Consider the following 72089-nt stretch of genomic DNA (forward strand, 5'->3'; position numbering starts at 1 on the left):
CAACGAAACAGGTCTGTATGTCGATGACTAAAATATATTTTATAAAGCTCCCCTCTTTGGTAGAGCACTCTTGTAAATTATCTTACTCGCTGCTTAATTTAGCTGAAATAATGCGAAGCTCGCGATTTGTTTACAAACAAACGTTTGAGCCCTCTACGAGTAGCGGACGAATGTTTATTTAAATAATCGTTCGGATAGGTTAATTTCGGCCACCGATTCCGTAGTCATGTAGGTAGGACTGCCGACTGTCATCACGACGGTTCTAGGTTCGATCCTCGGCTTGGGAGAGGTGTTAGTCTAGCGGCACTGATGAGTTGTGATACAACGAAACAGGTCTGTATGTCGATGACTAAAATATATTTTATAAAGCTCCCCTCTTTGGTAGAGCACTCTTGTAAATTATCTTACTCGCTGCTTAATTTAGCTGAAATAATGCGAAGCTCGCGATTTGTTTACAAACAAACGTTTGAGCCCTCTACGAGTAGCGGACGAATGTTTATTTAAATAATCGTTCGGATAGGTTAATTTCGGCCACCGATTCCGTAGTCATGTGGGTAGGACTGCCGACTGTCATCACGACGGTTCTAGGTTCGATCCTCGGCTTGGGAGAGGTGTTAGTCTAGCGGCACTGATGAGTTGTGATACAACGAAACAGGTCTGTATGTCGATGACTAAAATATATTTTATAAAGCTCCCCTCTTTGGTAGAGCACTCTTGTAAATTATCTTACTCGCTGCTTAATTTAGCTGAAATAATGCGAAGCTCGCGATTTGTTTACAAACAAACGTTTGAGCCCTCTACGAGTAGCGGACGAATGTTTATTTAAATAATCGTTCGGATAGGTTAATTTCGGCCACCGATTCCGTAGTCATGTGGGTAGGACTGCCGACTGTCATCACGACGGTTCTAGGTTCGATCCTCGGCTTGGGAGAGGTGTTAGTCTAGCGGCACTGATGAGTTGTGATACAACGAAACAGGTCTGTATGTCGATGACTAAAATATATTTTATAAAGCTCCCCTCTTTGGTAGAGCACTCTTGTAAATTATCTTACTCGCTGCTTAATTTAGCTGAAATAATGCGAAGCTCGCGATTTGTTTACAAACAAACGTTTGAGCCCTCTACGAGTAGCGGACGAATGTTTATTTAAATAATCGTTCGGATAGGTTAATTTCGGCCACCGATTCCGTAGTCATGTGGGTAGGACTGCCGACTGTCATCACGACGGTTCTAGGTTCGATCCTCGGCTTGGGAGAGGTGTTAGTCTAGCGGCACTGATGAGTTGTGATACAACGAAACAGGTCTGTATGTCGATGACTAAAATATATTTTATAAAGCTCCCCTCTTTGGTAGAGCACTCTTGTAAATTATCTTACTCGCTGCTTAATTTAGCTGAAATAATGCGAAGCTCGCGATTTGTTTACAAACAAACGTTTGAGCCCTCTACGAGTAGCGGACGAATGTTTATTTAAATAATCGTTCGGATAGGTTAATTTCGGCCACCGATTCCGTAGTCATGTGGGTAGGACTGCCGACTGTCATCACGACGGTTCTAGGTTCGATCCTCGGCTTGGGAGAGGTGTTAGTCTAGCGGCACTGATGAGTTGTGATACAACGAAACAGGTCTGTATGTCGATGACTAAAATATATTTTATAAAGCTCCCCTCTTTGGTAGAGCACTCTTGTAAATTATCTTACTCACTGCTTAATTTAGCTGAAATAATGCGAAGCTCGCGATTTGTTTACAAACAAACGTTTGAGCCCTCTACGAGTAGCGGACGAATGTTTATTTAAATAATCGTTCGGATAGGTTAATTTCGGCCACCGATTCCGTAGTCATGTGGGTAGGACTGCCGACTGTCATCACGACGGTTCTAGGTTCGATCCTCGGCTTGGGAGAGGTGTTAGTCTAGCGGCACTGATGAGTTGTGATACAACGAAACAGGTCTGTATGTCGATGACTAAAATATATTTTATAAAGCTCCCCTCTTTGGTAGAGCACTCTTGTAAATTATCTTACTCGCTGCTTAATTTAGCTGAAATAATGCGAAGCTCGCGATTTGTTTACAAACAAACGTTTGAGCCCTCTACGAGTAGCGGACGAATGTTTATTTAAATAATCGTTCGGATAGGTTAATTTCGGCCACCGATTCCGTAGTCATGTGGGTAGGACTGCCGACTGTCATCACGACGGTTCTAGGTTCGATCCTCGGCTTGGGAGAGGTGTTAGTCTAGCGGCACTGATGAGTTGTGATACAACGAAACAGGTCTGTATGTCGATGACTAAAATATATTTTATAAAGCTCCCCTCTTTGGTAGAGCACTCTTGTAAATTATCTTACTCGCTGCTTAATTTAGCTGAAATAATGCGAAGCTCGCGATTTGTTTACAAACAAACGTTTGAGCCCTCTACGAGTAGCGGACGAATGTTTATTTAAATAATCGTTCGGATAGGTTAATTTCGGCCACCGATTCCGTAGTCATGTGGGTAGGACTGCCGACTGTCATCACGACGGTTCTAGGTTCGATCCTCGGCTTGGGAGAGGTGTTAGTCTAGCGGCACTGATGAGTTGTGATACAACGAAACAGGTCTGTATGTCGATGACTAAAATATATTTTATAAAGCTCCCCTCTTTGGTAGAGCACTCTTGTAAATTATCTTACTCGCTGCTTAATTTAGCTGAAATAATGCGAAGCTCGCGATTTGTTTACAAACAAACGTTTGAGCCCTCTACGAGTAGCGGACGAATGTTTATTTAAATAATCGTTCGGATAGGTTAATTTCGGCCACCGATTCCGTAGTCATGTGGGTAGGACTGCCGACTGTCATCACGACGGTTCTAGGTTCGATCCTCGGCTTGGGAGAGGTGTTAGTCTAGCGGCACTGATGAGTTGTGATACAACGAAACAGGTCTGTATGTCGATGACTAAAATATATTTTATAAAGCTCCCCTCTTTGGTAGAGCACTCTTGTAAATTATCTTACTCGCTGCTTAATTTAGCTGAAATAATGCGAAGCTCGCGATTTGTTTACAAACAAACGTTTGAGCCCTCTACGAGTAGCGGACGAATGTTTATTTAAATAATCGTTCGGATAGGTTAATTTCGGCCACCGATTCCGTAGTCATGTGGGTAGGACTGCCGACTGTCATCACGACGGTTCTAGGTTCGATCCTCGGCTTGGGAGAGGTGTTAGTCTAGCGGCACTGATGAGTTGTGATACAACGAAACAGGTCTGTATGTCGATGACTAAAATATATTTTATAAAGCTCCCCTCTTTGGTAGAGCACTCTTGTAAATTATCTTACTCGCTGCTTAATTTAGCTGAAATAATGCGAAGCTCGCGATTTGTTTACAAACAAACGTTTGAGCCCTCTACGAGTAGCGGACGAATGTTTATTTAAATAATCGTTCGGATAGGTTAATTTCGGCCACCGATTCCGTAGTCATGTGGGTAGGACTGCCGACTGTCATCACGACGGTTCTAGGTTCGATCCTCGGCTTGGGAGAGGTGTTAGTCTAGCGGCACTGATGAGTTGTGATACAACGAAACAGGTCTGTATGTCGATGACTAAAATATATTTTATAAAGCTCCCCTCTTTGGTAGAGCACTCTTGTAAATTATCTTACTCGCTGCTTAATTTAGCTGAAATAATGCGAAGCTCGCGATTTGTTTACAAACAAACGTTTGAGCCCTCTACGAGTAGCGGACGAATGTTTATTTAAATAATCGTTCGGATAGGTTAATTTCGGCCACCGATTCCGTAGTCATGTGGGTAGGACTGCCGACTGTCATCACGACGGTTCTAGGTTCGATCCTCGGCTTGGGAGAGGTGTTAGTCTAGCGGCACTGATGAGTTGTGATACAACGAAACAGGTCTGTATGTCGATGACTAAAATATATTTTATAAAGCTCCCCTCTTTGGTAGAGCACTCTTGTAAATTATCTTACTCGCTGCTTAATTTAGCTGAAATAATGCGAAGCTCGCGATTTGTTTACAAACAAACGTTTGAGCCCTCTACGAGTAGCGGACGAATGTTTATTTAAATAATCGTTCGGATAGGTTAATTTCGGCCACCGATTCCGTAGTCATGTGGGTAGGACTGCCGACTGTCATCACGACGGTTCTAGGTTCGATCCTCGGCTTGGGAGAGGTGTTAGTCTAGCGGCACTGATGAGTTGTGATACAACGAAACAGGTCTGTATGTCGATGACTAAAATATATTTTATAAAGCTCCCCTCTTTGGTAGAGCACTCTTGTAAATTATCTTACTCGCTGCTTAATTTAGCTGAAATAATGCGAAGCTCGCGATTTGTTTACAAACAAACGTTTGAGCCCTCTACGAGTAGCGGACGAATGTTTATTTAAATAATCGTTCGGATAGGTTAATTTCGGCCACCGATTCCGTAGTCATGTGGGTAGGACTGCCGACTGTCATCACGACGGTTCTAGGTTCGATCCTCGGCTTGGGAGAGGTGTTAGTCTAGCGGCACTGATGAGTTGTGATACAACGAAACAGGTCTGTATGTCGATGACTAAAATATATTTTATAAAGCTCCCCTCTCTGGTAGAGCACTCTTGTAAATTATCTTACTCGCTGCTTAATTTAGCTGAAATAATGCGAAGCTCGCGATTTGTTTACAAACAAACGTTTGAGCCCTCTACGAGTAGCGGACGAATGTTTATTTAAATAATCGTTCGGATAGGTTAATTTCGGCCACCGATTCCGTAGTCATGTGGGTAGGACTGCCGACTGTCATCACGACGGTTCTAGGTTCGATCCTCGGCTTGGGAGAGGTGTTAGTCTAGCGGCACTGATGAGTTGTGATACAACGAAACAGGTCTGTATGTCGATGACTAAAATATATTTTATAAAGCTCCCCTCTTTGGTAGAGCACTCTTGTAAATTATCTTACTCGCTGCTTAATTTAGCTGAAATAATGCGAAGCTCGCGATTTGTTTACAAACAAACGTTTGAGCCCTCTACGAGTAGCGGACGAATGTTTATTTAAATAATCGTTCGGATAGGTTAATTTCGGCCACCGATTCCGTAGTCATGTGGGTAGGACTGCCGACTGTCATCACGACGGTTCTAGGTTCGATCCTCGGCTTGGGAGAGGTGTTAGTCTAGTGGCACTGATGAGTTGTGATACAACGATACAGGTCTGTATGTCGATGACTAAAATATATTTTATATATATATATATATATATATATATATATATATATATATAATTATAACGCTCAAATTACCTTGTAACGGATGTTATAACCCAACATCCGGTTTACAAAGACTAAATTTTAAAATAATAAAAGATTTTATAGAAAATATGCAATATTATTTAAAATCGGTTTTCTTTTAAAAAAATTTCAAGAAATTCAATGAATTTTAACTTACTCCAATTATAATAAATATATATAAATTCCAAAAAAATCACTTAACTATAAACAAATACTAATGAATGGGTGCTTTCATTCTTCATTAAAAATTTTTTTTCCGTATTTATATTTTATATACCATGTACTTTTTAAATAAAATAATTTTTAAGCAACCATTCAAAAAGACAGCGAGTTTCAAATCTAATAACATGTGGTCACAGAGCGTAGTTTCCTTCCTTTCTTCCAGTTGACAAATGCGGAGGCTGAAAAACGGCATAATTAATTATTTCAAAAACTTAAAAACCACACATTAGACCAAATATATTTCCTGGTATTAACTATATAAGCAAACAAACATTTGAAGTCTTATTATGTGTCTTATCTCCCCTTTGAATTTCTGACATGTGGTCACTGTCAACAATCAAATTAGTCAAGCATGGGTCACCGTATTTGAAAAAATGATCACATATTACTCATCAAATTTTACTTTAAAAAACGCCGAAAAATTTCCCTTTTTTTTCTCTTAAAGAATTATGAGTTTTTGCTTTAAAATATTTTATTTTTCTTTATGCAATGGTTCTTTTTTTTAAATAATTTATTTCTTTTTATGCAATGGTTCTTTTTTTAAAAATATTTTATTTCTTTTTTATGCAATGGTTCTTTTTTTTTTAAATATTTTATTTCTTTTTTATGCAATGGTTCTTTTTTTTAATATTTTATTTCTTTTTTATGCAATGGTTCTTTTTTTTTAAAATATTTTATTTCTTTTTTATGCAATGGTTCTTTTTTTTAAATATTTTATTTCTTTTTTATGCAATGGTTCTTTTTTTTAAATATTTTATTTCTTTTTTATGCAATGGTTCTTTTTTTTTAAAAATATTTTATTTCTTTTTTATGCAATGGTTCTTTTTTTTTAAATATTTTATTTCTTTTTTATGCAATGGTTCTTTTTTTTTTAAATATTTTATTTCTTTTTTATGCAATGGTTCTTTTTTTAAAAATATTTTATTTCTTTTTTATGCAATGGTTTTTTTTTTTAAAATATTTTATTTCTTTTTTATGCAATGGTTCTTTTTTTTAAATAATTTATTTCTTTTTATGCAATGGTTCTTTTTTTTAAATATTTTATTTCTTTTTTATGCAATGGTTCTTTTTTTTAAATATTTTATTTCTTTTTTATGCAATGGTTCTTTTTTTTTAAATATTTTATTTCTTTTTTATGCAATGGTTGTTTTTTTTTAAAAATCTTTTATTTCTTTTTTATGCAATGGTTCTTTTTTTTTAAATATTTTATTTCTTTTTTATGCAATGGTTCTTTTTTTTTAAATATTTTATTTCTTTTTTATGCAATGGTTCTTTTTTTTTAAATCTAAAAAAAGAATCAACGTGTTTTTTTTATAAAAAGGTTTTAACCTTTTGAGTTTACAGGTAAATGTTCACATAACTATTCGTTTGTTTTGTTTTAAATTAGATTATTTTAGTTATTGATCTTTTATATTCAATTTGTAATATATAAACCTTAGGTGAACAAATTAGTTATTTACTTATTAATAGACATTTCAAAATCGGAGGGTGAATTTAAAAAAAAAAACGTTTGTCTAGAATATTATATTCGGTTTATTGGAAAGAGCTTAAAATTTCACATTAAACCTGAAAATATCTTAAAAATTGAACAAATAGAACAATGTTGATAGATTTTTAAATTGAAAAAATTGAACAAATTAAACTCGTAAAATTCAATTCATTTCATTACGTAGAAAAAAAGGTTGCATGAGCGCGCGTATGCACTTTGTATATACTTTTTTGAAAAAATAAAAAATAATGTCTCTATTATTAAAAAAAACTTTAATAGTTTCTTTTGGAAGTATATTCTATAAAGAAATTAAACAACCCACTTCGAAAAAAAAAAAAAACAGTTTCGTATATTTTATTTGCAGTTTTGTGTTACGGGTGTCAAAAATCCCCCCAAATTCTGACACACCTAATAAATAACCCCGAATATATATATATATTAATTTGCCTTATGAATAAATAATCCACGCGACATTAAAACTTATTGTTTTACTGTGTACGTTTTCGACGTCCCAATTGTTTTTTTTCCGCATTTAAATTAAAAGATATATAAAAAAAATTGAATTTAACTTTTATGGTATCTGTTCAGTGCAAATTTACCTACAAATACGACAAACCACTTATAATTCAATGGCTGTAAGTTTTTTTTTTCTTTTTTTTCCAAATATAAACAATTATAAACAGAACGACTCATAGAAATCTATATTCGTTTTTCATTTTAATATACTTTCATAGAAATGTTTGTTATGTCACAAAATCTATTTTCTTTATGTCACACAAACATATATATATATATATATATATATATATATATATATATATATATATATATATATATATATATATATATATACTTCGGAATAGTTTTTATTTAACAATCAGTGGTTATGTAAACGTGAGATTGTTGGTTTACAAAAAATTACTGGCAGTAATATTCTATAAGTTATCCCATCTAAACAAGAATTGCTCGATATACTTTCCATGTCTCACTGACTTTAGCAAATAGGGTGCATACCTTTATAACTATTTGCTTATATTTTCACTCCTCTGATGAGATGGTAGACATCGAAACCCTATAGGTTAATGAGATAAACTTTCTAAAACATTCTTTGTCTTGCTTAGGATAATAAAAGTTCTTTGATATGAAACTCAACCAATTCATTTCATTTCAATGAGAGTTTTTTGAAATTCATTGAATTACAATTTAATATATATATATATATATATATATATATATATATATATATATATATATAATTGTTTGCTATAATAATCAAATACCTACAGACACTAGTGTTTCATCCTCACAAGATTCTTCAGTGCAGGGTGTCACGATTAACACCAGCTGAATGATTCGAACCCCGCAACACGAGACATCTCTGGCTCGATTAGTGGAGACTGTATCCATTCGGCTACAATTAACCACGTGAAATAGCGTTGAATTTTAAACATTTTAATTTTAAATGTCCATTACGTCAGTCAGAGAGTGATCTAATCGTTATACGATGATCTATGCATATATATATATATATATATATATATATATATATATATATATATATATATATATATATATATATATATATATATATATATATATATATATATACACAAGGAGTGGAGTATATGGGGTGTTCGGTAAAAAGAGACAAACAAAATATGAGGGGGAAACCTAAAAATGCTTAATGTTGTGCAATAATATTTTCAAATTGGTTTTAATCTGGTGATAAAACAGCTGACAAGAGTCATGTTTATATGAAAACTTAATATAAAAAAAAAATTAAACACAATTAATTAAAAATCTATATTGTAATGGAACAATTTGAATTAATGGAATTTTAATCGCTTTAATCTTTTAAAAATTAATGTTTACGAAGTTTCTTTTTTTGGCAATTCAACTGATTATAGGATATATTAATTCGAAAAAAAAACGCTATTAAAAAACATAATAATATTAAGTTTATATCAATAGTTTAATTGCAACTTCACGGTAGATTTTTGTTCAATATGTGTATTTACATTTTTTAAAATAAATGTTTTTTTACTTTTTGAACTCTTCTGTTTCATAATAAATAGAAATTTCGATAGATTTTAATATATTTTGTTTGAATTTCGAAAAAATAAATATGGGGGGGGGGATCACACACTAAAAAAATATTTCCCCTCGTATATTTTACAAAAACTGCATATTATATGTAATTACATTTTGAAATGGAGAAGTATCGAAAATTTCACGAAAATCTGACCATTTGTTGATTTTTGCTAGATTTATTAAATACGAGTATGTTTTCACGTTCGGAATGTCTACTACATGGGAACGTTATTTTAAAGCGCCAATTATGTAAACACGATGTTCGTCTCGCAATTTCATTATTTTCGTTCAATCTGAAAAGGAAACACTTGATCAGTGGATAGTCCTTAATCTGCAGAGTTTCGAATAAATAGTTTCCTTCTCATCAGAGGGTAGGAATTAGCAAAATGAGGGATCGGATTTTGCATACAAAAGTATTTGATGAAACTACAAGTAAGTCAAAGATCTTACTTGATAACAAAAAGTGAAGCAGAGGGAATATGGCAAAGAAAAGGGTGATTACACGTGAATGGATAGTCTGGTGAAAGGTTATATAATCCAATGACGGTAAAATCCAAAAATATAACTCCAAGAAAGTTAATTGAATGTCCATTTGCACAAGTAAAATCTTCGAAATTCCGCAATTATCAAGAGTTTCCTTTTCAGATTAAATAGGGTTTTAACTCTTTTTCAAAGTGTTTTTTAACATGTTTTATTAACTGTTTGCTCTTATTATAAGCTCTATATCATATTTGGTTTTATCGAGCTTTAGCATCTAGTTTAGATTACTTTATAAATATTAATTCTTTAATATGCATAATATACTTTAGTTTTACCATCTTGGATCATTTTGGTAAATTTAATTGTAATTTAATTATATATATAATCATAAATACACAATATTTTTAAGTGAAAATAAATTTCGAAATCGAATAAATAAAAGTAGTTTACTAAACAAAACAGTAGAGTTAAGTTGCAAGATAAACTCTTTGAATTAAAAAAAAAAACACATATTTTTTTTTTAAATATAAATAAATTACAATAATTATCAAAATTTTCTTTTTAAAATAGTTGTCTATTTTCCATGCATTATCTCCCTTTAACAGTTATCTCCCTTGGCCGGACATTTTTCTTTTAGAGTTTCCTCTTACAACCACACGTGTCGCTGTCTTTTATCTTCTGTTGTCCTTCGTTGTTTTAAGCCATCTCCGGTAAGAAACATTATATATCTCCTTCTTAAAGACACTTTTTAATACTTTTAACGTTATTTTTTTTTATTCCATCTTAACTACGAACTTTGTTTATTTTCTTTACCCACATATCCGACCCCCTTACTTTTAGCTGTGTTGTTCATTTCATTACGCATACGACTCCCCATTCAACCTTTTGTAATTTCTCGATTCTTATCGTTTCTCTTTTTGTTCTTTTTTCTTTGTTTCGTTTTGTTTCTTTCAGTTTTTTTTGTTTTTTTTTTTACCGTATCTACGTGTGTTAATTAAACGATTTAAAAATATAAACACATAAAAATGAATATAAACATAAAATAAAATACAAACACATCGAACTTATTAGGGGAAATAATAATTTCCGGTGAATGCCGGAAAAATATCCAGTAAATAAAACCTCGCAAAGTCGTTGTTTGTATTTTTAAACTAAATATTTTATCGTGGTTTATTTATTTATTTATTTTGTAATTTGATTTAACTTAATATGAAAATGGATAATAAATTTAAAATATCTATTATTGAATGGATTTCTTTAAAAACTCAGTTTTATTTTTATGGATAAAAACACAAAAAATATATCCAGTTTGGTAGAAAAGTAACTTATCTTGCCTTTGATAACATTTGTTTGTTATATATTTGTTTTTTCACAACTTTTTCGAATCTATGTGTACAGTAATACAAACCCGAAAATGGATAATAAACTTTAAATATCAATTATTGAATGGATTTTCTTATTTCCTTTTCTTTAAAAACTCAGTTTTATTTTTATGGATACATGTGTCCAGTGACACCGATATGATGACTAAAATCGCAAATTATTGTCTTTTTAAATTAAAAATAACGCATGAATTTCTATTTGCTTTTTTATATAAAAATAAAACATTGTAGATGTTAACAATTAAAAATACTGTTAATATTTCAGGAACATTACGATAAGCAGTATATATACACATTCATTTCAAGCCACGTGTGACACTCTGTTCATAAAAATCAGTAATCTTAAACTTCATGTTATTCTCACGAACTAAATGAACACTCGTTACAAAAAAAAACAAAAAAAAAACTCTGTACGTTGGTCGATTTGAATTAATATTCCTAACATGTAGATAAATGTTATTTCATCTTAATACAGTGATTTCGAGTTCTTTGTCAAGTGTCGTTATTTTCCAAAGTTATTTCTATATTTTTTTTATTTTATGTATGTAATGATGTGACTTGGTGGAAATCTATTAATCATCGATCTTGTTAAATCTTGCAACATCGGTCTTAAAAATTGATCCGATTATGAATGGATGAACACAGATTCACACACGTAGAAGTTAGTGACTCCATTCTGCATTCAGTTTGTTTTTTTATTCTAGCTGATGACACCCAAGTACTTTTTTTTTCATGATTTTGTAATAATATATACAAAATCTGTTATTAAAATATTATATTTAAGCATATTTAACGACCGGTCAAAGTTGGCCCTCCCTCTCTCCCTGTTAAGATAAAATAAATGAATTTTCTTACATTTGTAGAACTTATATGCTATGCATTGTGTCTTTGGGGAGGGGGGCGGCTAATAATACTATTTTTTTGTGTTTTAAAAACAAGGTATCTTCTTTTTTTATTCAATATCTTAAGACTTTACTAATTATCTCTGAAATAGTCATACAAAACTAATATTTATCTTTCAAGGGATTTTCATCAGGAATTTATTTAACTTCTAAAATTAGCTGAATTTGTCAGTTTCAGAAGCCGTAAAACATTTTTCGTTATAAATTTTCTTCTACATATAATTTTTTTTCCATTGAGAGATTAACTTTAGGTTTTAATTTTTCAAAAAAGTAATCAGAAATCTATTAAAAATATGATAAGCTGGTTTTCAAAACTATGTTCCCTATCAGTTTCACATGCAACAAATTAAATAAATAAAAATATGATAAGCTGGTTTTCAAAACTATGTTCCCTATCAGTTTCACATGCAACGAATTAGAGAATTAATAAAAATGAAACTTGTAATCTGTTATTTCTCATGTAAATATTAAAATGTTAAATAAAATAATACTAATTTTATCCGTGATATTCACCAAATAGATCGGCTCTATTTCGAAATGATTTCTTTTTTTATTTTTCCTCTTCAATTTTGTTGTTCTGCGAACGTGCTTTTCCATTCATCATCTTGAATGTTAACGTGAGCTTGTAAAGTCAATCACATTTGAAAAATTGTTTCTTTTATAAAATTTACACAAGTTTAAAGTAAAAAAAATGTCTTTTGTTTTTCATTCTTTTTCAATGGATTATTTTGTAATTATTTGGTTTGTTGGTGTGCTGAAAACAAATATCTACTTCAAAACTTGTTAAGAGATTTCCTTTTCATGATATGAGGAAATTACTTTTTCATGTTTTGTTGGCATGAAAACCGTTTCGGAAATTATTTTTACTTTTAACCTTAACAATCATCTTTAACATGACAACTTCGATAGGTTTTAGGTATGCTGAAAACGAATATCACATTTGAATTTGATGCAAACAAGTAGGTATCTGGACATTAAACAATGTAATTGTTTGTCATCAGTGTTGGCCAATTCAGTATGCACTTGCACATAGAGAATTGCCCACCACCGATAACATAAGGAATTACATTGCTTCATGTTTGAAAACTACTTGTTTGTGGCAAATATATGTGCACACTTGCACATACAAAAATTTTCACCACTGATAACATAAGGAATAATACGTATCTGTATACAGATTGTACTTAATTTTTGTTTTTTAATGTCCTCGTGTTTTTATTGAAAAATGAAATCAGAAAAGAAAACAAAAAATAAATTTCGCTCAAAAAACAAAGATAAAAAATAACACCCCCTCCCTAGGTGGCCATGAAGTGGGTGCTCATTTTACGTTGAATTTATATTTAAATGCGGTCCCTCACTTTTTGCAAAATCTTTCATATCATGAAAACTATTTCTCTGCCCCATTTTTATATATTCGTTTTCAGCACCCTTGAAAACTTATAAAATCCGTCATTGTAAAGGGATTTGGTTGGAAAGATTCTAGACATTAACCAAAACAATAAACCTTACAAATAGTTTTCACTAAAATAAAAAATAATCATGATTCTTAAACAAATTACAATATTACAATGATTTTGTATTATTTAGATTATTAAGACTACTGTTCTCATCTTTAGCGTTATTCATTATGCAAACATTGTAAAAATAACACTTGTCGAATATTTACTTACCGGATTCTGATAGTACACTTTAACTTTAATTCTGTTTTGAAAATTAAAGGCAACATGAAAATAAACTATTTCATATTTTGGGGACATTAACTGTTATAGATGAAAATATTTGAATTGTTATTAATGGGTTTTCAAAAGTGGATGAACTGCATCATTTATCACTTGCTCAGCTTGACTGAGAAATTGATTTTTATTTGCGTTTCCACTTTTTCGACTATGCAGCACATTTTCCTTTCACTGCATATGAGTCAAAACATGTCTAATTGCTGTCTTTTCTCATCATGTGCTTTTTTTCTGCCTTTTTCGCTTCTCCTTCCCGTGACATCAGTTTTTGTTACATGCGTTTTTGGAATTATGTATGCAGCATTTAAATAAAATCTCTTGATATTCTTAGCTAGTATGGATTGAGCCACACATGTGCGATGTTGATTGCCGGTTAAGTGTAAGCTTCCTTCATCTTTGCCTTTTCCTTTGGACTATATATGTGACCTGCTTTTTGCAAGTGCGCTCACCTTCAGTAGCTGCATACGTCTAATAATTGACCCTTCTACCACTGATGATATCAATACGGACAACCTCTTTCTATTTTCAAAAAAATATTCACATATATTTTTCCATTCCCCTCCATCTCAACGCTCTAATAATCAGAATCAGTATAAAATATATACATATTCTTTTTCAAATCAACAAAACGATTATTACAATACAAAATAAATACAATAATGAAACTGCCCAACAATCAGAATCAGTATAAAATATGTACCCATTCTTTTTCAAATCAACAAAACATAATTAAAATCAGTTTACTAAATACCTTTACTTAAAAAAACCCTACTTAGTCCCAGCAAATCATACAAAGAAAAAGTATTCCATAGGCTGCTTTTCCATTCAGTATGATATGCGCATATTTTTTCTTTCATTTTTGTTTTTATGTGTTGATGTAAAAATTATAGATGGAGAACAAACTAGTGATAATATCTAAAAACAAATAAATTCCTAAAACTCCTACTAGGAGTGTCTGCTATGGTTAGAGTACTTGGTAAAATTCAGGTGTAAGTTACATACTCCTGAATGCTGAAGTTTCAGTCATCAGTGAGATTGGAAATAGAATTTAAAATTATGTAGGACTTTTTGCTTAGTACATGAGAGTATCATGTTCTTGTGTTGTTAGCGATGGCTGAAACAATTGCAAAAACAATAAACTCTTCCAAATTATACTTAAAAAAAACCTACTAAATTCCAGAAAATCATGCAAAGAGGTAGTCTTATCACATAACTGGATAGGACACACCTACATAACTCACTCTACATACTAAAAAGTGAAGAACCTTTGAAGTGTATACCATGTCACAGACCTTATACAGTGAAACACTTTTTACTTGACTGCTATGACCTCACACAAATCCGTCAGCACTAGTATAAGGCAACACACTTAAAAGAACTCTTCAAAAAAGAAAACCCTAAAACTTTTCTTAATTTCCTTAAAAGAGCAAACGTTTACCATAAAATATAAATGTCATCAAAAAACTATTCCAAAACATTACATAAATATACCCAGCGAAAATCGACTCAAAAAATTTAAAACTGTATATAAAGTGTTAAATGACCTAAAGAATGTTGATATGCTGGTTAAACAAACAAATAAACATCGAAATTTTGTATTGATTTGTGCGTCCAAGAAAAATATTCCCAAGTTCGACAAAATACACATGAATAAGATCAGAGGTAACAGAGTAACGGTGTAAAAATAACACCCAAGATGAGAACCGTATTCTGTAGAATCAAAATAGTATGAATAATCAATTCTCATCTCTATGAATGAATGTAAAAGTTTTCGTTTAAGATTTGAAAATAGAACCAAATTAATTTTGTTAACAAACAAGTATTGATTAAATCTATACTTATTTTTTTAAATGTCATTAATAAATTTATATTTATGGTAAGTCATATGAACACACATACGGGAGAGAAACCACATTCTTGTGAATTATGTGGTTCTTCTTTTGCATGGAAATCAAATTTGTTGCGTCATATGAAAACACATACAGGAGACAAACAACATTCTTGTGAAGTGTGTGGTTTTTCATTTGCTTTGAAGTCAAATTTGTTGAAACATGAAAACACATATGAGAGAGAAACCACATTCATGTGAAATATGTGGTTCTTCTTTTGCGGAGAAGTCAACGTTGTTGGATCATGTGAAAACACATACAGGAGAGAAACCACATTCTTGTGAAGTATGTGGCTCTTCTTTTGCATGGAAGTCAAATTTGTTGCGTCACATGAAAACGCATACAGGAGACAAACCACATTCTTGTGAAATATGTGGTTCTTGTTTCGCACAGAAGTCACATTTATGGAATCATATGAAAACACATACCAGAGAGAAACCACATACTTGTGATGTATGTGGGTCTTCTTTTGCATGGAAGTCAAGTTTATTGACTCATATGAGAACACATACAGAAGCCTGACATAGTGGTATGGGACAAGGAGAATGTGGCAAGCCTAGTTGAAGTAGTAATGATGATTGCCGTACAGCAGATGGGGAGAAAATAACAAGATACTAAGGACTTTCGTACAACATAAAAACAAACTGAAATCTTTAGAAGTAAGATAGTGTGCCAACTATTTTGTACGAGACCGTCTTACAAATATGACAGAATCAGAAAACAATTCTGCTACGGAAATCACCAAAACGAGTCTTTAAAAATACTCCAGAACTTTCATTACAGAAAATTGGACGAATGAGCCAAACAATAGAATGACAAATATTTTCTGGATTTATTCATGCCGAACTTCATAAATATGGAGGGCTTTATAGACTGGTATAAAAGAGGTTACTCCCACTATTATCAAGTTAGAATTATAATGACTGCTCACGATCAAAGTTTTATTCCCAATGCTTCTAATAAAATGAAGCATCTCAGCATGACAAGCGTAATTTGTGCAACAGAGAAGTTAGTTTGAGCCATTTCACATTTGCTAGAGGATGGCTACTATGCAATTAAATACAATGGATTGTGTAAATATATCCCCATTATCTGTAAAATGTTGAATATTGAATGCTGGATGCAGTCAGGAGATTCAAAGTTCCTATCCATTGCGATTACCACCTGATCAAGGCCAGAAGAATATGTGGTTCTTTTGCACAGAAGGTTGCGTGTTCAAATCACGTCAGGGTCACAGGACGGTCTATATATAATGGTGGATGGATGTATTTAATGGTAGAGGAATTGAAAAGACAAAAGGTCGCTTAATGAGGACGAAAATATACCGTTATATATCAACGAAACAAATGCAATTTTATTGTATAAATATACAGGAAAGAGTGATAGGAAGAATAAGAGTTCATGAAAGATGAGTAACATTACTTGTGGTTAACTGGCTAGTCAGGAACGCAGTGGTGGCTCATGGCTCCACCGGAGCGGTGTTTGTCACATCTTGACTGGTCGAGCATTCAGCAGAAAAGAGGGTGAAATATGAGAAACAGGAAGTGACGTAGCTAGATCGCTCTCCTGAGTTAAAGGGTGACAATCGAGTAAGGCTGAGAGTTTTCAACTCCCACAAGCCTCTTAGACCTTTTTCTCTCAATTTCCCCTGAGCTATGTTCATGTTCCGTTCATTCTCCTCTAGGATCCTCCGACCACTCCGTTGTAACAGTTAAGATAAAAACAAAATGTAATAAGTCCCCAGACGTACCCCTCCACCGTACTGTATACCGATACTCTATCGCTGACTGGGATAGCTTAAGTACATTCATATCTGATTTACCTCTGCACTCCATGTTTAAAAAGGAAGTGTCCTCTATAGTATCAGATCTGACCGAATTGTTAATTGTAGGCATAGACAAATTCATACCATCTAAAAAATTCCAACAAAAACCTAACAGCCAGCGATAGTTCTTCCCAGAATGTGCTGCTGCTATCGTGCACAGAAATCACTTTTTCCATAGCTACCAACGTAATAGATGCACTGAGACTAAAGCTGCTTTCAGGACTGCCAGCAACCACTGTAAAAGAGTAATAAAAGAATGCAAGAGAGCTATATGCCCAGTCTGTTAAATCCAAGGTAGCTGATCAGCGGCTTGATTCCCACCAGTTCTGGCAAATAACAAATAGGATCCTGAACAGAAGTGTGCATTCTATCCCAACCATTATCAATGGACCAGAGGTCATCTCGTCAGCATCAGACAAGGCCAAACTATTTGCAAAGAACTTTGCAGCTAATTCTACCCTATGCGACGAAAGCCATCAACTCCCCATATTTCCTCCTATAACACAGAACACGCTTAGTAACATACAAATATCCGTGCATGAGGTCGCCAAGCTTATCACGAACCTTGATTCCAGTAAAGCAACTGGCCCTGACGGCATCCCAATTATAGTGTTAAAAAAGCTTCAACCAGAACTTGCTCCCATACTTACGAAACAATTTAAGCACTGCCTTAAGGAGAAGTGCTTTCCGACTCCCTGGAAGACCCCATCAGTTTGCCCTGTATTTAAGAATTCAGGTGGTAAGTCATCTCCCTCTCAGTACAGACCAATAAATCTCCTGTGTGTTATGAGTAAGTTGATGGAATCCATATTAAATAGAGAAATAGTCAACCAGCTCAGCAGAAACAACCTTCTTAGTGACACACAATATGGTTTCCACTCTGCAAGATCTACTGCAGATATGCTGATGGTTATACCTCACAGGATTAGTGAATCTCTTTACAAAGGCTTCCTTTCTAGGGCAATTGCTCTTGACATATCAAAGGCATTCGACAAGGTATGGCATAAGGGTCTACTTCACAAGATTTCCAGCTGCAGTATAACTGGAAATATTTTCTCAATCATTAAATCATTTCTCTCCAATAGGCTCATAAGAGTAGTGGTCGATGGACAAAAATCAGAGGCCTGCAGTATTAATGCTGGAGTCCCTCAGGGGTCAATCCTGGGCCCAACTCTCTTCCTGATATGCATCAATAACCTCCCTAAACACATACTTAAATCATTCGTTGAAATTTATGCTGATGACTCGACCATCTACGGCAACACATCAAAGGCTGTAAATGACAAAATTCTCTCTGATTCTCTCTCCTCTGATCTCGAGCGCGTGGTTCAGTGGGGGAAGACGTGGCTGGTTTCCTTTAATGCATCTAAAACCAAACTCCTATCCTTACATCATCAACGCTCCGATCCCCATCTGGCATCAATTGGGATGGATGACTCTCGTCTTGGAGAGGCCCCGTGTTTTGACAAGCTTCTGGGTTTGACCTTTACTCCTGATCTGAAATGGAGCACGTACATCAAGTCTGTTGCCAAGGTCGCTGGAAAGATGATGGGATCCTTCTACCGCTCCAGAAGATATCTCACTACTGATGCAATTCTCTATCTATATAAAAGCCAAGTACGTCCAAGGATGGAATACTGCTGCCATATCTGGGCAGGAGTTGCTAAAAACAGCCTCTCCTGCCTTAACAGAGTACAAAATAGACTTCGTGGCTTAGTGGGGGATGCCCTTTTCTCTACCCTGCAACCTCTCTCCCACAGAAGAGACCTTGCGAGCCTATCTTGTTTCATCGTTATTTCCATGGTAGGTCCTCGTCTGAACTCCAATCTCTGGTCCCCCCTCGCCAATCTTTCACGAAAAACACCCGTCTAGCCGAATCCACTGTGAAAAATTTCACCCACTCTTTATCTGTGCCTAAATCCAAACGTAGATTCTATGAACAAAGCTTCTTTCTTAGAACTGCACGCCAGTGGAACTCTGTTCCGTCTGCCTGCTTCCCTCATGACTACAACTTGGATGTCTTCAAGTCTAACGTTAACAAATTCCTAATAAACCGCCCCCTTAAGTAAACACTTCATCAAATCTCCACACTAACGTAATGTACTTGCAATAACCCTTATTCCTGAGTGGCTTCCGGGCGTTAATAAGTGGTGACCACTGTGTAAAAAAACATTTCTGTGACGTAAAAGGCACATTTGTTGTGTCATATGAAAAAACATGGAAGACAAAAGAAAACAATTGTAGTTTTGAGATTTTTGAATGACTGGCAAGTGATAAAAATTTTGAAAATGTAAGAAACATATTTTGGTATTCTTGTTATATATGTGTGTGTTTGTATTCTTGTTATGTGTGTGTGTTGGTATTCTTGTTATATGTGTGTGTTTGTATTCTTGTTATATATGTGTGTGTTTGTATTCTTGTTATATATGTGTGTGTTTGTATTCTTGTTATATATGTGTGTGTTTGTATTCTTGTTATATATGTGTGTGTTTGTATTCTTGTTATATATGTGTGTGTTTGTATTCTTGTTGTACGTGTGTGTTGGTATTCTTGTTATATATGTGTGTGTGTGTTTGTATTCTTGTTAGATATGTATGTTTGTATTCTTGTTATATATGTGTATGTTTGTATTCTTGTTATATATGTGTGCGTTTGTATTCTTGTTATTTATGTGTGTGTTTGTATTCTTGTTATATGTGTGTGTGTTGGTATTCTTGTTATATATGTGTATGTTTGTATTCTTGTTATATATGTGTGTGTTTGTATTCTTGTTATATATGTGTGTGTTTGTATTCTTGTTATATGTGTGTGTGTTGGTATTCTTGTTATATATGTGTATGTTTGTATTCTTGTTATATATGTGTATGTTGGTATTCTTGTTATATATGTGTGTGTTTGTATTCTTGTTATATATGTGTGTGTTTGTATTCTTGTTATATATGTGTGTGTTTGTATTCTTGGTGTATATATGTGTGTTTGTATTCTTGTTATATGTGTGTGTGTTTGTATGATTGTTATATGTGTGTGTTGGTATTCTTGTTATATATGTGTGTGTTTGTATTCTTGTTATATTTGTGTGTTGGTATTCTTGTTATATATGTGTGTGTTTGTATTCTTGTTATATATGTGTGTGTTTGTATTCTTGTTGTATGTGTGTGTTTGTATTCTTGTTATATATGTGTGTGTTTGTATTCTTTTTGTATGTGTGTGTTGGTATTCTTGTTATATATATGTGTGTGTGTGTTTGTATTCTTGTTAGATATGTGTGTGTTTGTATTCTTGTTATATATGTGTGTGTTGGTATTCTTGTTATATGTGTGTGTTTGTATGATTGTGTAAAAATCTATTACTTTCTCATGCAAAAACGATAGAAAAGAATATGATACTTTGATTTTAACATCAATTTTTTTAATTTAATATATCTCAGTATAACGTTTTAAATAATTTTTCTAAAATTTTTCTAAATTTAATACATCTCAATAAAATGTTTTCACATTTTTAAAATGTTTTTTTAAATTTAATACATCTCAATAAAATGTTTTCATATTTTAAAATGTTTTTTAATTTAACGCTTTAACAGTTTTTTATTTTTTATTTGATACATTCAATCAAACTATTTTATATCAAGTTTTTATGTCTAAATATCTACTTAAGGTTTTAGCCTCTTATCATTGTTGTTTTCATATATATGTTTATTGTGCATGATTATTTAAATACGAGGAACATTCAATAAGTAATGATATTGACCCTCTTCCGTTTGTTTGATCTCGTAGAAATGTTGCATATGCAATAATGTATATGTCTATGGTCATGTGACAAATTACAAACCTGAACTAATAGTTGTTCTTGATTTACAAGTTTTTAAAATTAATTAAGTGTGAAATGGACTCTGCCAAGTATCATGCAGCGATCAGTTGTCTTATGTGAAATCATGCACACCACAGGAAACTTTTGATGAAATTAAAAGAAACGATGTCACATATTATTCTTGTAAAACGTTGTCATTGTGAATTCCAATATGTTATGAAATCTATAGCAGCAGATTCGAGATCTGGTAGCCCTCCATCTGCTATTGATGAAGCAACTCTAAACAATGCGGAGACTCATTTTTTGAAGATTTATGCTTAAGTATTCGCCAAATCAAAAACAGGTCATGATTAGTGCAGGATCTGTTGAAACTATCTGATGGATTCCTAGGTTGCTGACAAATTTCCACAAGCAAAAACGCATTGAATATCATACTGTACCGAAGCAAGATTCACTCTAGATGTGTTAAACTGGCTTCCACAATTTACAGGAGTTTATTTGCTTAAATTTCAGGAAATTAAATAAGTTATCCAAATCATGAGGGCCTGATCAGCAAATATCCTCCTGAAAAATATCACTCTGATCCATATCACACAATGTTTGAGATCAGCAGCGCAGACGTCCATGAATTTTTTCCCACTCACTTGGCAATACCTTGTATCATCTGATTTTTACCTCTGCAAGCCAGAAATTTGTTTTTTAAGGCGTTTTCAGATGATATGGCTTGATTTATGAATGTCTACATTTTCTAAAAAAAACGGTCTCCAGAGATGCATTAAACTATGCGTGAAATATGAAACTCTGTGATGTTCTTATCTGGAAAAAACTAATAACTGTGCTAATTTTCGTTGTTCTACTTATATGAGAAATTGGACGAGGGCGTTACCAACATTAACGAAACCGGTCGTGTGAACGATCTTATTCAAGTCACCAACGATATGACATTTGGTGTTAAATCATTTCTTAAACGCATTGAATATCATACTGTACCGAAGCAAGATTCACTCTAGATGTGTTAAATTGACTTCCACAATTTACAGGAGCTTATTATGCTTAAATTTTCAGGAAATTAAATAAGTTATCAAAATCATGAGGGCCTGATCAAGTCACCAACGATATGACATTTGGTGTTAAATCATTTCTTAAGCTCTTTCTTTTGTTGAAGGAACGAAAACATGAAATAAAGTTAACAAAATGTTAGACATTTTCATTAATTAAACTTTGGATTAAATAGTTTTATTTTGCACTTGTTATTTTTTCATGTACACACGTAATTTGCAATTAAAAATATGTTTTTCTTCAATGACAATTGTAGATTAGTTTGACGTGCACATTTACTATAAAAGAAATAAATTAAATACTAATGTATATTACGCTCACCAGTTAGCAAGTGCTAATTAAAAACGTAAATAGAATTTTTGACATGAAAAACTAAGGGAAACAAAATTTATAACAAAACATGTTTATATCAATAATTTTCTAAGAATACAAGTTATTTTCAATAAGTAAAGGTTCTTTATTAAAAGTCATGTTTAATACAGAAAGCAAAGTAATTACAAAGCTTAGAGATGTATAAGTTAATATGTTCATAGTGTGAATAATATGCACATGTAAATAATATATGTGTATGAGTGCATGGCACTGTGTATGTTTTTTTTTAGTTCGTCACATTTGTTAAACCATGTATTTTGATAGTCTGTGAAATAATTATTTGAGGTGATGAATCCACGAGTGACTTCGTCTATGAACTGCTGAAAGCCTGGGCCGTATTTCTAAATCTCATAGGCATTCTAATGCATTCAAAAAATCTGAATGGAGTTGGGATGGCGGTTTAGAGGATGTCTTCAGGATCAAGAGGCCGATTTGGGAGAAAATTGATTTTTCGTTGAGCGAATTGAAAAACCATGCACGTGAGGTATCTGATAGTTATCCGGTACTTTCGGCTGTTATTGCCCTATAATCACCACAAGGGCGCCAATCAACCAATCTGTTCTTAGGAAAAATGTGGACCACTTGCTTTGTGACAGACTAATGATGCCTAAATCCAGCATGTGTTGGGACTTGTTTTGCTCTCTTTAAGTGATTAGGTCAGAGTTTGCACAGGCAGGCGCTTATGGGCGGACCTTGCGTCTGTATATACTATGCATATGATGAGTGACGTCATGATTGACAGTATCGTCCATGGAGACAGGTCGCGTAATATTTGGAAAATTTTGAAGTATTTTAGTGCATGTATCGTTTGCGTTTTTTTGGTAGTCTGGTATTGTTATTTATTCTACCGCATTTGACGTCGACAAGTATACCACAACAGTGTAGGAAATCTGACTCTAGAATCGTAAATGGGATCTTTGCCACTGTAAATGTCCATTGAAATGTGCGTTTCAAACTTATTTATCGATTTGTGATCGTATGTTGGAATGAAGGAGTGGTTCCGATCTTGTAAAAAGACCGTTGTGTGTGTGTGTTGTTTCTTTATTAGTTTTCTTGCGATAACGCTCGCTTCTGTTCCTTTATCGATGAGAAAATGTATGTTGTAATTCCTGTGACGTAAAAAGTCCAACGCATACAAAGCCAAAGGTGTCAGTATCTCTTAGCCATGTTGGTTCCTGTTGATTTAGATGTTTGTGTAAAAAGGATTTTTGTCGACTCAGCGTCTGATTTCTAAACTCCTCTATGAGTTTAACTTTATTTTAAACATCTCTTTGACGTCCGTGTTGTCTTTGTCGACTTCAGGTAAGAGGAATTGGCGGGGTTTGAGGTTGGTTGACTGAGAAGACTGACGCTGTGACTTCTATTATTTTCTCAGCAAGGTTGACTAAGCCTTTGACCGGTGTTTTCTCCTGAGTGGACGCGAGTATCATTTGAACTCCAGGCGGCAGTCTATTGATGAAGAATTGCTTCAAAATATCGGTTCAAGTAGGTTTCACCTAGTAGATGCTTTATCGTTTTTAAGAGTTGAGACAGCATTCTATCGCCGTGCTCCTATTCCAGAGACGCTTTTGTTGTCAATCCGACTTTCATTTAATTAATTGTACCTTAAAAGTGTCGTATGTAACTAATCCAGGTGGGACCACGATTAAGTTGCGCACTTCATACAGTATATTTTTATGATAGTGAAAACATGATGTGGTTGAGCTTGGTAAACCATCAAGCAAAAACGAAAGCATTTGTAAGAAGTTGTGCAAAAAAACAGAGAGGATTAAGAATCCACCAAGGCAGGAAGAAATGGCTTCATGGAGAGGGGCAGAGACAACGTGCTGGTGCAAAACCTTGTATAACGACGAAAAAGCAGAGCAAGAAGTTACAACACAGTGCCAAGACACTCCAAGTTGAAGTTTCGCCTCTTTTAGGCATGGAGTCAAGAAAAAGAATCAAATGACCGCCTGCCAACAACAAGGAAGCCTGGCCAAATTTGGACAACGATATTTGCGAATTATTGTCACTAACCGGACAAGGAAGCGTTCAAAATCAGTTGAAATATATAAACACAATTATGACTAACATGGCATCTGAAAGTGTGGTTATGTACTTTAACTTTAGTAATTTAGAATTTATCCGTTACTTATGATAGTTTTGTTGTTGTGTAACTTTAAGTTAAAATCCATCAGTCCAATACGACAGTTTTAACTTTTTATATATTTTTTGTTTTAATTAATTTAGTTAAATGACGCAATAAAAGAATCAACTCGATAAGAACATATTTTATTTATTCATTCGAAAACAATGTTCCTTTTCCTTCGCTGACTGACAAATAGCAAGAAGAACAGAAATTATAAATTCTGCCAAGAGAACAGTTGTATAAATCTTTACAACGACTTGTAGGATCAGATAAAAAGTTGAGGTGGCGATCTGATGAGTAAGAACCCGAAATCAGCAATGAAGACAGCAATCATCACTGAGGACCACATAAACGCATTCGAATGTATTTTGAAATACCAGATTAATATTGAGTTTAATATAAAACAATTTATAGATTATACTTGTAGTTAAAAATATGCGTATATATTATTTTCCCGGCTTACATAAATAAAAAATAAATATAAATTGAGGTGAAGTTGAAAAACATTAAATTAGTAAAATATAACGTTTAATTTTGTAGTTAAAATTCATAAAATAAAATGGATCAATAAAATGATTAAAATATATAAGGGAAATAATAAAATATACTTTAAAAGTGGAATAGCGTCCCTTACACGAAAAATAAAAACAGACGTAACGGAAAATTAAGAAATCACTCATATTTAGTTAAGTATACACAATTTTGATATCATTTCAGGATGACATCACAAATGATGAAGATCGGATATGCACAGGTTGGTAGAACTAAGTAAACGGAATAGTTACAGTCACATAACATAACAAGTATAGCTGTGGTACATATTTCCCTATCTCCCTCAAATCATTGGTACAATCCCCGAGGGATGGGACAAGGACTTATTGTAGATTGTAAAAATTCACATTGCAGGAGATAGTTTGGTGTCCTTATCCTGAATATTCCTGTATTGCAGTATTGCATGCTGGGATGCATCAGTGTTGAGTTCTCATTATGAACCAGTATTACCAGTGAGCAGTCATTTGACGGTTTTGACACCAATCTGGGGCCAACAATTGCTGGGTTAGAAAGCAACAAATAATAGGCAAAATGGACACCTCAATTTTGTAGGTATTGCCTGGTGAACTCTGATATTTCTATCAGAAGACAGCTCGTCCGGTATATCAAATGTGACGAATGTTCGAGAGAGTCTATTAGACTATGAGTCACACCTGAGGTTCTTGCAACTATGGGCCAATTGGCGTATTTGCAAACAATGACTAAGTAGCTGATACCTTTGAAAGTGGAAGACGTCAGCACATACACACCGAAATGGGCTGGATAGATGGGTGGTGTCGGTTCTATAATGGGTCGAGAGGGCCCCATCTGGTTGCAGTAATTACAGTTGTTTCGGGTGGTCATGACAGCAGGGGGTGATCCTGTGACAGAATATGTATGCTTGCTTCATAGATGAGGTTCCTTGGTGTGCATCGAGGACGTCCGGTCTCCGAGCAGAGGGGATGGTAATATGCTGCAACAACAGCTGATTTAAGCTGAGAAATGAGAGTTGGGCAAAATCCGAGTTGTTCATAATCGTCAAGGGGGGCTTATGTCGTGATGTTCATAAATGGTTGAGACTGTAAGTTTTTTTCGGTCAACACGTTGTAGATGGTTCAATGTAAAATTTGCGTGTGTTGTGGTGTCAAATATAGCTTGATTCCACACAAAGGATGTCAAAAAACGGCTGCTTCATGTTTTATGCATGTTTTTACGATGTCTGTGGTTGCCGGTGCTTTCCGTTTTTGTTCAGGCATATAGTGATCTTTACGAACACATTCTTTGCATCATATGACTGCAAGTTGGACATTTCCTTCTTCAGACACTTGCAAAGGATTTTCTGCCATGTTCAGTCTTTCCACAGTAATCGCATGTTTTGGAGCTATTTGTCGTATTAGTGTTATGGATAGCAACACTTTTCTGTCGCCCGTAAGTGCTGGCAGCAGCTGCGGCACCATGAGAATCATGTAGTCGGGATGCTGAGCACTTTCCGACTCCTTTAGCTTTGACGAATTGAAAAACCTGCTCTAGAGACTGACTTGGTTTTTGTCACCAAAGTGGTCCAGCTGAATACCTGTATTCTCAAGGGCACGAAAGAGTAAATCTCGGAGGTTTTCATGTAGTTCACCTCTTCACCGAACACACGTGTAGTTCAACTTTTCAGCAAACACTTAATGACAAATTTGCACACTTCAGCTTGTCCTTGTAGATGATTAACAAAGAAGCAGATGATTTCGTCATGATCCTGGTACATGTTGTGTAGAGTAACACGTGACACCATGGTGTTCTCCTCTGACTACAAAAAGTCGTATAACTTTCAGCACATCAGCTTCTCGTTTATCAGTTAATGACTCGTCTGTAGTGTGAGTCAAGTCTTTGCGTATGGATTATTAGCAGTTGCACAATTAGGTACTTTCCTGTGATTTTGGTTGACGCGATATAGTTTCTCAATCTAGTGATGAAGCAGGACCAGTCTTCTTTTGAACGAGCTAAGGATACAGTAGGCCACTTCACTTTCTCGACGCTTGCAGCCTGCAATAGGGCATTGTGCCAGTTCATTGTACCACAAGCATTGTGTGATCGGTATACTGGTTGATGCGAAGGCGTTTGTAGGATGGTTTTGCACTTAGAATCAGCCCAAATCAATCTTCATCATAGATAAGTATAAACTATTTTGATATCATTTCAGGATGAGATCACAAATGATGAAAATCAGAAATACAGATTGGTAGAACTAAGTAAACGTAATAATTGTAGTCACATAACATAACCAGTATAGCTATGGTACATATTTCTCTCATATTAAAAAAACATCAACACACACACACAAACATATATATATATATATATATATATATATATATATATATATATATAGAGAGAGAGAGAGAGAGAGAGAGAATATGATAAAAATGGCACATTTATAAAGTATATTGTTCACTTAATAATCGATAAAAACGTCACATTGATTAGATAATTACCTGATTTTTGGTAGATTTTTAAAGAAATACTCCGTCAAAACAAACCTTTTGTCCCTCGCTGAACTAAATAAATTTAAAATAAAAATCTATTAATTTGTGTACGTTTTCATCGTTCCTTATTTCTATTCATTATTATGAGTATTCGTTTATTAAATGTACTTATCTCCTTTGTATTTTTATGTATTAATCAAAAACATGTCCTTTGTTTTTAGTTTTAGAAAAATATGTTTGACTTAACCATTATATATGATGCGTTTTCTTGTACGGTGAAGTGTGTGAGGGAAAAGGGCTGCTAAACTCAGGTACGTGTAAAATGAATGGCCGATCCCCAAAATGCATAAACATTTGATCCTTTCATTTTTAAATTCACCAAAATTCAGAAAATGAACCAATTTTTATGAAATTTTCAGTATTTATTAACCATCATAAAATATACTTTTTAAGTTTTAGTGAAAATGTATTATTTTTTGTAAACAAAACACTTTTACAAAAGTTAAAATTTTAAAACTAAATAAAACTAAATAAAAATGACTTAACTCTAGAGGTTATTTAGGAAACAAAACCTATACTTCTTCATCGTTCAATGAAGGAGAAATCTTTCTACTGGAGCAATTTTAATTTTTATTCTGATTTAAAGTGCCTCTATTTGGGGAGCCTGATTATGCATATATATATATATATATATATATATATATATATATATATATATATATATATATATATATATATATATATATTGCTTATGAAAAAAAAAACACTTGCAAAATTCATTGTGCACTTAAAAATCAACGTTAAAACACATTGAAATTTACGAGACTAAAAAACAATTTATGCCTGTCGAGTCTACCATACTTTGTTCAAGTTATCATCAAAATGTCATTTGGCCACGATAAATGATTGAATATGGATAAAAGATGCAATCATTTGAAATGCAGGTACTTATATTATAGTTTTTTTTTGTATATCTTTATAGCAAATAATCCTAAATCTTATTTATACAAAAACAAAAAATAATAAACAAATTTATTGCTCGAAAAACCTTTAAAAACAAATATTTAATTATGTTATCGCTCTAGACAAAAATGTCGGCTTTTGTACTTTTGAGGAAAATAAAAATTTTAAATTCTATTAAATATAGTAGAAATATTTTACATTTTCTGGGGGAAAAAAGTTACTCATAAATAAATGATTTTAATAAATTTAATTTCGTTTTAAAAAACGACAACCTGTCTATACTAAAATGTTGGTGAGGGGGATGCTATTTAATTTTTTTGGCACAAACAAGTGTATTTTTTTTAATTCAATATCTTAAGATTATACTTTACTAACTATCTTTGAAATAGTCTCAGAAAACTAATATTTATCTTTCAGTGAATTTAGATGAATGTGTCAGTTTCATTTCTCCTAAACTGCACAAGCTCCAGATTAACTTTAGGCTTTAATCTTTCAAGCACAATTAAAAAATAACCAGGAATTGTAAGTAAATAAATAAATAAAAATACGAACATGCGGCTTAAAAAACTATCAGTTTCCGCCATTAAATTGCACGCGAATTAAAGAAATAATAAAGATGAAACTTGTAATCTGTTCTCTCTCATGTAAATATTAAAATGTTAAATAAAATAAAACTAATTTTATCTGTGATATTCAGTAAATATATCGGCTCTATTTCGAAATGATTTTTTTTATTTTTCCTCTTCAAATTTTTTTTTCCCTCTTCAATTTTGTTTTCTGCGAACTTGCTCTTCCGTTCGTCATCTTGAATGTTAACTTGAGCTTGTAAAGTCAATCACATTTGAAAAATCGTTTCCTTTATAAAAGCAGATAAAGTAAATCGAAAGCAGATTATAAAGCAAAAACGTAAGTATTACTACATGAACTTAGTATCGATTTTTCACATTTGCAGAATACGTTAAAAATGTAAGGGAGATAACTACATTTACTGAGCGAATAATCCTGAAATTTTTCGGTGTTGATTGTTTTTTTGTTATCAATATTGACTTAAACATTAAAAAAAAAACATAAAAAGACAACGGCCAATGTCTAGAATACCTTTAAACGTTTTGGTAAATTATTACTTACTTTCCATAATCGTTAGGCACTTCCAAACGATTGGGAAGAATGGAACACATAATCCCGTAAAGTCAAACTTGTCTTAACTATACGAAATATGGAACAGCAGAAGCGACTTCATGATTTTTAAAACCTTTGTTTATCTTCTTCAAACTGCAATTAATAATTAATCTTTTTTATAATTTTGTTAGGTTTTAAGATTTACACAGTTTAACGATTAATAATATTTTAAACATTTTATATTAAATATAAAATACGGTTTTACTAAATATGTACGACTGTTCATTTGGTTAATTTTTTTTATTCTTTATTTGGTAAAATGAGACAAACTAGATTGGTCTACAAAATGTTTATTTTTTTGCAATAATATTTTTCAATCGGTTTTAATCTTGCCATAAAATAGTTGGCAAGAGGCATGTTTATATTATAATTTTATATTAAAAAAAAATTAAACACCGTTAATTAAAAGTCTATGTTGTAACCGAACATTTTATAAGAATGGAATTGTAATAGTTGTATTTTTTTATTATTAAGTTTAAGGTAGTTTGTTTTTCTTGGTAATTCAACTTATAATAGTAGATATTAATTAACGACGCTGTAAAAACAATTTTCAGAATATATATTTTGTTTAATTTAGGCAATATCTTCATTTTTAATGTGTTTTGTAAACTGCACAAGCATCAGATTTACTTTAGTCTTAAATCTTTCAAACACAAAAAAAAAAATAACCAGGAGTCTTAAATAAATAAATAAATAAATAAGAAAAGGCGGCTTAAAAAACTATCAGTTTCCGCTATTAAATTGCACGTACAACCAATAAGAGAATTAATAAAGATGAAACTTGTAATTTGTTCTCTCTCATGTAAATATTAAAATGTTAAATAAAATAATATTAATTTTATCCGTGATATTCACTAAATAGATGTTAACTCGAGCTTGTAAAGTCAATCACATTTGAAAAATCGTTTCCTTTATAAAAGCAGATAAATTTAATCGAAAACAGATTATAAAGCAAAAACGTAAGTATTATTGCTACATGAATTTAGTACCAATTTTTGCGCATTTGCAGAATACGTTAACAATGTAAGGGAGATAACTACATTTCCTAAACGAATAATCTTGAAATGTTGATTTATTCTTGAAATATTTTCAGTGTTGATTGTTTTTTGTTATCAATATTGACTTTAACATTAAAAAATAAAACATTAAAAAAAAACAACGGTCAGTGTCTAGAATTACCGTTTTGGTAAATTATGACTTATTTTCCATCTTTATAATCGTTAGGCACGTCCAAACAATTGGGGAGAACGGAGCAAATAATCCCATGACGTCAAACTTATATATGGGGCAGCAGAAGCGACTTAATGATTTTTAAACTGCAGTTAATAATTAATCTTTGTTATAATTTTGTTTGGTTTTAAGATTTACACAGTTAAATGATTAATAATATTAGAAACATTTGTATATTAAATATGAAATACAGTTTTACGAAATATGTACGACTGTTAATTTGGTTAATTTTTTTATTCTTTATTTGGTAAAATGGGATAAACTAGATTGGTCTAAAAGATGTTTATTTTTTGTGCAATAATATTTTTCAATCGGTTTTAATCTGGCCATAAAATAGTTGGGAAGAGTCATGTTTATATCATAATTTTATATTAAAAAAAATTAAACACCGTTAATTAAAAGTCTATGTTGTAACGGAACATTTTAAAATAATGGAATTTTTATCTTTTTAATCTTTTAAAAATGAATTAATTTTTAGGAAGTTTCTTTTTCTTGGCAATTCAACTGATAATAGTATATATTGATTAGAAAAAAAAACCGCGATTTAAAAAGAAATATAGTAATATAAAATTTATATCAATTTTTTTATTGCAACTTCAAGTTTTTGTTCAGTACGAATTTATCGTTTACCAAAGAAAAAATAATTTTATAAATTTTAAATACTTTAAACTAATGTTCTTTATAGTTTACAAAAAGAAAAAATAATTTTATAAATTTTAAATACTTTAAACTAATGTTCTTTATAGTTTACAAAAAGAAAAAATAATTTTATAAATTTTAAATACTTTAAACTAATGTTCTTTATAGTTTACAAAAAGAAAAAATAATTTTATAAATTTTAAATACTTTAAACTAATGTTCTTTATAGTTTACAAAAAGAAAAAATAATTTTATAAATTTTAAATACTTTAAACTAATGTTCTTTATAGTTTACAATAAGAAAAAATAATTTTATAAATTTTAAATACTTTAAACTAATGTTCTTTATAGTTTACAAAAAGAAAAAAATATAAATCTTAAATGTTTTTTATTGTTTAATGGTTTTTATTTTCATCTTTTTTCAATTTTCTCAGTGGATTATTATCATTAATCTATTATTTTATTTTCAATACTTAAACATAAAAAACAACGATCAATGCCTAGAACCTGACGTAAAGAAAAAAAAAACTCCATCAAAATCTTTACAATGAAACTTTTATAGTCTTTTGGGAAATGAATATATGCTTCAAAAGTGGCACAGAGAATTATATTTCATGATATGATGAAATTACTTTTTCCAAAAGCGGGGATCATTTTTTTTTAATAAATTTGATGTAAAATGAGCGGTACTGGTGCACGTATTGATCCATGCTGAAATATCTTTAGAAAGTCATTCTTAACATGGGAAGAGGAGGGTGTTTTGTTCCTATTCTGTACTTTAACCTTACAATTTAATAAAAACAGATATCATAAAACTTTAATTAATCTTGAAAAAACTAATTTATAATGAAAAGTGATACCCCACTTTTCAAAAAAGTACATTTTTCATATCATGAAAGCAATTTATTTGCACCACTGTTAAAGCATATATTCGTTTTCAGCACCCCTGAAAACTTGTAACAGTGGTAATCGTAAAAGTTTTTTTTTTGGGGGGGGTGAAACATTCTAGACATTGACCAGAACAACTTTATAGTTTAGCATGGAAAATAAATTATGAATATTAAATGATTTCCACTAAAAACAAAATGTTCGACGCATGCATGGAAGTGGTATGATCATGTGTACTTGTCACTAATCTAACAGATTTTCCAAAAACAGATTTCAATATTTACAATTAATTTGTGTTCTGTTTCTAATTCAAAGTTCTCGTAAATCGATCCCCATTTTGGAAACATCGACTTTTTCAACCAATTTTGTGAATTTAGCCTTTTTTTTATTTTTAGCCTATTTGATATTTAGTAGTTCTCTCCTTTTTCAACCAATTTTGTGAATTTAGCCTTTTTTTATTTTTTAGCCTATTTGATATTTAGTAGTTTTCTTTTTTCTTTTTTAGTCTATTTGATATTTAGTAGTTTTCTCTTTTCTTTAATTAAATGTTTGCATTCTTTTTTTATTTTTTAGTCTATTTGATATTTAGTAGTTTTCTCTTTTCTTTAATTAAATGTTTGCATTCTTTTTTTTATTGTTTAGTCTATTTGATATTTAGTAATTTTCTCTTTTCTTTAATTAAATGTTTGCATTCTTGACTAGTGCTTTCAATCTGAGGGTTCGATGTATCAGAAACTGTGTACATACGTAAGTATACCAAAGAGTTTTCCTTTTGGAAATGTAGTTATCAAATTTTCTGTTCGTTTGTTTTAAGAATGCTGATAATTAAAGAAACTTTGTTGTATTTTTAAGTTCCCTAAAAAATACTTTCAACAAACCTTACAAATAACTTTGACTAAATTAAAAAATAATCATGATTTTTAATCAAATTAAAATATTACGGTTCTGAATTTTTTTAGATGAGGAATGATTCTTTGTATTATTTAGATTATTAAGACTACTGTTCTCATTTTCAGTGTTATTTATTGTGCAAACATTGTAAAAATAACACTTAAGATGAGAACAATAGTCCAAATAATTCAAATGATACGAACAAATCACAATATATATTTTTTTCTTTACATGTATTTTTTACATGTTGAAAACTTGTTTTTGTTTTTCCTTGCAATAATTGAGATTCCATAATTACTGGATTGTGATATGACCCTTTAATTTTAATTCTGTTTTGAAAAGTGAAGATAACATAAAATTAATTTATTTTGTATTTTGAGGACATAAACTTTGACAGATGAAAAGGAAGTTATTATAAATGGGGCTTTCATAAGTAGATGTTCTGAATTTGTGTATGGAAAATCGTAACTTACTTGGCTAGCATGTGTGTGTGCTTCAAAGGATTGTTCATGTAACAGAAAAGAAAGGAAAGAAAGAAAGCCTAAAATGGTTGAGATCACTTGTGCAATGCAGACGGTTTTTATTTTTGAATAAAAACGTGCTAAAAAGGGCATCGTTTCTCAGATTAGCATGAGGAGAAGCTGATCATTTTCTGACATGTGAAATCATCAAACTGGTTTCTGCTTCCTCCCCCCCCCCAATTTCCCTTCAAATCAGGACAAACAAACAAAAATTCTTTCTCTTCCCTTCCTCTTTCCACAGCCAACTTTATGTCTGCTTAAAAAATGAAGAACAAGAGAAAGAAGAGAAAATTAAGAATATGCAATCAAAAATGCAAATTGGACAATTCTCTTGCAGTCAATCATTATGAAATTGAGTTACTCACTGAATGTCATGGAAGCAACATGATTGATCCTAGTGTTGAGGTTATTGTTGGACTCTAAGGGTTTATGAAACGTGTTGAGGTTATGGTTGGAGTCTAAGGGTATATGAGACGTGTTGAGGTTATGGATGGAGTCTAAGGGTATATGAAACGTCTTAAGGTTATGGTTGGAGTCTAAGGGTTTATGAAACGTGTTATGGTTGTGGTTGGAGTCTAATGGTATATGAAACGTGTTGAGGGTATGGTTGGAGTCTAAGGGTATATGAGACGTGTTGAGGTTATGGATGGAGTCTAATGGTATATGAAACGTTAAGGTTGTGGTTGGAGTCTAATGGTATATGAAACGTGTTAAGGTTGTGGTTGGAGTCTAATGGTATATGAAACATGTCAGTGGAGGCAAATATTGTTTACTTTCATATTTTACCTCTCTTAGCCATCACCAAAATTATGTGATTACAAACAAGAAAATACATTAAGACGATTCTAATTAAAATACATGACTACTTTTACAAAACTTTAAAATTGACGTCCACTGTGGGTATTGGTGATTATTCCTAGAGTGATATGATCACTGTTAAAATGGACCAATATTCTATAAGATATGCTATTGATATTCTTAACCAACACAATAGCATTCAAATTAGCTCCTATAGAATAAGGGAATACAGAAGAGATTTATTCGGTTTAATATTCAATCAAAATGTTTTCTCACCAGAGTTTCTGCTGAAGACTAATGCAAGGAATGCCGAAAAGATTGCAGGCTGTCAAATTGCAGAAGGGCTATACTACTAAATATACATTGTGTTTGTGTTGTATTTGTGTTACACTAATGGTCTTAATTTATGATAAAATACAATTTTTCATAGTGCGGAGTTTTTAAATTGATGTGAACACTAGGATACTTTCAATTAAGCTTCACTTTGCAGCTTTTGATAAAAACGATGAGTGCGCACTTTTTGTGTTTTCACTATATATATATATATATATATATATATATATATATATATGTGTGTGTGTGTGTGTGTGTGTGTGTGTGTGTGTAGTGATAACATCCAGAAACAAAAATGTTCATTCACTTCCTACTAGGATTGTCTGCCAGGCCCGTAGTGCTATGGTTAGAGTACTTGGTTAAAATCAGTTGTAACTTACATACTTCTGAATGTTTCAGTTTCACTTTTCAGTGAGATTTAAAATAGATTATTTTTTAAGGCTTTTAAGCCAGTCATCAACACGAAAGCATGTTACTCGCATGTACTAAATAAAAGGTTCTATTCAAAATTCAGTACAGATTTCTGCATTCAAGAGAAATGTTACCCAGATCGACAAAGTACACCTGAATAAGATCGGAGTTAGTTAAATATGTGGAAATAAAAACACATTAATTTTATTAACTAACCAGTATTGCATAAAACTCTACTCATTTTTTTAATTTCATTAATAACAGATGTTTTTGATATTTTTAATCAAAATAAATACGAGAAATTTAAGTTAACCACATGAAATATAATTTTTTTAATTTATTTTATATTTTCAGAATTTACAGTAACGAAAAGAAATTAATGGATAAGGAGGACCTTTCTTTATTGGTGATTTAAAAAAGGTTTAAAATAATTTTACATTTTTTATATAAATTTTCAAAGTTAAAATTTACTAGCTTGCCTATGATCATACACTACATTGTATATACATTTTGTGGAATCAGATGCAATCGAACATGGCTGATAAAGAATTTTCTTGTGAAGTATGTGGTTCTTCTTTTGGAGAGAAGTCAAGTTTGTGGCGTCATATGCTAACATATACGGCAGACAAGCCACATTCTTATGAAGTATGTGGTTCTTCCTTTCTAAGTAAGTCATATTTGTTGAGGCATATGATAACACATACTGGAGGAAATTAAAAGATGTTTCAATTATAGCAGTCATCATAGGAGCAACTGGGTTATGAAAAGGAACTTTAAAAAGTACATAGCAAGCATACCCGGTGAACCAAGTGCAAGTGAAATACAAATGATTGCACTGAAAGAGACGGCTAGAATCCTAAAAAGATCTCTTGATTGGACTCACTAAAATAGGGGTAAATGTCAGACATCTGGTTGGATGTCCCATCCCCTGGAAGAAATAGGTTAAGAAAAATGAAAAAAAGAGACAAAATACATTCTTGTGAAGTATGTGGTTCTTCTTTTGCATGTAAGTCAACTTTGTCGCGTCATATGCTAACACATACGGGAGACAAACCACATTCTTGTGAAGTATGTGGTTCTTCTTTTGCACAGAACTCAACTTTGTCGCATCATATGCTAACACATACGGGAGACAAACCACATTCTTGTGAAGTATGTGGTTTTTCTTTTGCACAGAAGTCACATTTGTTGAGTCATATGAAAACACATACAGGAGACAAACCACATTCTTGTGAAGTATGTGGTTCTTCTTTTGCACGGAAGTCAACTTTGTTGCGTCATAGGCTAACACATACGGGAGATAAACCACATTCTTGTGAAGTATGTGGTTCTTCATTTGCTCTGAAGTCAACTTTGGTGCGTCATATGATAACACATACGGGGGACAAACCACATTCTTGTGAGGTATGTGGTTCTTCTTTTGCACGGAAGTCATATTTGTTGATGCATATGACAATCCATACAGGAGACAAACCACATTCTTGTGAAGTATGTGGTTCTTCATTTGCACGGAAGTCAAATTTGTTGAGGCATATGACCACACATACAGGAGACAAACAACATTCCAATGTAGTATGTAATTCTTCTTTTGAAGTGGAGTCAAATTTATAGTGAGGATACTAAAAAGAGCTCTCGGTCGGTTTCAGTAAAAAGCATGGAAATATTTTGAGCTAGTTTCCCTGCCTCATATCCAGCATTTCAAAGAAAGGAAATAAAAAAGAGAAAAACCAACATTTTTCTGAAGTATGTTGTTCTACTTTTTCATGGAAATCAAATTTGTTTCATAATATGAAAACACATGAGGAGAAAATTACAAAATATCAAGGACTTTTGTATGACATAAAAATGAAACTGGAATCTTACAAATGCATCAATCATACAAGTTATTATAGAAACTGGGTTAATGAATGTGAATTTCAAAAACTATCTGGCAAATATACCTGGTGAACCAAGAGCAAGAGAAATACAAATAGGTAAAGGGACAGAATCTTAAAAAGATCTCTCGGTTAGAGTAACTAAACCAATGGAAGAATGTTTTGCATCCGGTAGAATGTTCCATCCCCAGCAAAAAAAGTGATAAAATTATGACAAAAGAGAGAGATAAAGAGACAAGCCACATTCTTCCTTTGCACAGAAGTCACATCTGTTGAGGCATATGACAACAACTTGACTGCCTACTAGACACTATTCTCGAGTGTCTAAGGACTCTCTGTTCAGGGGTTTGCCAAAACAACCTGGTCTGAGGTTACTTTCCTAGAAATAAATGCCGACCAAATATTCAACATTCTATTCCAGCTTCATGAAACAAGAACCAGCAGAATAACTTCTATCACGCAAGTGGCCAACCATTTTGATCCAGACTGTTTTACAAATATGACAGAATTAGAAAACAAGTCTGCTACAGAAATCACCCAAAAGATTTATTAAAAATACTCCAGAAGTTCCATTACAGAATATTGGAAAAAATGGGGCAAGCAATATTTTGACAAGTATTTTCTGGATTCATTCATCTAGGACTTTATAAGTTTGAAATACACAGAAATAGTGAGGGTGAACCGTTTGACATCGAGTTGTCAGGTTCTTCTAGAGGATGGCTACTATGAAATAAAATAGAATGTATAAATATATCCACATGATGATCTATAACATGTTGAATATTGAATGCTGCAGCAAGTCATGAGAGCAGCAGTTGGACATGTTATACACCATCCGCTATGACTCTCCACAATTCTTAAAACTACATGCCTTGAAACGAGCTGTTAAACCTGACATAATTATATGAGAAAATAAGTAGAAAGTCACAACCTCAGAAGATAATGTCTTTAATAATACTAGGTTAAAAAGAGTGAGAGTAAAAAATAACAAAATACCAGGTTTTATGTACGACGTGAAAAAAATTGGAATCTTTGGAAAATTTCTATTTCAGTAATTATAGGAGAAACTGAAATTAAACAAAAGAATTTTAAAAACTACCTGGCAATATACTTGGTGAACCAAGTGCAAGAGAGATTAAAAAATTGCTCAAAAAGAGATGTTAGAATCTTAATATGATTGTTCGGTTGAAATGTATAAAGGGTGAATGCCTAGCATCCGCTAGGATGCACCATCACCAGCTGAAACAAATCCATTAAATTAAAAAAAGACAAACCACATTCCTTTGACGTATGTGGTTCTTTGCATAGAAGGAACATTTGTTGTGCCAGATGCAAAAACATATGGAAGACAAAAGAACATTCAATATATATGCATTTCATATAGAGTTAAATGTGAGCCCTATGTAGGGAGCCCATTGATTTCTGAGAACTTCAACTGATCAAAATTGAAACAAAAGAGAAAAGTGTATGAAATATACTAACTGGTTTAATGAAAAATCTTAAGAAATATTTCACACAATTCTTAAGACAAAAATCTATCTATAATTTACACACAATTAAAAAAAATCAAACTTTTGCAATGAAGCAATAACAGGGACAATAACTGTCTATAAATATCTATATATTCTAAAAAATCACGCCTAAGTTACAGGAGAATCTCTTCAAACTAACTAAAATGTATAAGTAAACAATTTACCAGGTAAATTTCTCAAAACTTCCAACTCCAAAACTACAGTCTTGTTTCAAAACTTCCAGCTCAAAAACTCAACACTCTTTCAAGTTCAGTTTCACACGGCTACGTATATAGCATGCCTTCTTGCACCTCCATCCACAGCGAGAACTGAAATAATAAAATTTTTAAAAAGTAAAAAAAACATATTCTTGTTATGTGTGTTGGTATTCTTGTGTTAAAAAAAGTGTTATTCTCTCATGCAAACATCTGGGAAACGAATTCGATACTTTGCTTGTGTTCATAATTTCCTTTTAAAAACACAGTTTTTATTCTCGTGTAAATCTTTAAAATCACCCAAACGAACAAACGTAACATCTTTACAGTTTTTTATGTCTATTTTTAAATTCAATAAAACGTCTATTTTATATCGTGTATTCATGTTTAAATATCTACTTCATGTTTTAGCTTTTTATCATTTTTATCAGCATACGTTTATTGTGCAAGATCTTTTTAATGCCATTGACGTTCAATAAGTAATGAGGCTGACCCTCTTCCGCTTGTCTGAGCTAGTAAAAATGTTGCATATGCACTTAGGTCTGAATGCTCTCCATCTGTCATTGATGAGACAACTGTCAGCCATTTTGAGACAACCTTTTTTGAAGATCTATACTTGACTATTTGCTAAAGGGGATGGTTAGTGCAGGGTCTGTGGAAACTACCTGATGGATTCATAGGTTGCTGACAACTTTCCAAGAGAAAAACCGCATTGATTACCATAGTGTACCAAAGAAGTATTCACTCTGGGTGTCTTAAACCGGTATCCACAATTTACATACGATAAAGCAAGAGTGTTGAACAACATCCAATTACCATTTACTTTTGCAGCATCTTGATATCAATAAAAATTCAACAATTATAAACTGATTAGCCATATACAGCCTCGACGTAGATAGTAAGTTGTGTAGCAGTTATATTTTGTGTGGCTGTTTTATATTGTTTAAATTGTGTTTCTTTTTTCCATGGACCATTGCTGGATTAGTTGAGGAAGAATACATTACGAAGTGCTTATTTATTATAAAGAAAATAAATGAAACATTAATGAATATTGCAGTTATCAGTTAGCAAGTGATAATTTAATTAATAGATTTTTTTAATAAAAATTGCGGAAAGCGAAATTTTATAACAAAGCCTGTTTATATCAACAATTTTATAAGGATATAATAGTTATTTTCAATCAGTAAGATTTCTTTAATAAAAGTCGTGTTACAAAAAGCAAAATAATCACAAAGTCGTGGTACAAAAAGCAAAATAATCACAAAGCTTTGTAGATGTGTGAGTTAATAAGTTTCATAGTGCGAATAATATTCACATGTATGTAATATATATATGTGAGTGCATGGCATTGTGTATGTGTGTTGATTTATCTTGTTATTTTTTTAGTTTTTCTATAGCTGTGATATACACATTTTGTTGTATTTCAGCCCAACCAGCTTGAGAAATCTGAAAAAATCCGATTTTGTTTCCCAGGGCATTAGTTATATAAAATTAGTTATATAAAATTAGTTATATAAAATTAGTTATATAAAATTAGTTATATAAAATTAGTTATATAAAATTAGTTATATAAAAGTAGTTATATAAAGTTAGTTATATAAAATTAGTTATATAAAAGTAGTTATATAAAAGTAGTTATATAAAAGTAGTTATATAAAATTAGTTATATAAAATTAGTTATATAGGCTTGATTTTTTTTTAACTTAATGCAACATTTTAATGTTCCACAAAACTTCGTACAGTCTTTTCATAAACGCATGGTGTTTTCTCACTTGCGTTTTTACCTTGAAACAATCAAGGTGTTTGTTTTATAGTCGATTTAAATATTGCCTCTCCTTTGCCGTTATATTCTCTTTGTTCTTGCTAGTTTTAAAGTTTTTATTTAAAAAGAAATTGTTCATGGGAGGAGAGACCACTATATAATTAACTAATTACTTCTTAATCATGTTTTCTATGTTAGTCTTAAGAATGAGAATTAAGAGAGGCAGACAGCCAGATATTTTTCCTGTCTCGCTCCCCAATTAAGACTGGGTGAAAACTTTTATCACCTTATTTCCGCAACCTGCAGTAGCACGGCATATTTCTGTTTATCCATATGTTATCCTGAGATGTACGACTCTACTCCTCACAAAAATTCATACAAATTAACAAAATTGTTACGGGTGTAAAGTTTCAATATATATCAGTAAGGGTGTTATTTTTCCAGTTTAAAGCAACTGTCGAAGTTTAGAAATATTTTGAGTTAAACAAAATGGCTGCATGAATGCGCGCAGGCACTTTGTAAACACTGTTTTTTTTTTCATAAAAAATATTTTTATTATGCTTTAAACGACTTTAATACTTTATTTTAGAAGTATATTCCATAAAGAAAATAAACAACCCACTTTAAAAAGAGAAATTACGCGTTTTTTATATTTTATTTGCAGTTTTCTGTTATGGGCGTAAAAAATTCACCCCAAATTCTGACATACCTACTGCAAGTATATGGGCTTGAAACGCTTGTAGTAGTGAATCCGACGAAGGAGAAAAAACAAAAATAGAATACGTAAGAACATTAGAAGTAAAATGCTGCAATATTGTGAATTGTGAAAGTGACCAAATTTTATAACTCAGAGCATGTATGTGGGATGTTCTTAGTTTGGTATTCTGAAGTGGTTCCAGTGAAACATTTGGAGAAATCACACACTTCATTTTCGGGATATCTAAGGATTTAGTAAAGCGCTTTGTACCGTCGAACGGGTTAAGCTCACCTCAATTAAGGGGTTAGTTAAGAGAGGTGTTACGTTTTTCCATGGTTTGATTTGGAAGACTGAGGGATTCAGATCTTGAAAGTCCATGTGAATCCGTAAATAGAATTATGAACTTAGCAGATACCTTGGAAAATTGAATGGTGATCACGAAAACTTAAGTCTGTGAATTCTGAAGCTGACGTTCACCCTAAGCTGGCTTTCGAAGAAATTCCATGGGTGTTCAGGTGATTTCTTTTGTTCGTTAGTTAAGCCACTAGCATTTAGACGTCTTATCACTTAGTCACCTAGGTTTGGTCTGACCAGTTAATTGTTGGTAGAAAATGTGCCATATTTATTTATTTATTTATTTATTATTAATGGCATTGTTATTTCTCATCGTCTGACAATATTTAACTTTAAGGGATATAAATTAAATCTCCCCATGTTTTTTGATTCTCTGAGTGTACTGACCTGCAATAGGTTTGATGTAATGTAAACAGGCATCTCAGTGCAAAGCTCTCCACAATATCGTGTTAGACAGGATCCCAACTGATAAAAAGAACGTATGGAATAAACAAGACGGACATAGAAACATTAAAAGAAGAAAATAATCATGAAAAGTTCTCAGTTTTGCAAATGCGCAAGGATAATTTTGAGGAGAAATTGCAGATGCTGCAAAGAAACCTTGAAAAAGAACAGCAGAAACTTTTTAACCTAGAAAAGAATCGCAAAAAGTTGCGGGTGGAGAAGATACAAAACTCAAAGCCATTGGTAACTGTAACCCCAGCGCCTTCTCAAGGCTTAGCAGAAAGAAGCATTCAAACAATTAAAAGAACATTAAAGAAATTGTTTGAAAGTAGACAAGACCCATACGTAGCAATGTTAGCGTTACGGATTAAAAGACAAAACCCCGTCATCAGCCCAGCAGTTGATGAAAAGAACGCTAAGGACAAATCTTCCAAATATCATGCATAACAAAACAATGAAAAAGCATGAAATAAATAAAAAGTCCAAAGAACTATCAGAACTAAAGAAAGACGATACTGTCCGTATTCTTTCACAAGAAAAATGGAACTTAAAAGGTAAGATTGTGAAAAAATTAAAAGAGCCTCGTTCATATCTAATAAAAACAGTACAAGGAAAATATGCACGGCATAACAGATGTCATATTTTAAAAACAAAAGAAAATCAAAACTTTAAAGTCAGACATGACTATGAAAACATATTTAACCAAGAAAATAGTCAAAAACAAATCGTATCAAAAACAAGCTCAGAAAACAAAATAATACCAAATCCCACAAAGAAAGGGTGACTAATTAAACATCCAACCCGATACAGACATTAATGAAAAAAATTTAAAAATAAAAATACTTTTCTTTTTCAGTAAAAAAAAAAACGAGATATTACATATGGAGTAAACACGAGTTATCTCCCTTTGACTTAGCAACTGCCACCATCACTCTTGACTGCAACCTCCCACTACCGTTGAGTGACACTACTTTGTTTCTATTCAGTATAAATAAGTTCCTCGTTACGATACCACGTGCGTTTCGTCTCTTCAATGAATGTATCACTAACATATTACTATCATGATTCTAACTAATATTCACCTGTATCAACACATAATATAAAAACAACGTCGATTGAGGAATGGAACATCCCCAAAACGGAGAGACCATTAAAAAAGACCACATTGGCTTCTTCACGGGAATCAACTGAGCCAGATAGCAATTCAGCCATCGAATAAACTGATATCGCATTATGAAGGAGTCGACATCAACAGAAAAAGCTTTTGACATACTATTGATGGAGATGAAAGTATTAACACCTTGCATGACTTCGAGTTATCTCTTATTTGCATCACTTGGATGTCAAAAACGATGATAATAGGATCCATTCAGAAATAATAGATTATAGACGATAATAGCATCGATTCCAAAAGACTTAGAGTAGATTCAGAGTTTGGAAGTGGGGAAGAGAAACAAGTGTGAGGGAATTGTAACGTTGGAAAAGATAAATGCTTTTAATATTGTTTAGTGATGTTAATGGGTCGGCAGTTTTTGCTGATTATATTTTTAATTCATTGGCTGGCCGTTTGATTAGCCCATAAAAAAAGCGCTATTGAAATGGAAGCAGACGACTTTCGAATTGGAAGAAAGTGAATAAACAAAAAAGCTAACAAAAAAAATTAGTTTCAAACTCGCCAAACAGAATAAGTCACAGAAATGAATCTATGCATGTTATAAAAAGAAATGAAGACACCAATGCATGTTGTCACAAGAAATTGTCATCAAAGCAAATGTTTACTGAAAAAAGATTGTGTATTAAGGATGGTTTCTCTTGTTGATGTACAAAACGACAGTGCAAACAATTGGTCTCTTTGCACACACGATCGTTTTTTACACAATCCAAGTTGGAGATTCCCACAATAATAAAAACATTTATTTGTGGGCATTCCAAATGGCTACTCTGAAAACCATGCAAAAGGAACCTGGTGTTGTTGCTGAGCACACTTATACAGACTGCAATACATACACTACACCTTTGTAAACATATTTCCCATATGTTCTTTAAAAAGTAGATTAAAAAATACTGAGGAAGTAGAAACACCCAAAAAAACTTTACTGAAAAATGTCTTTAAAAAACCCAAAACTTGTTCATACACCTAATAATTTACAGCTAAAAAGTAAAATATTCATCTTTTCTTGAAGAAAAAAGAAAAAAAATTTGCTAATAAATAATTTGCAAAAATTTGTTTTTCAATAACTTTTTATTATTTTTTTGGTTTATGAAAAGTACCAAATTTTCCGGTTTGTTCATTTTGAAATTTGTGTCTGTTACAACGTTCAGATTGAACCAATGATTGCTGGTCTTGCCTGATCCATGCTTGATGGGAAGTTCCGAGAATCCAGGTCAAATTATGAAAGAGTACCAAATATTTCTTTCTCGAGCTTCGTCTCATGCATGAGACTGAAAGATGCTTATATCTAACCGTTTGGACAGAGTATGCGAAGCGTTAGGATTGAGTTATGAAAAACGATTATATATATTTAAGCGTATTTCACGACCGGACAACGCCGGATGCCCCCGCTAGTAGTAAATATAAGAAACCGAAGGAAAATCCGAAAACAAATGCAACAAACGTTTAAAACGTATTTGTTCTGCAATTGCTCATCAATCCATTGAGGTTTATTCAAGAAAACACTTTTGATAAAGGGTAGATGTGTGTCCGAAATAGAATTTAAATAGCAGTCAGTAAGCAATCAGTAAGCACACATGGGAGTAATCAAGTGTCATCTACTGATGTTAATTTACCATCAGATGATTTTCAACATGCATTGGGTGTTCCTCATATTAAGACATTAACACTTGGGTCGGTTGTTGCCTATCGTCTTAGGGGTGTAACAACATAAATGTTTCCCATATTAAGACATTAACCCTTAGACCAGTCTAACGACATGAATGTTGTTTTAGCAGGTACTTCATTCATGTTTTGAAACTAACACCCCCACTGAAAAATGGTAGAGTCTGGTGACATTATTGATGAATGAGTGAGCTGACATGTCATTGTTGAAGAAATTTCATTGTTCATCGTGGGCCGACCTGGACTCTAATACCAACTATTTACCCAGTGACAAGGTCAACTACCTCAGTCATCAATAAATAACCAGACTGTACCATTTTCAGTGGGGGTGTTAGTTACATACACATGAATGAAGCACATGTTACTTACATCCACATGAATGAAGCACATGGTAAAACGACATTCCGCTACAATGCTAAGTCAATAGGCAAAATTATGAATAACTGAGATGAAGGTTTCAAATGCACAAAGATTACAACTTGGTGTTGTGAATGTGGAGTCAGACTTTGTTGAAAAGAATGCTTCCAGGCATACCATTTATAATGAATGAGGACATATAGGGCTTAGAGACATTCTATAAGTGAAGAACAGACAGTTTCCTAGAGGTAAAATGGGAATATTTCATTTTATTTTTGTATCTTAAAGCATTTTCATGGTATCAGAATTAGAAACTTTTGACCTCAAAATTGAGCGGACCGACCAAAGGGTTTAAAAGAACAAAGAAGCTTACAATCAGAAAGAAGCATACACTCAGCCAGCAATCAACATTGCACATGTGTGGCTCAATCCATACTTGCTAAGAATATCAATAACATAGAATATTGGCACATTTTATCAGTGATGATATTACTCTAGGACTGGCCACCAATACCCACAGTGCATGTCAATTTTAAAGTTTTGTAAACGTAGTCATGTATTAAAATACATTAGAACCGTCAATATTCATTTTCTTGTATTTAATCACAAGTTTGGTGATAGCTAAGAGAGGTGAATAACATTTTTCTCCTGTAGCACGTTTCATATACTCTTAGACTCCAACCAACACTTCATTACTAGGACCTATCATGCAACTACCAGGAAGTTACATAAGTAACTCGATTGCATAATGTCTACCCTACCGCATGGTCAGGAGAATTGTTCAATTTGGATTTTTGATTGCATATCTTAATTGTCTGTTCTTTCTCTTGTTCTTTCTATATGGACAGATGAAAGTTTTACCTATGCAGGTAGAGAAGAGAACGAATTTTTGTTAGTTTCATGATTGTAGGTGAAATATATCAGGAGATGATCAGCTTTTTTATGCTACTCTGAGAAATGATATCCTTTCAGCAACCGATGATAATAAGGTGTCCTATATCCAAATAGAATCACTAGCAGATTATCCTCTTTGACTTCAAGATGTGACAATCACTAGTTTATCCCTTCTGACCTAAATAATAAATGCTGCATATATGATTCAACTGGCATAAAGTGTATGATGCTCATGTGAGAAAATCAGCAGCAGCTGTAGGATAGCTGACTAGTGAAAATATGAGAAGCAGCCATCTTAGCACATATGCAAATAAAGCAAGTGTGTGCACACTGATGTCACGGGAAGAAGAGAAAAAGACAGAAAAAGGACAGCACATGATGAGAAACAACAGGAATCAGATGGGTTTTGACTCATATAAAGTGAGAAAACGTGGAAACGCAGGTGAAGAAAATAATACATACAAAAAGGGCATTTCTGACAGACATGTACAATGCGGGAGTGATTTTTTTTAAATACAGGGGAGTGCGTTTTAATGTATTTCCATCTTACTTTGTTCCTGCGATGGTATTAAAGGTCCGAGTTTTTTTTTAAATGCGAGAGTTACATTACATACACTCCTCTCTAAAACAGATCAGTGAGATTCGAAATCAAAATCTCTTTTCCAGGTGCGCTATTACTGAGCCATAAACCCTACTATTAACACTGAGGGATTAATCACATTTTTATTTTATTTGTAATAATTGAAATTATTCAGCTATTTTTATACAAAAGCAGCGCCTTAAGGCTAGATTGAAATCATTATTTCTATAGCAAAAGTAGCGACACCTCACGGTTTGAGATTTTGAATATTTCGTTTGTAAGTTGTGATGATTGCAGCTAGAAGTCAACAATGACAATCAATGTCTCCAAAATACGAAATAGTTTAATTTTATGTCGCCTTTACTTTTCAAAACAAAATTAAAGTAAAAGTGTACTATCACAATCCGGTAAGTAAATATTCGACAAATGTTATTTTTACAATGTTTGCACAATAAATAACACTCAAGATGAGAACAGTAGTCTTAATAATCTAATACAAAAATCATTCTTAATCTAAAAAAATTCAGAATCGTAATATTATAATTGGTTTAATGCTGGAGACGCTCCTCCATGAGATTAGACTATCTCATGACGTCACTTCCTCTGGTGAACTCAAACGTCCAACAGTTGAGGAATGGTATTGCTCAACCGGCCTTGCCTGTAATATATGTGAATACATGTTTGTTTCAAAAAGTCCTGTGTTCCTTTCGTTTTATTACCACTTAACACTATAACATTTAAGAATCATGATTATTTTTTTAATTCATTAATTTGTAAGGTTTGTTGCTTTGGTTAATGTCTAGAATCTTTAAAAACCCCTAAAAACCTTTACAATGATACTTTTATAAGTTTTCGAGGGTGCTGAAAGCGTATATATGCCTCAAAATGGTGACGAGAAATAGTTTTCATGATTTTAAAAATTTACGTAGGGGCGTACTTTTTGCCTTTGTTTTAAAAGTATTTTTGGCTTTTTTTCTTTCAATAAAGACACGAGGATATTTAAGAACAAACATCAAGTATAATCTGTATACAGATACGTGTCATTCCTTATGTTTTCAGTTGTGTCCATTTTTGTGTGTGCAAGTGCGCACATATGTTTGCCACAAACAAGTAGTTTTCCAAATATTAAGCAATGTAACTCCTTATGTTATCCGTGGTGGCCAATTCTGTATGTGAAAGTGCATACTTAATTGGCCACCACTGATAACAAACAATTACATTGTTTAATATCCAGATACTTACTTGTTTGCAGCAAATTTAAATGAGATATTCGTTTTCAGCATACCCGAAAACCTATCGAAGTTGTAATGATAAAGGTGATTGTTAAGGTGGAAAATAAATAAAAATTTACCAAAACGGCTTTCAGACAGGCCAACAAAACAAATAAAAAATTATCACCATGTGGCCAGAAAGTGGGTGCTTATTTTACATTAGCAGGGCTACCCAGCGTTTCTCGGGACCATATAAACTATGACAAAATTGAAGTTAATTTCGAACATATTTGTTATTCTTAGGACAGGGGAATTTTTAATGTTCCTGTATCATTTGCTATTTCGAGCAAAAGATTTTTTTACCTACCTAGCACATGGATGAAATAATTGTACCCTCCGTAGTATAGGTAATTTACAGCACATATATGAAATAATTTTACTTTCTTGAGGACGGGTAATGTACAACACATATTTAAAATAAGTTTACCTATTCTCAGACGGGAAATTTAAATACATATATGAAACAAGTTAACGTACTTTCGACAGGTATTGTACAACATATATGAAATAATTTCACTTCCCAACAAGGCAACCATAATTTTTTTAAAAATGAAGTCATGTTTAGAAGATAGATCATTATGATTTCCAAATTAATACATAAATACATTGCCTTGGTTAATGATTAGACAAGCCTTATTTTGCCATAAATTTCAACATTATTGGAGTTCTTTCCTTCCGCACTAACGGCACCATAATTTTAAGAAAAATTATGTCATTTTTGGAAGATGTCTCAGCAGGATTTTCAAATTGATACATGAATACATTGACACGGTCAGTTATTAGACAACCCTTCATTATAAAATTCAACATTACTGTGTTACATATTTTTTCTCCACTACCGACAACATAATCTGTTGGAAAAAAGACGTCATTGAAAATTCAGAAAAAAATATGGATGACTCCCAACAGAAACTTGCCTAATTCACCTTCACATAAGATATTTATAGTGGCTTGATGCCTTGTCTGGCGCCATTTCAATAAAAAAATTTCTAGTGGGTTCATGCCTTGTTTGGGGCGATTTTCATGAAAAATTTATAGTGGCTTCAAGCCCTGTCTGAAGCGATTATTAATAAAACATTTTCAGTGGTATGATGTCTTGTCTGGAACGATTTCCATAAGGCATTTCAAAAGGCTGTGTGTCTTGTATGGAGCGATTTCAATAAAAGCTTTCAAGTGGCTCGATGCTTTGTTTAGAGCAATTTCAAGAAAAACTTCCAAGTGGCTTCATGCCTTGTCGAGAGCGATTTTAAAGACATTTCAAGCGGCTTCATGCCCTGTCCAGTGCAATTAAAAAAATGAAGCGGCCTCTTGCCTTGTCAGCACTTCACATAAAACATTTCAAGTTGCTTTATGCTTTGTCTGAAGCGAATTTCATATAACATTTACATGCTGTCTGGAGCGATTCTTAGATAAAATTACTAGTAGCTTTATGCCTTGTCTGCAGCGATTTCCATAAAAAATTCCAAAGCTTTGTTTGAAGCGATTTCTATAAAACATTTCAAGTGGAGCGATAAAAAAAGTCAAAGCGGCTTCATGCCTTGTCTGGAGCAATAACAAAAAAATCAAAGTGGCTTCAACCTTGTCTAGAATGAAGCGAATTCTACAAAAAAATTTAGTGGCTTCATGTCATGTCTGAAGCGATTCCCATCAAACATTTCAAGAGGTTCATGCCATGTCTGGAGCGATTCCCATAAAACATTTCAAATGGCTTTATGTCATGTCTGCAGCGATTCCCATCCAACATTTCAAGTTCCTTCATGCCGTGTCTGGAGTGGCTTTATGCCTTGTGTGAAGCGATTTCCATAAAACATATCAAGTGGTTTCATGCCTTGTCTGGATCGATGTTCTTAAAAACTTTCAAGTAACGACACTGTGCCTTCTGCCTTAGTATATATTTCCATCTATCTCATTCAATCCCAGGTCATGCCGGGCCTTCTGCTAGTATATATTTCAATCAGTCTCATTTAATATATTAGATGACGTTATTATTTCAGCACGGCCCGTATTCCATATGTTAGTTTCTTAATTAACAACTTGTTAGGTCAAAGTACAGAATAGTTTTAAGAACTTTCCCCTCCTCATATTAAGAATGGTATTCCAAATAACGTTAATACTTCAGCAGAATACATATTCGGTATGTCAAATTTTTACTTCTAATATTGTTAGGTGAAAGTACAGAATAGTTTACAAAAAATACCTTCCTTTCTCCATATCATGACTGGCTTTCTAAAGAATAACATTATTATTTCAGCACAGTCTGAATCCCGCATGCCATTTTTTTATTTTTAAATTCTTATGTTTAAGTACAGAATAGTTAAAAACATAGGCTCCCATATTAAGGATGGGTTTCTAAATAATAATGTTATTATTTCAGCATGGTCTGTATCCTGCATAGCATTTTTCATTTAATAAATTCTTAAAAGAAAGTACAGATAAGTTAAAAATATACTCTCCCCATATTAAGAATACCTCTCAGAATTATAATGTAATTATTTCAGCGCACTCCATATTAGGTATGCCATTTTTTATGTATTAAATTGTTAGGTGAAAGTACAGTATAGTGAAAAACATATGCTCCCCATAATAAGAATGGTTATCTAAATAATAACCTAATTATTTCAGCACGGTCTGTAATCTGTATGCCAGTTTTTTTAGTTTTTTAATTGTAAGATGAAAGGACAGAACAGTTAAAAACACATGCTCTACATATTAAGAATGTTTTTCTAGATAATGTTATTATTTCAGCACTGTCCGTAATCCATGGGGATTGATGACAAAAGAGATTTATCGAAATGGCAAAAATATTCAATAAAAATGAACTTCGTGAAGCCATCTTCAAAAACTGGAGCAGAATCCCTCGCACCTTAATGAAAATTCTTATTTCTAGCATGCTCCCCAAAATTTTTGAAGTAATCAAAAGCAGTGGAGGTAGAACTCATTATTAAGTTTGATCGTTGAATGTTTTCATACACTTTTATTACAATTTAATAGAATTTTTGTCGCTGGTCTTATAATTTCGATCATGTGTAAAAAGCCTAATTTCATAAAAATGTAAATTTTAAAAAGAAATCTTTAGAATGTAGCTTTTTGTTTCCATAAACTTTTAGATTGTAGTATTGATAATCTTAAGTTGGAAAAGTTTAAAATCTATCCTTAAAAAGTATTTTTAAAAGATTTTTAAGTGATCTTAAATTTTTGATCAGCAGTATATATATATATATATATATATATATATATATATATATATATATATAGTGACACCAAAATAGTCCGCACTTGTAATTTTTTCCAAAGCTACAAATTTTAGATAAATTGAAGGTAACTGTCTAAATAACCTATACATCATTGGGTTCGCCTTTTATTTCCCTATAATGTTACCTTTTTATATTTGACTTTTAATTGACGTATCATTGTGTTCACGTCAGTTTAAAAACATGCTCCCCATATTAAGAATGGTTATCTAAATAATAGCCGTATTATTTCAGCAAAGTCCGTAATCCATATTTCAGTTTTTTATTTATTAAATGGTAAGAATAGCTCAAAACGCACACTCCCCATATCAGGAATGGCTTTCTAAATAATGTTATTATTTCAACACAGTCCATATGCCAGTTTTTTTTTATTTATTGTTAGGTGAAAGTAAAGACTTGTTAAAAACATACACTCCCCATATTAAGAATGGCTTTCTAAATAATAGTGTTAATATTTCAGTACGACCGTAATTTCGAATGTCAGCTTTTTATTTATTAAACTGGTAGGTGAAAACATAAAATATTTAAAAGATCATTTCCCCATATGAAAAACGGCTTTCTAAATAATGCTATTACTTCAGCACGGTCCGTATTCCATATGTCAGTTTTTATTTATTTAATTGTTAGTCGAAAGTACAGAATAGTTTAAACACATGTTCCACATATTAAAAATGGCTTTCTTAATAATAGTGTTATTATTTCAGCACGGTCTGTATTATGCATGTCAGTTTTTTATTTATTAAATTCTTAGGTGAACGTATAGAATAGTTAAAACATATTCCTCCCATATTAATAATGGCTTTCTTAATAATAGCATTATTATTTCAGCATGGTCTGTATTCTGTATGAAATTAGATTGAGAAACGGATACTTAATGTTGATTAATACTAAACAAAAATAGAGATGATACATGGAAAGAAATTGTCTGACCTTTTCTAAGCAGTTCAGAGATCTCACCCCCCCCCATTTGTTTTTCAAGGAGGAGATATTGCCTAGTAAAACACTACTTGGTTACTTGGCTAAGATAAAAGTGTAGTATCTGTTCTAATGCTTCGCTTCACGTTTTTAAGTTGGTGGAGAAGTTCTTCATGACTGAGACAATTATTTTAAATTGTTAGGAGAAAATAAAGGATAGTAAAAAACATACCCCATCCTCCCCATATTAAGAATCGTTTTCTAAATAATAACATTACTTCAGCACAATTCGTATTACGTAGGTTTGTTTCTTCTTTAACAAATTGTAAGATGAAATTACAGAATAGTTGAAAAATACCTTGTCCTCCCCATATTAAGAATGGCTTCTTAAATAATATTATTTCAGCACAGTTCGTATTCTGTGTTATTTTCCATCCATTCTGCCTTAAAAATATATTTGAAATAAAGTAAATATGAGATCTTAAAAATGTATTTGAAATAAAGTAAATATGAAATCTTAAAAATGTATTTGAAATCAAGTAAATATGAAATCTTAAAAATGTATTTGAAATCAAATAAATATGAAATATAGGTTTGTCTTTGTATTTACAAATTAAAAATCATGAGTAAAATTTTACGTATTATTTCATTTTTTTAATACTAAGACATAAAAAATGAGTTGTCATCAGCAAGAATTAAGTCAAATTTCTAGTGTTCCAGTTTAATATTGTTTTCTGTATTGTGTGTGCATGCGTGTAAACTCAAATAATGTCAGCTAGTGGTTAATGAACATTTTATAAGTGTAAATTTTGCCGATGTCTGTACACGATATTCATGTATGTAAACAAAGGCATAACTCACTATAAACCATCCATAAATATTATTTTTTGAGAATTTCAGTGTTATGTGACCAGTAGTTTAAGAGTTTACTTGTTAGATATTACACACACACACGTACGGCTTTAATAATATAGATAAGTATGGCATGTTTCACAGCAGAAAGAAAGGCGGCTATAGGGATTACACGATAGTAATGTATAGTATATAAGTCATTTCTAACTTATCTTTCAGGTTCAGGTTCCCAGGACTCTCTGCTACACTGGATGTTTAATTTTGTTTCGTATGTATTTTCATAGGAGTCAACGAATTTGTCATTCGTGCAAAAGAACCACATATTTCACAAGAATGTGGTTTCTCTCCTGTATGTGTTTTAATATGAGTCAACAAATTTGACTTCTTTGTAAAAAAAGAACCACATATTTCATATGAATGTGGTTTCTCTCCCGTATGTATTTTCATATGATTGAACAATGTTGACTTCTGTGCAAAAGAAGAACCACATATTTAACAAGAATGTGGTTTCTCTCCCGTATGTGTTTTCATATGACTCAGCAAACTTCTCTTCCATGCAAAAGCAGAACCACATACTTCACAAGAATGTGGTTTCTCTCCTGTGTGTGTTCTCATATGATCGAACAATGTTGACTTAAGTGCAAAAGCAGAACCACATACTTCACAAGAATGTGGTTTCTCCCCTGTATGTGTTTTCATATGACGCAACAAATGTGGCCTCTGTGCAAAAGAAGAACCACAGACTTTACAAGAATGTGGTTTCTCTCCCGTATGTATTTTCATATGACGCAACAAATTTGACTTCTGTGCAAATGAAGAACCACATATTTCACAAGAATGTGGTTTCTCTCCTGTATGTGTTTTCATATGATTGAACAATGTTGACTTCTTTGAAAAAGAAGAACCACATATTTCACAAGAATGTGGTTTCTCTCCCGTATGTTTTTTCATATGTCTCAGCAAACTTTCCTTCCATGCAAAAGCTGAACCACATACTTCACAAGAATGTGGTTTCTCTCCCGTATGTGTTTTCATATGACGCAACAAATGTGACTTCTGTGTAAAAGAAGAACCACATACTTTACAAGAATGTTGTTTCTCTCCTGTATGTATTTTCATATGACGCAACAAAGTTGATTTCCGTGCAAAAGAAGAACCACATACTTCACAAGAATGTGGTTTCTCTCCTGTATGTGTTTTCATATGATTGAACAATGTTGACTTAAGTGCAAAAGAAGAACCACATACTTCACAAGAATGTTGTTTCTCTCCCGTATGTGTTTTCATATGATTCAGTAAATGTGACTTCTTTGCAAAAGAAGACCCACATACTTCACAATATGTTTTGTCTCCCATGTTTGATTGCATCTGATTCCACAAAAAGTATCTTGAATTGAGTGTATGATAACAAGCTGATAAGTTTCAACTTTAGATCATTTCAATGAAGGAATTTTGAATTATTTTCAAACTTTTTTTATTACCAATGAAGAAAGGTCCTTCTCATCCATTACTGCATTTCTTTTCATTGTTGAAAATTCTGGAAATATACAATAAATTTGAAAAAATATAATTTATGTGGTAAAATTAAATTTGTTGTTTTTATTTACATTAAAAATATCCACAACCTTTATTATTAAGTTCAAAATAAAATGAGTATAGTTTCATGCAATACTGATTAGTTAACAAAATTAACTTGTTTTTATTGTCAAATATTAAACTAAAATTTTCACATTTTTTCATTTTAAAAATAAGAGGATTGATTACTCATATTATTTAATTCTTCAGAATATTGTTCTCATCAATAGCATTAGCGATGTCTGCGTAAAAATCCTATGTTATTTGAAAATTTATTTTCAATCTCACTGCAGATTGAAACTTCAAACTCATCAGTATTTAACTTACAACTGACTTTTACCAAGTGCTCTAACCATACCACCAAGGTTCCTTGTAGATAATCCTAGTATAAATTTTAGGAACTCTTTTGTTTCTAAATGTTATCACTATTTTTACTAAACACACACATATATATACAGTGACACCAAAAAAGTCTGCACTTGAAGTTTTTTTTCAAAATCTACAAATTTTAACTAAATTGAATAAAACTTCTAGTTAACCTATACATCATTTGATTCACCTTTTATTCCTTTATAATTTTACATTTTCATATTTGACTTTGAATTGAGATATCCTAGTGTTCGCATCAATTAAAAAAATAACTACAAATCAGGAAGGAAAAAGAAACTCCGTGCAATTGAAAATTGTTATTTAAATGTAACTGTAGAACATTAATGCAGCACAAATACAACAGGAATACAATGAACAATTAAACTTTAGTAACATAGCCCTCTTGCAATTTAAAATTGACAGTTGGGTTTTCCTTGAATTAGTCTGTGGCAATATTCTGGTGAAAGGGCATGCCACTTCTCTTCCATTTTTGTCCAAAGATTTTCCAGATTTAAAATTTTATCATCGTGTATCTGTTGCTAAATGTAGTGTAGAAAATGATCAGTCAACATATTAATGTACTTTGTCGAATTAATTCGACCTTGAAAGTGAAATATATACGGTTTCCTTAAGCCAGATTACTCTTTATTGTTCTTCTCCATTTATAATTTTCACTTCATCCCATAAGGGTAGATGGTTTCCCTTTTACACCCACATATCTTCTGCCATAGCTTGTTTTTACACCTTCCTACATCATACAGATTCTGAAGATTTTTCTTATTATACTTTTAGTGAAAGACATGGAACACATTCGTATAATTTTCCACATTTACATGGAATCTCCTTGTCATAATTTTTATATAAATTGCTTGACACACACAAGATGTTTCTGGAAAGTCGAACCACTCTTGAATACTAACCTGACGTTTTATAGATTACAGACTTTTCATTTTTTTTCTACCAAGTCCTGCTTATATATATATAGTATAAAAGCTGCTATCTATATTACATATTTTCTGCTAAATCCTTTGTATATGATATACAAACTTTTATTCATATAATATAATGGCAATATTCAGAAGCAATTTGACTATCTGGAAACATCTCGTGTCTTGCTCTCTGGTGGAGGGTTTTTCTTAAACTTTCCACCTCATTCTAATATGTATTGTTATTATATTGTACATATTGCTTTTGCTAGGAAACATACTGTTAGTTTGTTTTCATTATATAGATTGTGAGAATTGAAGTTTTTATACTGGCTACATATTTAAAGTTATATAGAGCGTTATTAGAGTTTTAATGATGCCCTATGTGGCATGACATGACTTGGAAAATAAAAGAGACACGAGTTTAATTAGTGCCACATGTTGAATGTGCACACATGCAAACACATGCATGACAGCTGGTAACAAATCCACTGAAGGATGGAGTAAAGTTGTCAGAATTTATATCCTCAGTGGGAAAAATCAATTACTTGACATGCACAGCTGTCAAAAGTGAGCGCACCGGCAAAAATCAGGTCACATATACAGCCTACAGAAAAAGGCAAAAAACGAACTGAAGGATGGGGGAAGGTTGTCAGAATTGATATCGTCAGTATTAAAAAGTAAACTATTTACCCTCGTGTTTCTGCTGAAAAGTATAAATATACAAATTTTGAAGCTCATTATTTGTCTCTCTCTTTCGAGTTTCTTAACAAAAATTGATTTTGAGTTGTATTATTATCTTGTTCTTTTGTCAGTAGCTATTGTTATAATGGAGTTGTTATTTTCAAATTTTGTGCAGGGACTGAATTAAGAATTCAAAAAGGCAGGAGGGTCAGTAATAAGATCGATAAGAGAAAAATAGTGTCGTTGCAACAGATTTACATGCCAAAACATTTTAAAGCTTATTATTTTTTTATCTCTCTTTCATGTTTCTAAACAAAAATTGATTTGGAGTTGTATTATCTTTTTCTTTTGTCAGTAGCATACTATTGTTAGGGATTTACTTCACTATTGAAAAAAGCATTGAAGTCAGTAACAAGATGGATAAGAGGGGAATCTCTTTTTAAGAAAATATTGTTGTTTGAAAATAAGACATTGGTAAAATGAGGTGGATTAATGTCTAATGGTATTTCAGGGTGATCATAGTGGATGAGGAAAAATGTCACTAACCACAAGGGGCCAAGTCAGACACTTCATGAACAGACTCATGTTAAACAATGAAAGTTTAACATGCATAGACTTGATGAGGTCCCTGCGATGAAGCATGAGCCACAAGATCTATCAGAAGGTCCTAGCAAAAGTTAAATGGAATATCTGGCTCGACATAAGGCAGGAGTATAAAGAAAAGCCCATGGAGACTTGTCACATGAGACAGTGGATTCTAGTTGAGACTATGGGTTCAGCCAGTCCTAGAAGATATAGAGACAGATGTAAAAGAGGAAACCAATTAGAGAGTAAGGGACTAGTATATAACGGGGGTGCTCCATACCCATGAATTGCTTACATCCTCCCAGATAATTATCATCCGTAACATTTGAAACGCATCCAAATTTCATAACAAACACATGGCTAGGGATGTAAAAAATAGATGCACAGGTTATTTTACTTATAGTCGAAAAAAATAAAAGTTCATACAAATAACAAGAGGGAGATAAAGGCTCCTTATTTAATTTCCATGGACACAAGGCTACCTTCCGTCATAACCAGAAGAAAAATAAAAGTTCACAACAATAGCAAAGGGGGAGTAACAGCAGTAGTAATAAATAACAAGAAGAATTAACAATAAAACATACAATTCAACACCAAGAAAAATTAATAACGAATCACTCTTATTGAAAAACTAAAATAATCTCATTTTTTAAACAATTTTCAAGAAGGGTCTTACCAGTTGAAATAAATTATGAAAGTAATTAGAGATGTAATAATCAAATTTCATTTAAATGCTACATATATAATTCAACTATATACAAACACATGTTCTTGTAATACAATGTACATGGTAGATGTGTGAGAAAATCATCAGCTGCTGTAGGATAGCTGACAAGTGAAAATATAAGCAGCAACAATCTGAGCAAATATGCAAATTAAGAAAGTGTGCCCAACGCTGACGTCCTGGAAAAGAGGAGAAAAGGGGGAAAAAGGAAAGAACGTGATGCAGAAAGAAAGCAATCGGACGGGGTTTAACTCATCTGAAGTGGAAGAGAAAATGTGCTACATGGTCGAAAAAATGGAAAGGAAGGTGACAAAAAAGACATATGCATGAAAAGGAATTTCTAAGAGACATGTTCGACACCAAAGTGATATTTTGAAACACTAAAGAGTGTCGTTGGAAATTACTGGAATAAATGCTTTTGTATACACTTAAAAATGCTGAGTCATATTTTAATATCCCTCCTTGTTTTTTTGTTCCTGCGATGGTACCAATGTGCGTGTCTGAGCTTTTGAAATGTAATAACACTGTTTGAACTGGAACCTCCATGATTCGACCCAGTAAGTAACCATCTGTCTTGTAACGCCACCTGTTTAGCATCTGAACACCCAACCCCTCCAAGCGACCTGCTTTATATTACAATCATCCACGTGAAATCCGTGAGATTACATGAGACCATTTCTGTTAAATATCACAGATGCCATCTTGCTTTATCTTTTTCCTGTCCAATGCGCATGACAAGCAGACACGTTGACGCTTGACAAGTAAGTCATGTGTATGTCCGTTTCTATTTTCCCCACAGTAAGAGCCACATTACATACTCTCATCTCTATAAATGATCAGTGAGATTCGAAAGCAACATCCCAGTGACTGTGCCAGTGTCTTTATTACTGAGTCATGACCCAAAAGCAGTACCTCAAGGTTAGGTGGAAACTATTATTTCTATAGCAGCAGCACCGACACCACATGGTTTGAGATTTTGAATTTTTTATTTATAAGCTGTGCTGATTGCTGCTAGCAGACAACTTCCATTCTAGCTTACCAAATAAAAGGCCATTTATCAGGCAAGCTGAGCACATGACAACATTCATAAAACGGTTAAACCTTTCCAACTCTTGGTACTGACAACACACTGAATGGTGTTTCTACTAACTAATTTCCCTGTTTCATTGGCATAGAAATGGCGACAGTCTGACAACACACTGAATGGCGACAGTCTGCATTGCAACCAACAGTTTTGCCATTTTAGCTTTTCTTTCCTTTATTTTTTGTTACACAAACAACTCTGTGAAGTACACACACATGCTAACCAAGTCAGTTACAATTTTCCCTATACAAATTCAAAACATCCACTTATAAAAGTTCCATTAATAATAACTCTAAACTTTTCATCTATCACATTTAATTGCTTGATTGGTGGAAACATGAACACATTCTACAGCCAATCCTTTTCTTATTTTCTACATTTTTACTAATGAATAAAATTAATAAAATTGTTTTTTAATGTTAGAATGAGACTTTGTCTTTCTATATTACAATCCTTTCAGCAGATAAATATAAATTAGCAAATTATGGTCTAACTAACAATTTCTTGGGTAAATTCGATACATTGCTCTCAAAAACTTAGAGCTCTAAAATTAAAACTATAGAGTGTCGAGTTTTGGATTGTGATGTTTTGACATGTCAAAATGTAATGTGCAAAACTCGACACTCTATTGTCAAAACTTCCAAATCAAAAATTCAACACTCTTTCCAGCTGACTTGCACACAACTATTTACGTAGCACTCCTTTATCCAACTTGTTCTCCTGTTTGTTTCACAAACGTCTTTATCCACCCATTTCATTTGCATAGAATTAGTGACAGCCTGTGTTGCACAAGAGACCGTCTATTAGAGAATAGCAAGGCAGAAGCAGTAAATTTTCTGTTGATCTGTCTACCTACCGTTTTATCTAATTATCTGTGTATCTATCTATATATCTGTCTAAATAATTATCTATCACGCGATGTGTGGACAACAGAAATTTGAAGTCATATTTGACAACATATCAAACTCTTTGACAAAGTGGTTTTGCACCAGAAGATGCTAACGGTGACCAGACATGACATGTTATGTGTCCTAGTTTGTGCAAGCATAGTAGAAGCTGGATTAGAGAGGCCTAGAAAGACAGATGGGCTTAAATGGGTCACTCCCATGAAGGAGAAGTCTCAAAATAGAAGCATAGAAGACCTCAACACCACATTCCAAAGATATAAAATCCTACACCATCTTGGTTCGTCTTGAAGTGTTTCTTTTAAACAGACTCCATATCCCCAAGGACGGTTGACGAACATACCAGAAACAGCAGAACAAGGTATGACGTCATCATGTTATGTTTATATGTATATATGTTGACACGCAATCACACAGCAACACCTAGATGAATGATGGGCTACTACAACAGACATTAAAAATCTGATGACAATAGTCCGTTACACAACAAACACAACATACATAGTAACACGTCAACAATAAAACCAACTGCTATTTAAACCTTTCTTTTTTGTTACACAACTAACACTTTGAAGCACACACACATACTAGCCAAGTAAGTTGATTTTCCTTACACAAATTCATTACATCCACTTATGAAAGACCCATTAATATAACTCTGGCCGTTTTCATCTATCACAGTTAATGTTCAATAAAATACAAAATAGTTTAATTTTATGTCATCTTCACTTTTCAAAACGGAATTAAAGTTAAAGTGTACGATCACAATCTGCGAGGAAAAATAAAATCAAGTTTTCAACATGTAATAAATACATGTAAAGATAAAAAAATTGTGATTTGTTTGTATCATTCGGATTATTTGGACTATTGTTCTCATCTTAAGTGTTATTTTTACAATGTTAGCATAAAAAATAACACTCAAGATGAGAACAGTAGTTTTAATAATTTAAAAAATACAAAGATTCATTCCTCATCAAAAAATTCAGAACCGTAATATTGTAACTTGTTTAAAAATCATGATTTAAAAAAAGTTATTTGTAAGGTTTGTTGAATGTATTTTTTAGAGAACTTAAAAATACAACATAAGTTTCTTTCATTTCAACATTCTTTAAACAAATGAACAGAAAATTTGATAACTGCATTTCCAAATAAATTAACAGGAAACACTTTGGTATACTCATGTGTGTACACAGTTTCTAATACATCGATCCCCATATTGAAACCACTCAATGAGAATACAAACATTTAATTAAAGAAATCAGAAAACAACAACTGAATTTCATACAATTATATCAAAGAATTACATTGTTATAGGCGATATTCGTTTTCAGCATACCCAAAAACCTACAGAAGTCATCATGTGAAAGGTGATTGTTAAAGTGGAAAGTAAGAAACAATTTACAAAAACGGCTTTCAGGCAGCAACAAAAAAAAAAAAGAATATCACCATATTGCCAGAAAATAGGTGCTCATTTTACATTAAATTCATATAGAAAAGTGATCCCCCACTTTTTAAAAAAGTAATTTTCTCATACAATAAAAACTAATTCTTTGTGCCACTTTGAAGAATATCTTTACAGCCCCCCTAATTTCAATGACAATTTCTATTAGTTTTCGGGGGTGGTGAAAATGAATATATAATTTAAAAGTGGCGCAGAGAAATAGTTTTCATAATATAAAAAATTACTTTTCAAAAAGTGGGGGATCATTTTTCTTTATAAATTTCATTTAAAATGATCACACACTTTATAGCTACCCAGTGCGAGGGGGCATCTTTTTGTTTTTTGGACTAACATTTTTTTGATTTCATGTTTCAGTAAAGATACGAGGACATTAAAGAACAAAAATAAAGAAAACATTGATTCATGTCATTCCTTATGTTAACAATGGTTACCATTTCTGCATGTGTAAACACGCATATTTTTGCTGTAAAGAAGTAGTTTCCCAAATATTAAGCAAAGTAATTCCTTATGTTATCGGTGCTCGCCAATTCTGTAGGCACAAATGCGTAAAGAATTGGCTCCCACTGATGACAAAGAATTACATTGCTTAATATCTGAAAAATTATTTGTTTGCAGCAAATTTAAATGCGATATTTGTTTTCAGCATACCTGAAAAACTAAATAACTCGTCATGTTAAAAGTTATTGTTAAGGTGGAAAGTAAATAACAATTTATCAAAATGGCCTTCAGGCTAAGCCCACCCCCCACCACCATCACTACGTGGTCAGTAATTGGGTGCTCATTTTATATTAAATTTATATAGAAAAGTGACTCCACTATGAAAAAAGTAATTTCCTCATATCATGAAAACTAATTATTTGCGCCACTTTTGAAGTATATATTCGTTTTCAGCACCACCGAAAACCTACGCAAGTCGTCCTTGTAAAGTTTTTTTTTTTTTAGATGGAAAGATTGTAGACATTGACTTCTTTTTTTAATTTATAATTTTTTTTTTCTTTACAATGACGACTTTTGGAAGTTTTCGGGGGTGCTGAAAACGGATATATACTTTTAAAGTGGCACAGACAAACATTGTTCATCATATAAAAAAATACATTTTCAAAAAGTGGGGGATCACTTTTCATTATAAATTTAATGTAAAATGAGCACCAACTTTATGGCCACCTAGTAAGGCGGGCATTTTTTTTTTTTTCAGCCACAAGTTTTTTTTTTTTTTCTGATTTCATGTTTCAATAAAGACACAGGGAAATTAAAGAACAAAAATCAATAAAAATGTTATCAATTCTGTACGTGAAAACGCATACAGAATTAGCCACCAGCCAGCCACCACTGATAACATAAAGAATTACGTATTGACCGTTTTTTTTATGTTTAAGTCAGTATTGAAAACAAAATCTGATAGATTAGTGACCATTCCATAATAATCCGATGAAAAAAAGATGAAAATAAAAAATACACATACGTGCGCCATGCGCCATGTAGTAATACTTACGTTTTTGTTTTATAATCTGCTTTCGATTAAATTTATCTGCTGTTATAAAGGAAACGATTTTTCAAATGTGATTGACTTTACAAGCTCAAGTTAACATTCAAGATGACGAACGGAAGAGCAAGTTCGCAGAAAACAAAATTGAAGAGGAAAAATAAAAAAATAAATTATTTCGAAATAGAGCCGATCTATTTGGTGAATATCAATGATAAAATTAGTATTATTTTATTTAACATTTTAATATTTACATGAGAGAGAGCAGATTACAAGTTTCATCTTTATTAATTCTCTAATTCGACGCACGTGCAATTTAATGGCGGATACTGATAGTTTTTAAAGCCGCCTTTTCGTATATTTATTTATTTGTTTTATTGAACATAGTTTTGAAAGCCGTCATTTTTTTTATTGTGTTTGAAAGATGATACAAGAAACATTTAATTAAAGAGATTAAATGTAAAAAGAGAACAGATTACAAGTTTCATCTTTATTCATTCTCTAATTCGTTGCACGTGCAATTTAATGGCGGAAGCTGATAGGGTAACATAGCTTTGGATATTTTTTAAAAATATTTTTCTGTTTAGTTTTTTATTGTTTGAAAGATTAAAGCCTAAAGTTTATCTGTGAGATTATACGAGAAAAAAATTAATTAAAGAGATTAAATGTAAAAAAAATTACACGTGAAAAAAAAATTATAATGAAAAACGTTTCATGGCTTCAGAAACTGACAAATTCATTTAAATTAAGAAGTTAAATAAATCCCTTGAAAAATAAATACTCGTTTTCATTTTTTTTTTTAATTATTTCAAAGATAATTAGAAAAAGGGATAATAATGACAGGTTTCTTACCAGCCTCTGCGACGTAAAATAGATCGTCTCAAAGTTGTATCAAGAAGCGGAAGTTAATGTAAGAACTAAAACATGAAATCCTATCCTACGGAAACGAAACGAAATGAAACTTCTTTTTTTTTTTTTAAATCCTGCCATAATTAGTTTTGATTATTTTCTTCACTTTTCACCACAACAAAAAATAAAGTAGAAAAATTTTCCTTGTAAAATGTAAGAAATTATCTTACCCGTTTTTGCCTATGGCAGAATGAAAGAGACACAGAAAAGCAACAAAGGCTCACCTTAAATCCAAGAATAATTTTATTTACAAAAGGGTAAAAAAGGAGTCCATATTGCAAAAGAGTGCCCTCTTTAGCTTCTGCCAAATGGCGGGTAGTTCTTGCCTAGAAAGACGAGGTAGTTGTAGTTCATGCCTTGAAAGGCGAAGGTAGTTTTCTTCTTGTGAAGATGCTGGTAAACTCGGCCGCTCGTAGAATTGGTTGAGGGTTCGCGAAATCCTTCCAGACTGTTGATACGATCAACGCACTTTGCGATCGATGATCATAAAATAATATGCCCTCTTGCGGGCAGAGATGATGAAGTAATTAATCCGTAGAACATTTTAGCCTCCGGCTAGTATCCGCATTTAAATGAGCGGAGAAATAAATGGGGTAGAACCATGCCTTAGTTCATTAGGCATAGAGCGAGATTACGCGCGTCTGCTTGGCACGACGTCAAGTTGAATCTTGTTTTAGAACCATGCCTTAGTTCATAGGCACGGAGCGAGATTACACGCGTCTGCTTGGCACGACGTCAAGTTGAATCTTGTTTTAGAACCATGCCTTAGTTCAATAGGCACGGAGCAAGATTACGTGCGTCAGTCTTCTCCGACGTCCTGTTGAAATCTTGTTTTAGAACCATGCCTTAGTTCAATAGGCACGGAGCGAGATTACGTGTGTCCGTCTTTTTTGGCGCCGACTTCAAATCTTGTTTTAGAACCATGCCTTACTTCATTAGGCACAGAGCGAGATTTACGTGTGTCAGTCTTCTCCGACATCCAGTTGAAATCTGTTTTTTGAAACACAAAATTCCCGCCACTTCTGAGTCCTCTGCAGCAACTGGAAAACGCAATACCATTGGTCGAAATAATCGCGTGATTGTAAATCATGCGGTTATCGCCCTTGCATTCTGAAATTTCTAACACACTGCCAAAGGAAGGAAGAGAAAGAAATGGATACTCATGTCTTTCTTTTTTATCGGGAAATTAAGGATTGTCGCCTATTTGGACAAGTTATTACAATGAAATTCTGTCCCAAAGGACTTAATATTAACACAATAATAGCAATTAAATTCAATGTGTGTCTGTTGTCAATCTGAACTTATAACGATCTCTCTATGGCAAACAGAGAATTTATTAGTAATAAAATGTATGACTCTACTGATGACTCTATAAAAGGAATATACAATTATTAATTTGGTGTTTGGTTCGCACAATCCGGACACACCCAATCTTCAACATTAACTTGTTGGTCGACCCCGACACAACTAAAATGGTACCACTCATTGCACGAGTCGCAACACACCATAGGTGTTGTTCCGTCGTTGGCGACTGAACATGTGGGGCAAAAGAAGGGGCCTCCTTCTTCCGCAAATTCTGCTAATGCAGGTTCAGGATTATGTTTTATCTCTAAAAGATAAATATTTTTTAAGGAATGAATTTGGACACACCCGTCTTTCAGCACTGAGGCCGAACGAACCTTGTTGTCCTTTCCGACCAATAATTTTACTACCTTACCCAACCCCCAGAAGGGCCGGGACTTATTAGGAGCTTTGATAAGAACAGTTTCACCCTCTGATATTTTAGAGGTTTCATTTTCTGTAATGTAGGCGTCTACTTCTCTAATTGAGAGCAAGTAGTCATTATGCCAAATACGTTTGAATTTACTGACAAATTCATCCCTCATTTCAAGGGAATGTAAGAGCGAATTTCTATTTGGAGGTTCTGGACAAGGGTCCTCTGAACCGCTAAGATTGATAAGCATGCGGGGATGATATCCTGTCTGCAAAAAATGGTTGGGAGTCAACCCATCAAGGCCTCTATCAGAAGCTGAAATAAATGTTAGTGGCCTATCATTTATGGCCTTTTGAACATCTGAAAGGGCGGTTAGGAACTCGAAATAACCGACCCTCCTCCTACCCAACAACTTGGAAAGACACTACTGTTTCACATTTTTAATTAATCTCTCCCATACTCCACCATGCCATGCAGAGTACAGGGGAATTGTATAATGAACAATAGTAGTGGATTTGAAATATTCTCTAAATTCATCAGACACAAATATGTCTGATAATATAATACCCGACGCTATGAAAGATTTAGCATTGTCGGAATACATATGAGTTGGTACACCAAATAAGTTGGTGAACCTAACGAACGCTAACAAGAAGGATCTTGCGCTCATGTCCGGTACCAATTCCAAGTGTATAGCACGTAAACTCATGCAAGTAAACAGTAGGATGTAGATTTTGACATCCTCATTATTGTTTTTGACAAAAAAATGTCCAGTAAAATCCACCCCTACACATTTGAAGGGCCGGACAAAATTTACTCTATCAGAAGGCAGTTGAGACCCAGAGGGTGCTTTGTACGGTAGAGAATTAATTCTCTTACATATAACACAGTCACGGAGAACCGACTTCACCGCCTGTCTCCCTTGGGGGATCCAAAAACCCGATAGTCTCACCTTGCTAAGGGTTGAATTTGCTCCCATATGACAAAAATTCTGGTGAGCTTCAATAATGACCAATTTGATCAGGTGGGTATTTTTTCCTAATGATATAGGAAATTTCACTTCATATGGAAAAACATCGGAGTTCTGAATACGTCCTTGAGTCCGTATCAGTCCCTCCCTATCTAGGAATAACCCAAGGGCCGTAACTCTTGATGGAGCATCCCTATTAGAGGGTTGTTGCAAATAAGCAAGTTCTGTGGGAAACGCTTCCCTTTGTAAATGAGAGAAGAGCAACAATTTAGCTCTCTTGACGGTGTCAGTCTTTCGGTGACGTAATTTATCACCGAATCTCACTTTTTCTAAGACATTAATAGCCTTAGTTAATGAGGAAAAATCAGATATTTTAATTGGCAAATGATTCTCGTTAGAAGCAGTTTCATCCGAGAACATACATGTTACCATCTTCCTGTTAACATTGTTAAGACAAAGCAAGGGGGACGTGGACCAGCTGATTTCAACTTGATTAAGCCAGTCTGGTCCGCAGGTCCAAAATTTTAAAAATTGTTTGAACTTAGAGGCAGTAATACCTCTGGTTAAAGGATCAGCCGGATTATCCGACGAAGGAACATATCTAAATTTAGGGTTTATCCCATATTTAATGTTTTCAATGAACTTATTAATGTCTGACACGCGATTTTCAATTAATATATTTTTTTTCGCAGCCTTCCCATTCAAAATCCATGACAGGGCTACTTGTGCGCCAGACACTACAAAAAAGGATTTGATATTGATAGGCGCTAGAGCACCCAAAACTTGTGGAATAACTTTAAACGCTAGAAATATAGCTAATAATTCCAAAACAGGTAGTGATTTTCCCTTGATGGGTGCCACTTTTGCCTTGGCGAATATCAAGGAACACTGAGCACCTTGTTTCGCATACACGGAAAACCCATAAGCATGCTTAGAAGCATCGCTAAAGCAAATAATTTCAACAGGGGATTCTGCTAGGAGAGTACATCTAGGAAATTCAAAGTTCCCTATACAATTCAGCTCGTTGGCATGTGCTTGCCACGTGGCCTTAACTTCTTCAGGAATTTGTTGATCCCAAGACAACTCCTTTTTCCACAGTTGACTAATAATGATCTTCCCCTGCACGGTGAAAGGAAGAAGTAAAGATAATGGATCATATAGACTTGAGATAATATCTTGCGTTTGGTATTGGCATTGCTATCTATTACAGATGGAGCGAGTTTAAGGGTATCCCTTTCAACAGAATATTGATACCCCAGCACCTTTTCAAAGTTGGGGGAAGAAGACGAGATAGTACCGTCTTCCATCATTTTATTTTATATGCTCGTGCAATTGGAGTTGTAGGATTGGAGTTCAAACCCCGCTTCTCCGAGTCTGTCGCGGACTTTATTATACACATGGGTTAGAGTATCTCGGTCACTATTAGTAGTAACTAAGTTGTCCACATAAAATTTATTGGAAATCGAATGTGAAGCCAAATCGGCTTCATATTTTTTGGCATGATGCTTAAGTATAAAGCTTAATATAAAAGGGCTGGCATTGAACCCAAATATAATAGTATTAAAACGGTAGGCGCACAATTTGCCATCTACCTTGAGGAAAAAACAAAATCTATTTTTATCTTCAATATATTTTAACCTGATCTGTAAAAAAGCTTTGCGCAAATCGCCCAAAAGCACATATTTTTCTTTTCGGAAAGCTAGTAGAATATCTAGCAACAATGCAGTCATGTTAACACCCGAATAAGCAGCGTCGTTAATCGAAACGCTACCTTTACGTTTCAACGAACAATTGAAAACAGGGCGGATTTTTGTAGTTATTCCCAGACCTTCTTTGATTACTGGCCGATGGGAAATCCATTTATAATTCTCATAAGTTCCATGGGGAACAGAGAGAGGTTCGATAATTCCACAGTCTTCGTATTCTTTGAAGACCTGTATATAATCGTTATACAGTCCTTTTCCTTCCAAGGACTGGGCCACCCTATGCATTCTTCGCAGTGAAGGCACATAATTGGACTCCACCTTGAGAAGCTTGTCATGCTCCCAAGGCAGCTCGACGTAATATTTTCCTTCCTTGAGAACTATAGCCTCTTCGAAGGCATTTATTTTTTCTTTATCAATTGAAGACAACTGGTTGGCATCCTCGATACCTATGGAGTCCAGAGAAAAAAACTTTTCTACTCCACGTTCAACAACAGGACCGTCAAAAAAAGGTTGCAGCACATCCTCGTAAGATGCTACTGGCTTTAATACACTATCAATTAAATATGACTGACACATAGGGAGTGTTTTAATAACTTGATCGAAAGCTGGCAATTTTTCCACAGCCCTATCATTTTTGTTTAAAAAATTTGACCCCTCACCGAAGGGAATGATATAATTGGGGAGTTTCCAAGCGTAACCTCCCAAACACTTAATTAAACTGAGATTATGGATTCTAGGAATAAGATCCAGGCCAATGATACCGAGAATGTTAGAACCGTTTAGTCCAGAATAACCAGGGCAAAACTTATACCCTTTTTCAGTTAAATTCGACGTAATCTCATCGAACCTGTTTACGTTAAATTTCAATTTCAAATTTTCAGCAAACAATGCAGAATGATAAAAAAGACGCTGATGTCCCAATTTAATAGACACTTCCAGCTCTGAAAGACGTAAGGACTTATTCCCCACGAGGGTACTGACGGACATTTGTACCGTCTCAGGATTTAGGTTACGGTTTTGAATCAACCGGTCCAGAATTGTTTTAGAGAAAAAGGATTTTTGGCTACCCGTATCTATCAGACAGAAAAAATAAACCGGGTGCCCTTTAACCTTCATAGATATCTTGAGTACAGGACTAATACTCTTGTCCTGATCCGCCACGAAAGTACGTCCCACAAAGGACTTAGATTCTTTTGGACACATTAAGGAATAATGGTTTTTTAGACCACAATTACTGCAAGGGAAGGGGAACCCTTAACCCCCCCCCCTGCAACTGGACTCTGAGTGCTCACCGAGGCACCGGAGACATAATCTTAATTCTTTCGCTTGAATAATTTTAGATTCCGAATTTGGAAATTTAGAACAAACTTTTGTCAGGTGACCATCAACCTGACCCAATTTACAAAATTTATTTTCGCCATTTTTGACGAAAGACTTAGAGCTATTATTACTCTGAAAGGACTTGATTTGTTTTGGCTCCGAATTCTTCGCCACGAGGGTTCCGGCATTCAACGAACCCGATATGTTTGGCGGGAATTTTTCCCGCCTTGACGCATTTAATGGCGACGCCATTATTATGTCTATAACATCAAACGTATACGTTAAAATAGACTTTAAGGAAGGAAACCGTTCACAGGATTTATTCATTATTACTCTGCGAACACTGTTCGGAAATTTAGCGAACAGAATATGAGCTATTAATCTTCCTGTGGTGGATTTTCTGTAAGAAAATTCGTGCCAAAGGAATTATCCATTTCCGTCGGTTCAAGTTTGACTCGCTGGACGAGGATTCTGATATTCCTCAAAGACGCAAAATGGTCTGGTTGTGGAATAATGTCATCGAATATTTTGTTCATAATTGCTGAAGGATTTAAATATTTTTCCTTCAGACACTCCAAAGCTGCTTCGTAATTCTCGGGAATCACATCAAACCTAGAAATAATATTAAACGCCTCTCCTGATAATTTGGATTTTAGCAATAATAATTTATCTGCACTTTTCATGTTGGCAGTACAAAATTCAAATTTCCTTAGGAACCCACGGAACTCAAACTTATTGGGAGTTGGATCCCCACTAAACGGGGGCACTCCAACTCCATTTTCATGGGAACAATATCCCTTGATTTCTCAATCTCCGACTGGAGCTCAGCCAATCTATCGTGGACTCCCGCTTTAAACATTTCGAAATCTCGACATATATTCAGTCTTTCCTCATCTGGGGACTGGAAAATTAACTGATCTAATAATTCGTCTACTTCAGACAATCGTTTCTCGATGTCGGAAGAAAAATTATTTATACAACGCCCACCTCCTCTCTCGTTCATCCAATCCAAAGAAGCCGTTATACGAAACTTTTTAGCTTCTATTCGACCAACAAGATTTGAATTTGCTATGTTCGAAGGACACAATACGAGAAAACAAAATGGCCGTTCCCACGTGGGGAAATAAAATCAACGGCACGAAAAAGGATTCTCCGACGAGAACCACTACTATCTGAAGGGGGTTACATCAACAAAATTCGAAACTCTCAATGAACAAGGAATGTAAACCCATAAGAAAAGTTCAGACTGACATTCGACAACACATTTCAACAATGAATCAATTATAAATTCAAGAATCAATATATATATTTTTTTACATTATTCAAACGATTACAATTATTGTAAAATATTTGAAAGGTATTTTTTTTACGAATTAAAACTTCAGTTTACAATTTACATGAAATAATATTTAGTTTTTTCCTCAAATGAACTTCAGTTACAATTTATTGAAGGAATATTTATTTTCAATGAATAAGTTCCTTTATGGATCATTACAATTTAATATAAGAATGAATATTCAATATATTATTTTTTTCGAAGCACATGGTCTTTTAAGGACCATTACAAATTAATATACAAATGAATATTAAATATATTATTTTTTTTAAAGGCGACACAATGAAAGGAAAAAAAATCCAAAATAATGTGGGGGGGGGGTCGAAATCTTATGCAATACAACGTTATTACTCATAAGAAAAAAAATTGAGGAGGGGGAGGAATATCTTTTGCAATAAAAACGGTGTAAGAAATTATCTTACCCGTTTTTGCCTATGGCAGAATGAAAGAGACACAGAAAAGCAACAAAGGCTCACCTTAAATCCAAGAATAATTTTATTTACAAAAGGGTAAAAAAGGAGTCCATATTGCAAAAGAGTGCCCTCTTTAGCTTCTGCCAAATGGCGGGTAGTTCTTGCCTAGAAAGGCGATGGTAGTTGTAGTTCATGCCTTGAAAGGCGAAGGTAGTTTTCTTCTTGTGAAGATGCTGGTAGACTCGGCCGCTCGTAGAATTGGTTGAGGGTTCGCGAAATCCTTCCAGACTGTCGATACGATCAACGCACTTTGCGATCGATGATCATAAAATAATATGCCCTCTTGCGGGCAGAGATGATGAAGTAATTAATCCGTAGAACATTTTAGCCTCCGGCTAGTATCCGCATTTAAATGAGCGGAGAAATAAATGGGGTAGAACCATGCCTTAGTTCATTAGGCATAGAGCGAGATTACGCGCGTCTGCTTGGCACGACGTCAAGTTGAATCTTGTTTTAGAACCATGCCTTAGTTCAATGGGCACGGAGCGAGATTACGTGCGTCCGTCTTTTTTGGCGCCGAGTTGAAATCTTATTTTAGAACCATGCCTTAGTTCAATAGGCACGGAGCGAGATTTA

This window comes from Euprymna scolopes, chromosome 46, assembly GCF_053919585.1.
Source record: "Euprymna scolopes isolate OS-2025 chromosome 46, ASM5391958v1, whole genome shotgun sequence".
In the NCBI taxonomy this organism is placed as follows: Eukaryota; Metazoa; Mollusca; class Cephalopoda; order Sepiida; family Sepiolidae; genus Euprymna; species Euprymna scolopes.